Genomic DNA, 72089 nt, shown 5'->3' with positions numbered 1-72089 from the left:
TAACCAGCGTCTCAACTGTCGCAATCTAGATGCGATAGTGGGGAAAAAAAATGGTAAAATCCCCAAATGTAGTGTGTCTCGGCTGTGATCTTCCTTTGATAACTGATGTAATGTCATTTTTATTGTCATAAAAAGGCCCGCCTCCCAATTTGAGGACCCAATACACTTTTTATTATTTCATGATGGGGTCTGCAGCATCGCATCACTTCATAAAATAAGAAAACAAATCACACCGGGTGCCCCGAGGGGTTAGGAGCACAAAACGCTCTGAGCAGTGATTCCCCGTTTCGATTCCCGGCCGCCTGGACCGCTTACTGCACGTCATCCCTGTACTCTCTAAAAAGCACACAATGTTTAGGCGTTTAAAAGAAGTGGTGCTTTGCAATCATTCTGTGGATTGAAGCCTGATGCCTTCAGCAGGAAGCTTATCCCTTCCCATCATGCACTTTGTTTAAGGAACAGCACGGACGACCTTGAAGCAGCAGAACGGAGAACAGTATGCGGTCCTTCATGTTCTGGATGCAGCTGGAAACACTATGACTTACACAAAAAAGACCAAAGAGTTCTTTCTTCCCACAAACTGCACACCCTGAACTTTATGCTTTCAGGATGGATCTTCGTATTCATCTTTAGCTGCAAATCGATCTAAACGTCTTTTCCCCCAAATGACGGTTGCTTTTCTTCGAAGCCCGGACTCATTTTAAAATTGATTTAACACACTGTGGACTCTTCAATACTGACATCAATACGTGATTCATGCAGTCAGAGCGAGGAGTCGATTCAATGCTGCTGCCTCTGCGTGACGGCAGCTTTAGATTTCTAAACGTCAGGTTGCAGACGGACTGCTGTGACGGGCCGGTTGTTGACGGTCGGTCTGCCCTCTGATCCCGCTCACAGGGTCAACGGAGAGAAAACGCCGACTAGTTCATTTCCATGACCCTGATCCATCAACAACAAAACACATCTCTTGTCCAGAAAGCATGTCTTTGACCTTGACAACATCGTGGTTCTGGTTTTGTAAAGACTGCGATCGTCGGTTTGGGAGAGCGACACGTTGTACTTTCGGTTTAAAATGGCTGCTTCGTTGTATTTAGGGGAGCTTCGTTGTATAACAATGACAGTCAGTGTTACAGTCAGTGACAACGTGGTGGAAGGAAACCCACGGTACCCGGCGTTCACCGATGTCAAGCTTGGCGTCTCATGAGCGTGAACATATGTCAGAAACGTAAATCTCCTCCGGTCACCAACCGGTGCAGCTAGCAGAAATATCTAAGACGAGCTGAAATAAAGGAGAGAACCTGCCTCACTTCCACTTCATATCCAGCAACATGGATTGGCAGAGTGTGGAGGAAAAGAGGCGGCTCAGCTTTGCAGCAGATGGCCGGGAAGACGGTCTCGCCATCTGTTGAATGAGCCGGTGGTCATGAAGCGGGACGCTTCCCCACCGGAGACGTTATCCTTCACGGGGACCAAGAGGAACAACGTGGACCGGAGTTAGCTAGTTTCTTCTCATTAAAGGCTCTCGTCTCGTGTTGATGAGGGGAAGAACTCTCTGCTCTGCAAAACAAGGTCATGCATCAACCGATGCAGCAACGGTTGGTGGACGATATCCAGGATTTAATCCACTGTGAAGAAGAAAAGTGCATCGCAGATGTTCAGTGATAATACTGTTCACACAAAGACGGATCAACGCCTCCAGGGCTCAGCATGTACCGACTGCTGTGTCTTGTTCTCGGCAGCGAGGTGGAGGTGAGATAGAAGAGGACAAGTCGATGTCACAGGATCAACAACACGCCCACATATCCGGGGTCCATTGTGTCTTTTTGAATTCCCTGCACGGCAAATGTGTTTTCCCCTCCCCCCTCTGTACGTCGTGACACGTGTCATGCTCGCCTGGTCCGATGCAAGTCTGCATCCTGATGAGCGGGAAGGTGGACGCAGCACTTCCCGAAGTTTTCTTTCGCGAAAATGAAGCATCTTTCAGTCGGTCTGCATTTTCTGTACAAGATGCACTAAACTGGAACTCCATTCCAGGGTCTAGTCGAGATCTACGGACATACAGTTCTGTTAAGGCTCAACTAAAGAAATGGTTGATTGTCAGCTCTTCCAGCTCTAGAGCATAACTGCTCCTTGCCTTCCTCTTTCTGTCTTGACTTTGCCGGTCGACCATCATCTGCCTGCATATCTTTTATTGTTTTTTTTAGCTGCGTTGGTCTGTTGTGCACGCATTATAAAAGCGTCAACATTTTATAATCCTTGTATATTTAATCTTATTTCTGTTTTTAGGTTTGTTTTAGTTTGGAAAATAGCCTCTTGGCTAACTCACATTTAACAGAAATGTTTATTATGAATGTGCACTGTCCCCTTATGAAATAAACCATTTGAACGTCACGTTACTTCACAAAGGACACGGAAGTCATGCGGCAGCTGATTGAACCAAACACTCTGGACTCCCTCCTCGCCGATGCCGCCGCACACGGCCGCCGCCGGCAAAGCTTTACCCGTTTGTGACAATAAATAGAAGTGTGTTTTCTCCAGTAGCATGTGAATGCAGCGCCCCTTCGCTGGCTTTACTAACCTATATATCTGATGCTGTAATCCCAGATAATCTTTCCTTTGCAGGATAACCATGGGATCCAATTTCCACCCACGAGGTGTGGAGCGCGGGGGGCTCAGGCGACCTTTGCACTGCAGGGGGGCCGGAAGAGATGCTGTCGATATCCTGGAGTACCTGCATGGAAGTGTCCATGGATGGAGCAGGCTTAAGAAATGCCATATGAGAGCGCTATCGGTTTATCTGTGCAACAAGATAAGTGTTTCTCTTCTTATCAAGCGCGGAAGAAATAATACTGATTTTGCACACAGAAAAAGTAAAATGAAGAACTGTATGAAAAGCATTGTGGATCATTTCAAAGTGATATTTCCAATCGTTTGAAGATGATTATTGTTATTAATAGAGCTGCAACCAGAAGCTGACTTTCAATTTTCAGTCAGTCAATCGGAAGAAAATTCACCGGCAACTATTTAGAAAATATATTAATCGACGAGTGTTTGGAGAGTTGGCTAGTTGGCTAGTTAGCTAGTTAGCTAGCTAGCATGCGCCCACATGGGAGGAGTTGGCCTTTTGCCAGAAACCTCCTCTGCTTTGGGCATCGAACCCACGTGGTCAGGAGCGGGTCGGTGGCGGTTTTGATGGCGAGACGGTACGAGATGCTTTCAAAGACGCCATGGGAAGTTCAGCCCCGTGATCCTCGTCTCGTCCGCTTGGAGACGGGCGATGAGGTTCTGGAACGTCGCCAGTCGAGACATTTGTGACATTCTGCTAAATTCGTGCGTCTCCATCGGCCTCGGCCGACAAAAGGTCGTTGTTGTGACGCAGAGTTAATACAAACGTCTTGTTAGCGTAGAACATTGTTTAATGGAGTAACGACGTAACCGCCTAATGACATTTAGATGAGTTGAACCCATGGACCTTTAAGCGGTCTGAACGTCTGCGTTCTGGAGGCTTGTCTAACAGACATGGAAACACTGTGTGTGTGTGTGTGTGTGTCTTCACTGTTGTGGTAGCACACACTGTTGTCTGTGCAAACACACACCTCCAATAAAGATGTGCCAAAACAAAAACACAGCCAGTGGTGGAGGAGCATCCAGATCCTTTGGTCCTGTAAAGAAATGCTAATGCATTAATGCAGAAATACGTGAATACAAGTAAAATTTGCATTAAAAAAATCCTACTTAAATAAAAGTACAGAAGTAGTATTAGCTAAAGTATCACAAGTAAAAGTACTGTGTTTTGTCCCTGTAATATATCATTATGAATATGTGTTATTGTTGTTAATCCTGATGCATCGATGTGTTTCCTGTTATCCTGTGCAGCTGGTCGAGGTGGCACTAAACATGATGCATTGTGGGTAGTTTTGGAAGAAGAGGAGGAGTCTTGCATACAAACTGGTCGTTTAGCTGAGTTTTACCTCCACAGTAAGCATCTCATGTTAAATGTTACATGCAAGAAACGCATATCCAGCCTGCTTCATGCCGCGTGCGTTTCCGTTTCTCTCTTGTTGTTTGGTTCTGCTCTATATAACAGACGTCTGTGCTGCTGCTTGGACTCTTTGGGGAGCACAGACTGCCGTGTCTGTACTGAGTGTGAAGAAGAAATACATGTGTGTGAAGGAAGCACAGGGAGCGGTATCGAGGCCGTGAACAGCGGAGCCCCCGGTCGGCTAATCCGTATCTCAGAGACCGCAGACAAGGAAGTAATGGAAAAGATAAAGAGAGGAACGAGATTGTGAGCTTCAAGAAGAAGGAGAAGAAGAAGAATCAAGCTGGCAGATAATAAAATGGAATATGTGGAATAAGGCTGCTCATTTTGACGTTATCTGTGAGGGACTGAATCTTGACAGTCAGCACTACCGATTATGCTTTTATTCATATGGAGGACGATCTCGTGGGAAGGCGTAATGAACACCACAACATTTCTTATGTTGCCTGACATTATTTAGCATTAGAAGCTCGCCGCGTGCCGCTTCGTGCCGCTTCGTGCACGTCCATTAACGCCACGCCGTCGCAGTGAAACATTACATTACATTTCATTCAGCTGTCGCTTTTACCCAAAGCGACTTACAAGAAGTGCATTCAACCATAAGTACAAACTCAGAACAACAAGAATCAAGAAAGTACAATTTCTTCAATAAAGTCAAACCACAAAGTGCTATCAGTAAGTGAAACTGTGCCGGTTATGTCACTAAAACATGAAGGAAAAACAACTTACAGCTTAACCGGGTTTAAAGCAGCATCTAAAAGAAGACGAGCCGAGGTGTGTGTGTGTGTGTGTGGTTAGAGAGTGTGTTGTGTGTATACTGCCCTATTGCCAGTGGGTATTTTGCCCACTGGCTTGGAGGCAGAACAATACAAGAGACAACAAAACTCTAGAAAAAAAGTATATATTTGTTTTTTATTTGTATTTTAATACAGAACACGATCAAAGCTAAACAATCCTAATTAATTGTATTGTTACACATACATAATAAACAGCAAAGCACAGCACTAATACCAGTGTTGGGGTAGTTACTCAGAAAAAGCAACTAGTTACACGTTACTAGTTACTTCTGAAAATTGTAACTAGATTACTTTACTAGTTACTGCATTTGAAAAGTAACTTCACTACTCGTTACTTTACTTTATTTTACTTTAAGCAAAAGATACATGGACAAACATCATGGCCCTTTCATCCTTCCTGCATGAACAATCTACCGTAAACATCGGGTTACGAGCCGCTACTACCTTCGGTCAGAGTCCCCGTTAGCTCCCCGCTGTAGCCGGCTGGGGCTCCTGCTAGCGCTCCGTCACTTCCCCGCTAACTTCCGCTAGCTCTCCGTTAACTTCCGCTAGCTCCCCAAAAACCACCGAAGGTAGCGGGACCAGGCTCGACACCCGACTTGGGCAGAGGGGTCGCAGGCAGTAGCAGCAGCAGCAGCAGCGTTAGCTAGCAGCTTGTTGCTATTGTTCATGCAGGAAGTGTCGTGTGACTCGCGCGCCACTAAAAGAGAACTTTTCGGACTGGTAAAAATGTCTTGGGTAACGCAGGAAAGCGCGTTCCTGAGGTCTAGTAAAGTAGTGTAGTTACCAATATTTTGAGTGTAATGTGTTACTTTACTTTGTTACCTATAATAGTAATATCGTCAATGTAATCTGTTACTTTGTTTTTTGCTCGTTACCCCCAACACTGACTAATACTAGGCATGCAAAACAAACATCAAAATCTAAAATATTCTGCCGTGTGACAATGAGAAGTGTTTCTGTAGAACGGAGGACGTTGTAGTCGGACTGTTCTGTTCACTGTATGATTGCACACAAACACACACACACACATACCCACACACACACACAGGTTCACAGGTTGGCGAACAGAGAAGGAAGCTGAACAAAGTACAATCCGGTGCTTGTCTCTTGTATCGGAGTGCAGCCCAACGCTGGCGCTCAGCGTGAGGATCGGCCCGGTAATTGGAAACCCGGCCACATCCTGTGAGCGCCGGACTCTTTGAAAACCGGAGCGAATTGATCCAGAGACGGGGAATAAAGCTCTCCGGCTCATTAAAAGGAGAGGAGCAACAAATGTAGCGGACGAGAAGAGATACCTGGGAGATTCGGGATGAGCCGGGGAGACGGAGAACGGGTTGGAAGGAGCGCCATCAAAGCAGACAGTGAAGCTTTTGGAAGAGCCGAAAAAACAAGGACAGGCTGTGAGGCTGAGAGATTACATGAGGAGCAGGAAGAAAGACCACATAATGAGCTGTGGGAGGAGCTACAGGAGCTGCAGGAGCTTCACGACTTCATTGATTTTTGGCGACAATGGTGCAATGTTGCCGTCATGTTTTACATACTTCTTGTTGCGCTCTCCTCCTTCTGCAGCGGTTTAATGTCCCCCGACACCAACGGTTCACCTCGACTCACTCGACTCCAAACAAAAGTGTTTTCAATGCAAAAACGTCATATAAATCTTGAAAAAGAAGTACCTCATATTTCTACAGAGATTAGACGAAACTCCATGTGTTTCAACGTATGTGTATAAAACATTGACATTACGTTATTTTGAGTGTCGATGGAGCAGCTGCGATGTTAGCGTAGCGTAGCATCGATTGATCCATTGAACTCCAGTGAGAAAACAAGCATTTTAAAAAGTTGTTTTCGTGACAGCACGATTTCAGACTTCTTACGGATCAGCATCATCATGTCGTCATGTCGGCATCCTTTTAAAAAAAAACAGTTTCTTGCAATAAAATCCTGGAAATAACAGTTTATTTGATGTTCCGCTGTAGCTAACCAGCTCGCTAGCTGCATTCGTAGTTATCTCGGCCACGGTGGATGAAAGACCGGCAGAGTGAGAATCCCAATATTGTGTGACTTTAACTTGAGGACAAAACAATTAGCTCAGCAGTTTCAATGTAACTGCCATCTGACAATAAGCTCCATCATTGTGTCTCATGCAGATGAATCGATGAGTATTGACCAGCTGACTGCCACACGCGGCTCTGTGAGCCAGAGGGTTGGACCTGGACGTGGTGTCGCTCTGTAACAAGCTCAATGTGAATGTGTTTCTCTTTCAGTGCATCTGCAGCTGTAATTTGCTGCCAAAGTTTCTGCCTCGACTGGAAGTGTAACAGCCTGCAGCGCTGGAAGAACCTTGAAGCGGCTCAACGGGAAAAACAAAAACAAATCGTGACCAACAGAATTATTATTTTTCTGCGAGCTGTAAAAACTAAACTAGTTTGAATTAGGGACTGACCTGTTTTAGGTTTTTAATAAAAGAACCACATACATGTGTTTATTGCATCAAGGCCTTTTGACTTTGTCAGGAACCTCTATTTCAACAAAATGAAAAAAATAAAATGAATTTCACTAAATTATAAAATGCTCTGGTTGAAATTCATGACCTTTGTGTTGTTAGGGTCGGTTTTGACCCATTTATAAAATAAGATTTGCTTTATTGGTTGTTGTTTGTTTGACCTTGCAAATCTATCTATGTTATGACTTGTTCTGCTTTTCATTTTGTATTAAAGTTCTATTGCTGAAAAAAATACTTTTTAGCCTTTTTCTTAAAATTTATATGGGTCGAAATTGACCCGTAACACCATAAATGTTACTATAGTTAATAATATTAAAATGAAATAATAAATACAACAAATGTATTTAAGAGATGTGTTCTAATACCCATCAGTAATAGTCAGTTAACACAACTATTTATTTACATGATTCTCTTGAGGTTCATTTGACCATTTTGAATAGAAATGGAGGTATCCTGACAAAGAAAAGGCCCAGAGGCCCACACCAAAAATATTAAAACATACACCAATATGTTCATGGATAAGGAAGCCTAACAAGGAAACCAAGAGATGAGAAACACATTGGATGATAGATAATTGTTTTTAGGGTATTTTACAGCTGATTTAAGACATGGGTCAAAACCGACCCATTAGCATAAGAGATGCTAACAGAAAGCTAACACAAAAGGAAGGTTAAAAGACATTTTGCCTTTTTTAAAAGCACCCAGCGACAGTAGAAGAGGAATGAGGGAGAGTTGGCAATGACAAATGAACGAGGGGGTCGAGCTATGAGGAGCTATGAGGAGCTGGGAGGAGCTATGAGGAGCTGGGAGGAGCTATGAGGAGCTGGGTCAAGCTATGAGGAGCTATGAGGAGCTGGGAGGAGCTATGAGGAGCTATGAGCAGCTATGAGGAGCTATGAGGAGCTGGGAGGAGCTATGAGGAGCTATGAGGAGCTATGAGGAGCTGGGAGGAGCTATGAGGAGCTGGGTCAAGCTATGAGGAGCTATGAGGAGCTATGAGGAGCTACGAGGAGCTGGGTCAAGCTATGAGGAGCTATGAGGAGCTGGGAGGAGCTATGAGGAGCTATGAGGAGCTATGAGGAGCTATGAGGAGCTGGGTCAAGCTATGAGGAGCTATGAGAACCTGAGAGGAGCTATGAGGAGCTATGAGGAGCTATGAGGAGCTGGGAGGAGCTATGAGGAGCTATGAGGAGCTATGAGGAGCTGGGTCAAGCTATGAGGAGCTATGAGGAGCTGGGAGGAGCTATGAGGAGCTGGGAGGAGCTATGAGGAGCTGGGAGGAGCTATGAGGAGCGAGCAGTAGAGGACATGATGCACTTTTTCTCTGTATATTGAGTATCATGATATATTGCGATGTATTACCTTTTCTCAACCAAAAATTGTCCCCAAAGGAAAACTTTGTCAACATATTTGATCATCATATGTTTTCATTTTATTTTGCAGCAAAATGGGATTGTCAAGCAGACAAACTGACCAACACCGTCATAAGAGAGGGCGGGGCTACAGGCTGCCTGCATGTCTGCAGACTTTTTGTTGTTGTAAATCTTTCTAGATCGCAGGCCTCGACCGATTGCATCAAAACTGGCATTAATCGGTGGAACAATTCGTGTGAAGGGACGATAATAGATTAAAACCACAAAGAGGGCTTCACAAAGGGAGGCGGCTCAACACCCTCCAGAGACCCTCTCTGGGGTATTTGTGGTGATGGCTCAAGCTGGAGCTGCATTAATGACTTCTTAATGTGTTCGTTTGTTCATATCGGAGACGGAGGCCTTTTTCCTTCTTCTCTTCCTCACTGTACTGCTTGTTTACCGCAGCCCAAGGTCACCGTTATCTCAGCTACGTTGTAGAACTCAATTACTCGTTAATCATTTCGTTCCAGCCGGTTGAGCAGATAAAAACTGCTTCAGTGGGATTTGACTCAAACTGACACTCGAACTCATCACCGTCAGAGCACGGGGAAAGGAATCAAGTCCTGATTGACCTTTAGCATCACGATTACGCAACGGTTCACCGCGAAGAACCATCTGAAACCAAATTGCATGAGAGTCTGTGGAGGAGAACCTTGAGGGCTGGAGCCGGACGATTGTTACGCTACGATTGGCCGGTCTGTGTTGGAGGGGCGGGACTTTGTGATGAGTCAGTGGATGTAAAAAGCTCAGGGTGAACTATCTCAACGACTCTTCGCTTGATCGCTTTTACATTTTGTACAGATGTTCATGTTCTCCAGAGGGTGAATCCGACCCATTTTGGGAACCCCCTCACTCTTCCTGTAGCGCCACTAGCAGTTCAAAGTTGTCACTTGTTGACACAAAAATATCTCTTGATGGATTGGCAAAAAAAAATATCCATTCATGTTGCACAAAGGATCTTTATCCATGGTCTGTCATTTGGGGCTTTTGGATGGACGTCCACTCACGACTCAATCAGGATTAAAAGGTTTAATAACTAGCACTTCCTGGTTTCCCGAGCAGCCACGCCCCCTGTGCTTGTTGTAGACTCGTCCCCAGTAGACACTGCAGTGTCGTTGGCATCCAGTGCAACTCCTGCATAGACGGGAAGCTCGTATGCACACGTAAAATGATGCGTGCGGTGTGCACAAACCCCTCAAAAGCTCATTCTACCAGTTCTCCTGACAGAAGACAGTTTCTTTTACTGCCGGTTGCCAGCTGTACCTAATTTTGTGACCATTGTCACAAGTAAACTGCCTCAGCCTGCAGGCAGTTGCTGCTGTCTGTTAGATGAATGCAAGACAGGATCAGCGTCTCCTTCTGCAGCTGCTGCAAAGCTACTGACAGGTGAACATGGTGGTCCTTACCCGCTCCGCTGTCTGTGTTTGATGCTCAAGTGGAGGAACTTCAAAGGGAAGCAGGGACACTTTAGCCCGACATGGTCCATTAAGCTCCATGGAGTAACTCTGAAGTGCTCCTGCTTCCCTCTCAAGTTGTTGCACCTGATGCTAAATGTGTCATCAGTGTCACTTTTTTCAGATCGCACGGCAACATCAGTGATGTGAAATACTCTCAGAGGCCAATTTGAGGAAATAAATTGATGATAATTGGAACATGCTTTGATTCGTCAGGCTTCATGTTTCAATAACTTCTCCATGACAACATCACAGCGCACCTGAGACAGCAGGATGATCGGTTAGTCAGGGTCCAAATCCTCCTCTCTCCTCACTTCCTGTGATTCCTTTCTCTCTTTTTCTCTCCCGGGGTGAATACAACTGTCTCACACAGAGGAGTGCTGACCCAGATATCAAAAAGGGTTGCTTTCAATAGCTCACAATAATTAGAGAATAGTAGAAAGTAAGTGAGGAAAAGAACGAGGCATGATGATGACGGATGTGATGAGAGTGTTGGTGTGTAGAACTATAGATATATTATACATGAAGACTGGCATACTGGGAAAAAGTAGTCTACTTATAGTTATAGTCTACTTAAAGCTATAGTCTACTTAAAGCTATAGTCTACTTATAGTTATAGTCTACTTATAGTTATAGTCTACTTAAAGCTATACTCTACTTATAGTTATAGTCTACTTATAGTTATAGTCTACTTATAGTTATAGTCTACTTATAGTTATAGTCTACTTAAAGCTATAGTCTACTTATAGATATAGTCTACTTATAGTTATAGTCTACTTATAGATATAGTCTACTTATAGATATAGTCTACTTATAGTTATAGTCTACTTATAGTTATACTCTACTTAAAGCTATACTCTACTTATAGATATAGTCTACTTATAGTTATAGTCTACTTATAGTTATACTCTACTTAAAGCTATAGTCTAATTATAGTTATAGTCTACTTAAAGCTATAGTCTACTTATAGTTATAGTCTACTTATAGTTATAGTCTAATTATAGTTATAGTCTACTTAAAGCTATACTCTACTTATAGTTATAGTCTAATTATAGTTATAGTCTACTTAAAGCTATACTCTACTTATAGTTATAGTCTACTTAAAGCTATAGTCTACTTATAGTCTACTTAAAGCTATACTCTACTTATAGTTATAGTCTACTTAAAGCTATAGTCTACTTATAGTCTACTTAAAGCTATAGTCTAATTATAGTTATAGTCTACTTAAAGCTATAGTCTACTTATAGTTATAGTCTACTTATAGTTATAGTCTAATTATAGTTATAGTCTACTTAAAGCTATACTCTACTTATAGTTATAGTCTACTTAAAGCTATAGTCTACTTATAGTCTACTTAAAGCTATAGTCTAATTATAGTTATAGTCTACTTAAAGCTATAGTCTAATTATAGTTATAGTCTACTTAAAGCTATAGTCTAATTATAGTTATAGTCTACTTAAAGCTATACTCTACTTATAGTTATAGTCTACTTATAGTTATAGTCTAATTATAGTTATAGTCTACTTATAGTTATACTCTACTTATAGTTATAGTCTACTTATAGTTATAGTCTACTTATAGTTATAGTCTACTTAAAGCTATACTCTACTTATAGTTATAGTCTACTTATAGTTATAGTCTAATTATAGTTATAGTCTACTTATAGTTATAGTCTACTTATAGTTATAGTCTACTTATAGTTATAGTCTAATTATAGTTATAGTCTACTTAAAGCTATACTCTACTTATAGTTATAGTCTACTTAAAGCTATAGTCTACTTATAGTCTACTTAAAGCTATAGTCTAATTATAGTTATAGTCTACTTAAAGCTATAGTCTAATTATAGTTATAGTCTACTTAAAGCTATAGTCTAATTATAGTTATAGTCTACTTAAAGCTATAGTCTACTTATAGTTATAGTCTACTTATAGTTATAGTCTACTTATAGTTATAGTCTACTTAAAGCTATACTCTACTTATAGTTATAGTCTACTTATAGTTATAGTCTAATTATAGTTATAGTCTACTTATAGTTATAGTCTACTTATAGTTATACTCTACTTATAGTTATAGTCTAATTATAGTTATAGTCTACTAATAGTTATAGTCTACTTATAGTTATACTCTACTTATAGTTATAGTCTACTTAAAGCTATACTCTACTTATAGTTATAGTCTACTTATAGTTATAGTCTACTTATAGTTATACTCTACTTATAGTTATAGTCTACTTATAGTTATACTCTACTTATAGCTATAGTCTACTTAAAGCTATAGTCTACTTATAGTTATAGTCTACTTATAGTTATAGTCTACTTATAGTTATAGTCTACTTAAAGCTATAGTCTACTTATAGTTATAGTCTACTTATAGTTATAGTCTACTTATAGTTATAGTCTACTTATAGTTATACTCTACTTATAGCTATAGTCTACTTAAAGCTATACTCTACTTATAGTTATAGTCTACTTAAAGCTATAGTCCCCCACCCCTCTATGTTGACCCTGTATGAGCAGATCACGGCCCCCTCAGATTGGGGTCCTTCTGGCTCCTCCAAAGTCAAGGCTGAAGACTGAAGGCGACGGTGCCTTCACTGACCCGCCTGAGGAGATTCGGTCAGAATCATCTCTCATCGCTTCATAAATCACTTCTTAAAATCAATTTGCACAGACTGGCTTCATTGTCTCTTTTTTTTACTGCCTTTATTATTTTTTATTTCATTTATTATTTATATTCATTGCATTGATTTGTTTTTATTGTTCGATCTATTTTACTTATTACATTTTAAGCAGTCGATTTATTTAAGAAATACCACACACATATACAGCATATATATATATATATATATATATATATATATATATATATATATATATATATATATATATATATATACTTTTTATAGTTGTTGCTGACAACCCATACATACTTTTACACAAGTACGTTTCTGAATCTAGAAACGTTACTTGTATATCAGTACTTTTACTCAAAAGAATACTTCCTGTTGCATTGAGGACATGTTTGGCCGCGACCATATGAGGGAGACATAAAAGCAGAATGCAACATAAACGTAACGTGGAGGAACAATAACTCCATCTGACCCGCGGCCGTCCTGCGACTCTTCCAGCTGAATAACAAACAGGACTTTCCCGTGATGTCACAGTCAGACCTCATGATGAGCTCATGGTTTAGACTCCAGCTCCAGGCGTGTTGATGCAGCAGCTCCGCCAACAACGTGACGAGTCAAAGACACAATGTGTCAATACACGAGACATGCATGTGTTTATCATTGCTGCTTTGTCTTGTTTCTTTAGCTCACGTGCAGCGTGCCATTGTGAACTGAGCGTTGTAGGTAAGTTACTCTTCTACATGGAATAACGTCTCTACCAACCCGTACAAATATAGCTTTTCGCGATATATTAAAGCTATCAAATAATAATAATAATAATAATAATAATAATGCATTTCATTTGTAACACACTTTTCATTCAAAATAATCTCAGTATAAGCACGATTATGTGGATGCTGATTGGCTGCTTTTCCTCCTCCCCCTGTGTCTTTTCCTCTCGTCCAGCTCTGCCCTGCATAAAGGCATATTTATACATTCAGATATACACATGAATGGATGCAGTTCTACTGCTATATTTCTGCATCAATGAGATGCATTTAGGAGCTCCATCCGTCTCCCCGCGCGTGAGCCGAGGAGCGAACGCTGAAGTCTTTTGTTTCAATTCTCTCTCTGAATAAAATAATGCTCCCAGTGGATCCTCCGGTGCCTGTGAAATTGCTTTTGAATGGACTGGACACACACACACACACACACACACACACACACACACACACACACACACACACACACACACACACACACACACACAGATCAAGCATGACATTTTGCTTTCATTTGCACTTCAGATCCGTGACCCGGTCTCAAGCCCCGCCCTGCAGAACTCTGCACATTCATATCTGCATCTTCTATCATCTCCTCTTCCTCTCCTCTCCTCTTCCTCTCCTCTCCTGTGTCGTCCTCCCCGTAAAGTGTATACGTGATGTATCCTGGACATTATAATTTAATGTTGGGCTCCAGTTGGGAAGCAGAGCTACTATCTGGAGAGTGCAATGTGACTTTTCAAAAAAGGTTGAGGGTGAAAAATAAATGTGAGAAAAGAAAGAACTCTAAATAGTTAAACAGGAAAATTGAGAAAAATAAGTGCAAAATAAAAAAAAATCTTTTGAAATGCATGCAGGAATCTACAGTGTGTGTGTGTGTGTGTATGTCAGAAAGAGCGGGAGATACAGTGTGGCGAATGAGAGGAAAAGCAGCGCAACAGAGGCTGAGGGAGAGAGAGAGAAAGAGAGAGAGTAAGTGGAAGCTGCAGGCTGAGAGAGAGAGAGAGGGAGAGGGAGAGAGAGGGAGAGAGAGGGGGAGAGAGGGAGAGAGATACCAGCAGCAGTCTGCTCTATCTGTCTCTCTCTCTCTTCCCTCCCGATCACAGCTGTCCTGGCTGTGTGTGTGAGAGGAGTGTGAGGAGCGCTTGAGCGCGCATACAGCGCACACCAGAGTTCCCACCCGGCTGCTGGACGCACACAAGCGTTCTGGTTACGGCGTCGCCGCCACATGAGGGCTAAAGGTTGGACCGCTTTCTCTCTGGACCTCTTGACTCGACACCCATGATCCCCAGCCGCCTCCGGCAGACCCTCTCACTAAGGTAGGAGCTTCATTACTGGGGGACTAGAACTGAGGACTAGAACTGAGGGACTAGAACTGAGGACTAGAACTGAGGGACTTGAACTGAGGACTAGAACTGAGGGACTTGAACTGAGGACTAGAACTGTGGGACTTGAACTGAGGACTAGAACTGAGGACTAGAACTGAGGGACTAGAACTGAGGGACTTGAACTGAGAGACTTGAACTGAGGGACTAGAACTGAGGACTAGAACTGAGGACTAGAACTGAGGGACTAGAACTGAGGGACTTGAACTGTGGGACTAGAACTGAGGACTAGAACTGAGGGACTAGAACTGAGGGACTTTAACTGTGGGACTAGAACTGAGGACTAGAACTGAGGACTAGAACTGAGGGACTAGAACTGAGGGACTTGAACTGTGGGACTAGAACTGAGGACTAGAACTGAGGGACTAGAACTGTGGGACTAGAACTGAGGACTAGAACTGAGGACTAGAACTGAGGGACTAGAACTGAGGGACTTGAACTGTGGGACTAGAACTGAGGACTAGAACTGAGGACTAGAACTGAGGGACTAGAACTGAGGGACTTGAACTGTGGGACTAGAACTGAGGGACTTGAACTGGAAGACTTGAAGTGTGGGACTTGAACTGAGGGACTTGAACTGAGGACTTGATGTGTGGGACTTGAACTGAAGGAGTTGAACTGTGGGGACTCGAATTATGGGACTTGAACTGGGGGACTTGAGGTGTGGGACTCAAACTGAGGAACTCGAACTGAGGGACTCAAACTGAGGGATTTAAACTGAGGGACTTGAACTGAAGGACTTGAACTGATGGACTTGAACTGATGGACTTGAACTGAAGGACTTGAACTGATGGACTTGAACTGATGGACTTGAACTGATGGACTCAAACTGAGGGACTCGAACTGAGGGACTCAAACTGAGGGACTCGAACTGGATACCACATGTTCTAGGAAGATGATTCTCCTACGCTGCGTGTTGTTTGTTCATGAAAACAGGATCCACGTGGATCGCGTTGTGTTTTGGTCTCTGGTTTCACGGCTCGCTGGATCCGGTCCGACCTGCTTTTCCTCAGACCGCCGGCTGAGCGTCTCCACGCTGCGAGGCGACGACTTCTACTGCGTCCACGTGCTCCTGGAGCTCCACCCAACACCTTTTATCTGCGTTAGCCGCGACAAAGCAGTCCTCTCACACCTCCACTCGATGACCGAGTGGAGGTGTGAGAGGACTGATCCGTCCCCGAGATGTAAATGTCAGAGTCTTTTTCTTCAAACTAAACAAAGTGTTTAAAATCTGATTTAACAATCGACAAAGTGGTTCCTTGTCTGCCACATGTGACTTGCCTGTCGCTCCTGCACTAAGAGGACGGGAGGGCTAACTGAGACTCTCAGACTCATAGAGGCAATCAAAAGCCTCTCAGCAGCTCCACGTGTTCATGCTTCCACTGGAAACACGAGCCGTGAGTGTCTGAAGCGCTCTCTGCATTATGAACTTACATAATGCATACGTAACCGTGCACCTTCCACATGAGCATGCAGCCGCTTCATGGCCATCAACGCTCGTCTTTATCCAGCTAATAAGCGGCGCAGCTACGCATATTTTGTGATTTTCTCTCCGTTTTGGAAAAAGCGCACTAATTGATTCTGTGAAGCGATGTTGATTTGATTTCTCTAATTCATTCTGCTTTTCGGTTTCATGCTGTTGAACTGACAAACTCTTGTCCCGAGAGCGGGAATACATCTTTATTCAAGGTGCTTAGAGTTCAGAAACCACTTGATTGCATTTTGACCTGCAGCGGCCTGTACGTCTTTAGCGTCCTGAACGCCCTGAACGCCCTGAACGTCTTTAGCGCCCTGAATGTCTTTAGCGCCCTGAACGTCTTTAGCGCCCTGAACGTCTTTAGCACCCTGAACGTCTGCAGCGCCCTGAATGTCTTTAGCGCCCTGAACGTCTGCAGCACCCTGAACGTCTTTAGCGCCCTGAACGTCTTTAGCGCCCTGAACGTCTTTAGCGCCCTGAACGTCTTTAGCGCCCTGAATGTCTTTAGCGCCCTGAACGTCTTTAGCGCCCTGAACGTCTTTAGCGCCCTGAACGTCTTTAGCGCCCTGAATGTCTTTAGCGCCCTGAACGTCTTTAGCGCCCTGAATGTCTTTAGCGCCCTGAACGTCTTTAGCGCCCTGAACATCTGCAGCACCCTGAACGTCTTTAGCGCCCTGAACGTCTTTAGCGCCCTGAACGTCTTTAGCACCCTGAACGTCTGCAGCGCCCTGAATGTCTTTAGCGCCCTGAACGTCTGCAGCACCCTGAACGTCTTTAGCGCCCTGAACGTCTTTAGCGCCCTGAACGTCTTTAGCGCCCTGAACGTCTTTAGCGCCCTGAACGTCTTTAGCGCCCTGAACGTCTTTAGCGTCCTGAACGTCTTTAGCGCCCTGAATGTCTTTAGCGCCCTGAACGTCTGCAGCGCCCTGAACATCTTTAGCGCCCTGAACGTCTGCAGCGCCCTGAACGTCTGCAGCGCCCTGAACGTCTGCGGCGCCCTGAAAATCTTTAGCGCCCTGAACATCTTTAGCGCCCTGAACGTATGCGGTGCCCTGAACATCTTTAGCGCCCTGAACGTCTGCAGCGCCCTGAACATCTGCAGCGCCCTGAACGTCTGCAGCGCCCTGAACGTCTGCAGCGCCCTAAACATCTTTAGCGCCCTGAACGTCTTTAGCGCCCTGAACGTCCTTAGCACCCTGAACGTCTGCAGCGCCCTGAACGTCTGCAGCGCCCTGAACGTCTGCAGCGCCCTAAACATCTTTAGCGCCCTGAACGTCTTTAGCGCCATGAACATCTTTAGCGCCCTGAACGTCTGCAGCGCCCTGAACGTCTGCAGCGCCCTGAACGTCTGCAGCGCCCTGAACATCTTTAGCGCCCTGAACATCTGCAGCGCCCTGAACATCTTTAGCGCCCTGAACGTCTGCGGCGCCCTGAACATCTTTAGCGCCCTGAACGTCTGCGGCGCCCTGAACATCTTTAGCGCCCTGAACGTCTTTAGAGCCCTGAACGTCTGCAGCGCCCTGAACAATGTCTTTAGCGCTGTGAACGTCTGCGGCGCCCTGAACGTCTGCGCTCTCCACCGCTCCAAGTAATAATAACACCAACAAAAAAAAGAATCCAATATCCAACATGAGAGAGCGAGCGTCGTGGAGCCCGGCTGCCGGAGGATGTCTATAAATTGTCAATTTGTTCTGGCTTCACATGATGTTCTGAACCACAAAGGAACCCTGTTGCTGTGTCACATCCACAGGAGCTGGCCTTTATTCCGTTGTTTGTCTGCAGCAGAAAACATCACAATAACCAATGTGGGGGTCCGAGGCCGAGGTCCCCAGCTGGGTCTGAAACAAACATCATTCTGCTGCAGAAACCGCTCATCCATCATTTAGTTGTAATCACCGATCGTTTATGGGATTGAAAATGACAAATATTTGCTGGTTCAAGCATCTGGAGTGTCTCTGTGGTTTAGATCTCACTGAATATATTTCAGCTATGTGAAGAAAAACCGAAACAATTAGTTGATCGACCGAAAATAAATTCAATTGAAGTCATTTCTCAAGCAGACGTGCCAAATATTTGCTGATTATGGATTCTCAAATGTGTGCATCCCATTATTAATCTTTTATCTTTAGCACTGGTCTGATGGGTAAATCTTCTGATTTTAACTAGACTAATTTATTAACAAAGTAATTGTCAGATTATTAGCAATGAAAGCAGCTGCAGCTTCAACATGCAGACATCACTTTTGCCGTTTGTCTTTTTTTAATGACTAAATGATGAATCCATACTGACGTTAATTGGTTGCAACCCCACATCCAGTATTATGCAATCCATGTGTGTGTGTGTGTGTGTGTGTGTGTGTGTGTGTGTGTGTGTGTGTGTCCACTTCATGTGTCACTTGATGCTTCCGTGTGGAGGTGATGTAACCCGGTTCATCCCACATTTCCACACCGACGTGGGAGGGAAGGACGTTTAGCGGTGAAGAAGCACCCACAATTAATCAGGATTACGGAGAGAGAAAGGAGAGAGGAGGAGAAAGGTAGAAGGGATGAGGAGAGATGAAGGAGAGATACGAGATGAGGAGAGAGGAGTAGAGAGGATAGCTGAAGGAGAGAGGAGGAGAGAGGAAGGAGAGAGGTAGAAGGGACAAGGAAAGAGGAGGAGAGAGGAAGGAGAGATGAAGGAGAGATGAGGAGAGAGGTAGAAGGGATGAGAAGAGAGGAGGAGAGAGGAGGAGAGAGAAGGATAGAGGAGAGATGATGAGAGAAGAGAGATGGAGGAGCGAGGAAGGAGAGATGAGGAGAGATGGAGGAAAGAGGAAGGAGGGATGAGGAGAGATGAGAATAACCCCTGCGAAGCTTTGACTGAGCAAGATTATGTTTTATAAGCAGACTGTGTGTGTGTGTGTGTGTGTGTGTGTGTGTGTGTGTGTGTGTGTTCTTGCACTGTGGAGGTTACATCATGCGTGTGTTAATAAGATAATTTGCTGTTTCCTTCCTCCTGGTTATTGTTGTTGCGTTCATGTTGTTGCGTTCATTCTAACATACGTGTTGGGTTAATAAGGAGTGGACACGCTCACTCACACACACACACACACACACACACACACACACACACACACACACACACACAGACACACACAGACACAGACACACACACACACACACACACACACACACACACACACACACACACACACACACACACACACACACACACACACACACACACACACTCAGGAACGCCTCCTCCTTCTCACTTTGTACTCAGACATCAATGAAGAGGTCACTGACATGGTGGAGTGCTTAATGAATGCACATTCATTATAGATAAACACACACACACACTGCTAGAACTGCTAGCGCTGTTTGAACTGTTGTTAGCGCTGTTTGACCTGTTGTTAGCGCTGTTTGCACTGCTTGCGCTGTTTGACCTGTTGTTAGCGCTGTTTGCAGTGCTAGCACTGTTTGCACTGCTAGGGCTGTTTTAACTGTTGTTGGCGCTGTTTGCACTGCTTGCGCTGTTTGAACTATTGCTAGCGCTGTTTGCAGTGCTAGCGCTGTTTTAACTGTTGTTTGCGCTGTTTGAACTATTGTTAGCGTTGTTTGCAGTGCGAGTGCTGCTTGAACTGTTGTTAGCGTTGTTTGCAGTGCTAGCGCTGTTCTAACTGTTGCTAGCGCTGTTTTAACTGTTGTTAGCGTTGTTTGCAGTGTAAGTGCTGTTTGAACTGTTTTTAGCGTTGTTTACACTGCTACCGCAGTTTGAACAACTGTTGTTAGCGCTGTTTGCAGTGCTAGCGCTGTTTGAAATGTTGTTAGCGCTGTTTGAACTGTTAGCTTCGACCCGCTGGTTCGGCTGCCGCCATGTTGAGAGCCGTTTAGAGGCAACAGAGATGCTCCCACATGCTGCTTTATAGAAGGAGAGGACATTTTTAAGTCTGAAAGTTACAAGTCTGCTGTTAGCAATTGCACATTGCCAAATGCATGTTTTGTCAGTTTGTTGTACTTTAAAATGATAGAAAACTTCTCTCATTATGCTATGAAATAAATTGCTTTTACATACAGCTGCTGTTGTGCATCGCTAAAGGCAGCGTCGTCTACAGTCTCAAACTACAAAACAAGTGTTCCAGTGAGAACTCCTGCATTAATGGCGTGTGGTGTTCTGTAACTTGAGTGTGAGAGCGTGACTGGCGTGCTCAGATTCATTGGTCCAATTAAGACCAAACAATGCAGGTTTTAACGCTATAGTGGCAATGTGAAGCGGAATAAATGGATCAACAGGGCTGGAACTGGACAGGGATTCGTTTGTGGCCTCCAACACGTTGTCCTGTTCACCTCTCAAGGACTTTCAGATAAAATGAGATATTTCTTACGGTTACTACAGGTCAAGTGTTGTAGGTTCAGCTTTTGTTAATAGTGAAAATTAGAATGTGAAGAGAGAAACTCTTGTGTTACCTCGTGAGAGAGAACGTTAAATCAGTCTCTTTATGTTTCCTCGTGCCTCACAAAAACCCTGCGCTGTGAAAGCATCACAATATGAAGAATGGAAAGCGACAGCTGATTTTCTTCAAGAGGATTATGATGAGTGAATGGATATCTGAAGTACTGCCGCATGTTTTATATCGTATATAAGTGTAGGTGCTTGCTTTTGCTTTCCTTTTGTGGTTTGCTCTTCAAATGTTCTCCGGCTCATGAATGAATGTAATTACATACGGCTGCTTCTAAGCTTCTAAACATGTTATTTCCTATTTTTCTTTTTCTTTACGGAATCAAACCATTTGCATTACAAGTGGCGCTCGGATTTTGCAGCTATAGTTACTGAAGTAGGTGTTTGCAGTTCTGTAAAAAGGGGGATTTGAGCCTTTCACGCTTAATCAGTACTCGACTGTTGCCTGAACATCTTCGGGGTGAAGCGGCAGTTATCTCAAAGTTCGCACATCCCTCATTATCTGCAATTGGTCTTGCATGCTCAAGATCCTGTCTTGGTTGCAATGACTCACACTTTCTCAAAACACCTTGCACACCTGTCAGCTGACTCCTCACTGCAGTAGGGTCAACTAGTGTTAATGCAGCTGAGCGTGCCACAGACCCCCCCAGCTGCTACTCTGCAGCCAGAAACACAGTTTGGGGGAGGGGGGGATAAGAGTTTGCACACTCTTATTGTCTTGAAGAGTGTCGTTGGCTATCAGCAACTGATAACTTAGCGAGTTTTGGTTTTGGCAAGCTCGTATGAACGATGTCTTGTACGACCACTTTGAGCAGATTGCCTGCATCCATCACAGCTTGTTTTTCAGTTTTAAATAAGTGTTTTTTTCACGACGGGAGTGTATACAATACATACATCAGTGGTCGTTGCAGACACATGGATTGCATAGGCATTCTCGATGCCGATGCAATGATGTTTTTTTTTTCGCCGTTTGCTCTAATACCGCTATACTTATTCCTCCTTAAGTTTCCGTACAGTTCGATTGGTGCATCCTGCACTCAACAAGGTCAGAGTCACATGTGTGCATCCCTACGGCTGTCCTGCAGGCTATTCCTGCCCACCTCAGCCAGCAATTGGCTGACATCTGACGTCAGCGGATCTCGTTCACCTGACCCTTCCAGGATTTTGAAAGCTGGCCCATGTGTTCACTCTGCCTCTCTGACATCCAGCCTGAATCACTTCCTCTTGGCTTTGCACAGCACACATTGGCCCTCATCCATGCATTGCAAAGCCCAGTTTGTGACACGTGCAGTAAACATAGTCCAAAAGTAGTTGTTTGCCAAGATTAGCTGAATTGCGCCTTGGTGATCAGGTTTCGTCAATCAAAGGTTTGCATCCCAGTGGAAAAGTTTGAATATGGCGTTTCTCGATGGGACCGATGGTCAGAACCGCGATGGGAACCAATGGATGCAGCAACGTTCCCTTTAATACGTCTTCTGCTCCCACGGAGACGCTTGGTCCTCTAACAGTCTGGTATCACTGGCTCACTTTGTGCTCGTCATGAGATCGTGTTCTCTGATTTGTGGTACATGAATTAGGATCGGGGGAAAGCCGGCATGTGCCGTCAGGGGATGCACATTTAGCATCAAACATACAGACTTCTGCTTTTTGTGGTTCAAGAACCCAACGCTTTTCCTACAAAGATGTTTTTTAGTTGGATTTTTGATTTAGGTCTTGACTGGAGCTTCAGAACATTTGCAAATGAAAGAGACAATGCAGCGCTCACATTCAAACAGAGCACTCATTGACTTGCTCTGCTCATCGGACAACTTTAAAGAGATAAGGCTCCCGGGATAAGTTGGCAATAGAAATCTGTTATAAATTACCAGGAGTCACAGGACCGGCCTCATGGATGATGCCACACTGGGCTTGAAGAGCACAACACATTCTTTACAGAGGGAGACTTAGCGTGTACACTTCCAGCCTGGCTTTGCTTCCCAGAACAAATGAAGCTCCAGCAGTCAGGAGTTTTGAAGGTAAAGCGCCTCCAAGGAGTAGCACCCATAACAAAGACCCCGACAGACCACTCTCGGTTTGGCAAGTCCTTTTGTCTGGAAACCAATTGGTCCTCCAAGTGGAGTTCAAACCCGAGTTTGTGTATAGTTCAAGGACATGAGAACAAAACGCACATATAAACCCATCTGAGATTTCTTTTCTGCTGTCTTTTGAGGAAGGGTCAGGGTTGTCGGGCGGTTTCTACTACGGTAATTTAGCACCTTTGTCATCCTGTGACTTCAAGGACTTGGACAAGATGTTTTGTGCCGTGTCCACTTCTTCTTCTTTATGTGATGTTTGCCACTCTGCGCACACCTTTAGCATCAACCATGTTTTTTTCACAACAGACCTTGCTTTCTTTGTGTCACCTGCAGGCCTTCAGCCGTGTGATTCATTGCCATCAATTCATGTTGGAGTAAATGTTTGAATATAATCTTTTCTGTTCTATCTATAGGTATGAGTCAAGAGTGGAAGTGGAACACATATGTACACTATTCAATTGAGAAAGACAGATTTATATATGTTTCATCTTGTGTGAAGTTGAACATGAATATCATGTTTGAGTTCAAATATTTTTGCATGTCAAGAAAGTTTAGTCTGCAGCGAGGTAAATTAGCTATGATGTAACTTTATCTTACCCGTTACATCCTGCTAGCAAACACACGCCGTCGTAGCTTCAGAGAGACTTTTCGGGTGTAGGTCAAAGGTCACTGAGACCTCACATCTGTCCGGCTCTTGTGAAGGCGACACTTCGGGAACGCCTCGAGAGAATTCCTTTACATTTGGCCCAAACGTCCACTTGGACGTCAGAATCAACTGATTGGAATTTTGTGGTCAAAGGTCAAAGGTCAGGGTCACTGCGACCTCACAAAAAACGTTGTTTTTTAAAGTGTTAAAGTCTGAAGTATGGAGCGATATTCATCTTCAAGTGTTCTGCTTAATGCTGCAGTGTGAGACGTGCGGTTATAATTGGACTACTGTTGATCACACATGACTGACTGATTAATTAGTCTCAGGTTCAATAAATCCCGGCTCATTATTCACTGATTTCGGGTCGAGCAGAAACAGAATCCACATGTTTGCGAGCACAGATTTCTCCCATGCTGACGAAACTCAACCGCCTCGCCGCCTCTTTCACAACCTCAAGCCGAGTGCACTCTAATGTTAATTAATGTTAATTAATAACTAAGGTGAATGTTCAGATGAATATACACCAAATGAAATATAGCAAAAAAAATGTATCCCGACGAGGATTAAACAGCCCTCCAAATGCTTTAGGTGTGACACGTTCACATCATTACACTCATCTGGTGTCTCCTCACTGAACCGCCAGTTTAAAAATAAAGGTGAGATTCCAACAGCGGAGCAGCTGCTCTCTAAATGACTCTGTGGGAGTGTGTGTCTGTGTGTGTGTGTGTGTATAACGGGCCGGTTGTGTGCGTAGTAATGCGAGTAATGTAATGTTGTCACGCTGCCCAATGTCTTGCCTTCCTTGAGTCGATACACAAAACTACTTAAACAATGTACTTTCTCCCATATTCAAGCCGTCTCCAATGAAATAACGATATCTGACTGTGAAAAACATTTTAACAGCATTTAAACAACACTGTGAAGCCTCTCTGGAGACATGCTGTATGTGCAGTACAGCATTGTGTAACATGTTAGAGAATGGGAAGCTGAACAATTGTTTAATGATGTCACGCAGAGATATTAAAGCAGAGGCAAGCCGTTGACTCTGAAAGGGACATCTGCCATTTACAGTACCCTGAAGACAAGTACGCCTTGGCTTCGGTACAGTGTGTGTGTGTGTGTGTGTGTGTGTGTGTGTGTGTGTGTGTGTGTGTGTGTGTGTGTGTATACATTCCTGTGTGTGATTATCTGCGAGCATGGTCATTCCCCCAGGGTGGATATATCATGAATGACAAGCAACCAAATGTCAGCTATCCTTATCCTCATGTACTGTTTGCATTATGTATGATGCTGTCACTCCCAGCTAGGGCTGTACACACACACACACACACACACACACACACACACACACACACACACACACATAGAAACTACCACAGTAATGAATCTATAAAAAACACATTTACGCACTGGGTTTCTACAGGTTATGTTCACTGTAACGTCGACCTAATATCCTTTTTTAAATAAATAATAGCTTCCCCGCCTCATGCCATGTTAAGGCCTGACAAACTCTCCTGGAATCACAATACTATTGTAAAAAGGTGCCGTGTAGCTGTGAGTGTGATTCAGTTTTCAAATTAAAATCTGCCCACGTTGTGTGTCCAGTCCCACAAACCCATAATAGTCCTGTTTGGTACAAATATCAAACCACTCAGCTGGCAAAAGATGCAACTGAATAATCTAAATAATCAGTGCCAAGTCAAACAGTCCTTTGATCTCAGATTATTAAATCATTGACTGCCGATATCTTGACTCACAGAACATGTCCTTGAACTGTATTTAATGTTTCTTGTCATACTTTTCTTTGTAGGTTTCGTGTGTGAAATGCTATTTACAGTGAATTTAAAGAAAAAGAAGTTGACAAGTTTAAATTTTTTCCTATTTCTGTGCGTTTGGCACATTTACTGATTGACGTTTATCGGTCAATTAAATCAATCCAATCAGCAGCTCACCATGTGAACCGCGACGCCGAATCAGAAACTGTTTTGCGTTGCACATTAAGGTTCATAATACGAGATGGGAAGTATTTTTGATTGATTCTGTGACCGCTAACGTGGTAACGGCCGCAGAAGCATATGTACTGAGGTTAGCTGCTAACGCTGCTAGCGCTGCTAACCACAGTAAACATGCTAACAGAGCTAAGTGAGGGGAAGGTGGGATTATCATCAGCTTCATCGGACGTGAGGGCGCAGTGCAGTGTGTTGGCCGTGAGCTGGTCGGCGAGGCACAAACATGCAATAGAAGCATGTGCAGCCAATGCAAAGTAAATACATAAATACAAAGCACAGAGGCTCACGTAGACATTACTCCACTTCATCTTTACATAACAAATAGTTGTTCACTATAATAACAACGTTGTTGAGGACCGGACGAGCAGGAAGGACGAGAAGTTCACCTCGAACCAGCAGTGCCGGCTCCATTTTAACATCAGGTCAACTGTGTGTTATTTTTACATCCAGGAAAGTAATCTGCAGATGATGTGCATGTATTCTCTTTTGTTTTTTTGGGCCGACAGTGGCAGATGGAGCGGCTAAGTGGGCGCGGAAGGAGTGATGAGTTTCTGCAATCTGATGATCTAAATGTGTCTCCTGGTGTGCGTGTTGTGACTTGGAGCCCGGCAGCACGTTCCTTAATGTTTGATGCACATTCACACACGTATACATGTATTAATAAACACCAACTTCTACCAGCATAATTGGCCAAAAGCTTTTTACTTAGAATGCGTGTTAAGGAACATCTCAAGTAGAAGCACTACATTAACAATCTGTGGTATTAACAATAGTTGTTGTACTCGTGGATAAAAATGACGACATGTGAGGCGTTTCTCATTGTGATCGTTAGCTCGATGGAGCATTTTAGCATCTTTCAGCTTGGTTTTGGTTCAGCTCTCTTCAACCTTGTGGTTTTTCAGCCAATAAGCTCAGATAAAGTGTCTTTACAGTATCGGCACAGCGCCACTCTGCAAGCAGACAAAGCTAGCGATTAAGCCAGTGATTAGGCTAGCGATTGAGCTAGCAATTGAGCTAGTGATTAAGCTAGCAACTAGCTGGTGAACACAGTCAGACCTTTAGCTGTGGAGACCAAAACAGAGATGCAAGGAAAAGGGTGAATATTGGACTTTTAAGTGACCAATTTATAATAATATGCCAAAGTGCTCACAGTGAATGTTTTGCACGTGGTGTAAATATATATTTATTTATATATATGTTCCTTTTCTCATGTGTTCTGTGGGATTGCTGCAATCCGGTGCCAGATTTCTGATAACTGCTTCCTCATCAGCATTACAGCAGATGCTCCGCCATCAATAAAGCACAATAACTCTAAATGCAAAAACAATTTGCCGTCATGAAGACAAGTTTGCCCTCAAGTTGCTTCCGTGGCCACAAAGTTGTCGACTTTCCACACGTTCTCCTTCATGATCCTCCGTGGAACATCGCAGCACCTTTAGTGCCAACGCATTCACAAGATCAAATATGCATGACCAGGAATACATTCACACACTCGCACACATTTAATTACCCACTGCATCATGGGTTATGCACACAAGCGCTCTGATCCCATTGACTTTGATATGACTAATTTAAGCGCCTTTCGTGGATTTTTGGTTTGAAGTTAGCGGAGAAGGCCACGTCTCTCACGCCCGTCTCCTCTCCTCATCTCCGACATGACTTTCTTTGTCTGTTGAGAAGATTACATCACAGCATCCCTCTCTCTTTGTGTTTCTCTCCCTCGGGGCGCTCTGCCTCTCATGCCGGTCTGACACAGATCCTAAGCTACAGTATTCTCAACACCTACGATTATGCCGAGGTCTGAGCGCGGCGCGATCCAACGAGGCGACACGTCTCCAAGAGGTGCGGAAGATAAAAGAAGGTGCTCAACATGTCCAGATCCTCAAGAATAATGGTTGGATTTGAAAAGGAAAGAGAAAGAGGATAATACGTGTGAAGGATGTGGGGTGAGAGTATGGCAGGGAAATACAAGGTGGAGAACAAGTGCAGAGGAAGAGTTAGAAAAGACTAAAAGGTTCATGCTTAATAGGAGAATAATATTAAAGAACCTGACTCACGTCCTGCAGAGGACTCCTGGTGTCTGCTCTGTGGTTAAGTCGTCCATCATCAGCCGGGTTTTATGGTAAATTCTCGACAGGTCGGTTCTCGGAGCAGTAACAATGAAATATCAGGAAAATGCGATAAATGTCATCACTCGACAGCAAGCTATAAATTTCAGAAGTAAATAGAAACCAGCACTGAAACCTGCAAAATATATGTTGTGGTTCTTAGTTCACAGATCCCGATGTTGGAGGAGGGAAAGAAAAGGAGCGTAGAAGAGTTGCAAGGCGATGCTAAAATAAACACAATCTTATGAGAGTGGCTGTTTATGCAGTCTCGCTACCTTTGACTCCATTTGTTAAATATTTGTGAAGATCTCGGTGGCCGCATGGTTGGAAAAGCTCAAGATATCAGATGGCTCGGGCCTCTTTCATTTCCGTTCTCCAACATCAGGACCGCTGAGAGAACCCACGAGGGAGGAGCACTTTGGTTCAGATCCAAACATCACAACGATTGGATTGACGGGACATTGTGTACATTGATGGTTCCCAGAGGATGAAGCTTTCTGACCTCTAGTGCCCCCATGAGGTTGACCTTTGTGGACGGTTCTCCATGAAATTTGGTACAAACGTGTATTTTCACCATCAGAATCACAAGGAATTATAATATGACAGCCTTTTTATCCAGCGGCGTCACAATGATCCTTTCGTCCAACACGTCATCGCTGAATACATAAAACTCTCAGCTCCAGCTGTCCTTTATGTTTATGTGCTAATGAGCATAAGTTATCATGCTAACACACTGAACTTGGATGATGAACATTGCAACATTGTAGCTTTTTGGAGTCACCGCAACCAGGAGAGGACCTCACCTCGATCATGTAGCCATAACCAGCCCCCAAAATATATGCGAGATCAGCCGCGGACGGACGCAGAGGTGCACACGCATGATGCTGCTGGCGGAGATGATGAACATCTACTTGCATGACCTTCACTCTGGTTGGACGTAGATACAAATTAGCGGGGAAGCTTTATGAATGAGTGAGCATTTGCACCCAGCCGACACGTTGAGGGATCTTTCCCCCAGAGGTCGTGGAGCCGCTGAACGACGTCACAGACGGTTCTTCCTCCCTCTGCAGAGCAAAGCGGAGAAGATGTGGCTGTCCCGGTTCATTTCCCTCCAGACGCGCCCACGCGGGGGTTGCAGGGCAACACATCAACCTGCAACACCGCGACAACGCAACCCACTCGACCGACGCGTGATCCCCACTAACCCTGCCATTGTGTTCAGCGACTTCCATTTTCTTCCTCCGTTCCGTTGGTTTTCCTCGCAGCTTTTGTCAGTTCAGCAGTTCACGGTTCTCCAGAGGAACAAAGGCTCCAGTGTGTCGTGTTGTTTTGGTTCTCCCTCGGTCACGTCCACGCGCATGAGCGTCGGACCAAATTCGTTGTGCACGTAAATTACCAAGAAGGCATTTATACCGATTAGACCCCGAGGGCCCTCACTGCAGCGTGCAACTCCGCAGCAGGAAATAGTTCCTCAAGGAGCTTCAGCACGATCCCGGAAAGTGAGAGAACTGCGTGCACGAAGCCAGATTCACTCACGGAGTTTAAGTTGCACTTAAGTTTCCACTAAACAGCAAAACGAAAGGAGCGCTCGTCCTCTGTCGTTCGCCTGCATCTTCTGCCTCAAATTTACGAGACTCACTCGAAGGCATCACTTGGTTGTGGAAGCTGTGCAGCAACATTTACAAAGATTGATACTGCAAAAGCTACGCAATTAATACGACATTGCAGACTACAAAAAGCAGTGCATTTAGACGCTGACACGGTAGAGAAAGAAGGATGCAAAAGATAATGGAGCTGTCAGATGAATTAAATGGAATTATACCAAAGAAAAAGATGAAAAAAGTGGGCTCTCTCATACATTGTATGAAGAAATATATAAGAATACCAAAATAGTATTAATAAACAACCTTCAGCATCAACAATACACATTCAGACCCAGAATGCATCACAGTGAGAAATCTACAACAATGAACAGACAATGAAAGGTGTTTCATTCTCACATTTCTAGTAAACTGGACCATAAAGTAGAGTTTGCTTCTTGTATTTATTTTATTAAACTACGTCCACTTCTTATATGCAGTCTAAGGTCGTTATTCCCGTGCCTGTTTTGGCACTCGCTAGTCACGTGATTTATTTTATGTAACTTCCTGTTCATCCACAATATGTTTGTTACATTCAATACAAACCAAAGGTGGCAGCCAGCGTAAAAAAAAAAGACAAATAATACAGGAAGAAAAGGCTGCCGGCGTCAATTCTTTGACTCACTAACGTTCAGCTAACGTTCAGCCAACGTTCAGCTAACGTTCAGCTAACGTTCAGCTAACGTTCAGCTAACGTTCAGCTAACGTTCAGCGGCGCCCAAGTTGCACACAAACAGTCAGTCGGCCACGTTGAGGAAATCCAGCACAAAGCCGGACATGTTTCGATGTAATATGAATACACAGTGTATTCATAACATTATCCATATGGAGCATACTGTAGAGAGGAATGAGGGTAAAACCCAAAAAGTTTTGCGTGACCGCTGAGCATGAACAAAGGCGCTTATGCTCGACGAGCCGCTCGTAGCGTTGTAAGTGGAAACGCCGAAGGACGTAGAAATAAAGAGAAGCGTGAAGAATCAAAATGACAACGAGCGTAAACACAAGTTCCACGATGCCGAGGAGCAACTGTAAGGATCTAATGTCTACTTTAGTGACTTTGCAAAGAAAGAAGTTGAGTATTTAAAGCATTATAAAGAACTAGAGGTTGAATATCCTGTCAACAATTTGATCTTTCAGACCTCCTGTTTCTCGAGCATTTCAAAATAAATTGTAAAAATCAAGCAGTTGTGTTAATTCTGCTTTTATGAGGGAACTATTTGTGACATGTCACCTCACGTGTATAAATTCAGCTTCAAACCGGTTGAGTAAATTCTGTAATCTTTTTCATTTTAAGGTTTCTTTGTATTCAACCCAACAACATTGTACTGTTTTATTTTTTTTACTTTGATATCGGAAAGCAGAAAGAGAGAAATACCCTGGAAGGATTGGGGAGCCTTGACCAACGGGGCGAGTGTGTCTGTGGAGACGACAAACCTTGAGCTGAGTGTGATTGAATGGGCGATTGGCGTTGGCAGCCGGTGAGTAATCGTCCTCTCCGCAGGACGAGCATCCTCTGCAACGCCGAGTGTGGCGAACGAGTGACTGACAGCTCGTTGCAACGCGAAGGTCGTCAGAGTTTGTCATTTCCTGGACTGAGATCTGTTGGAAACGCTCTGCATCTCCTTCTTCACGGCCTGAGCGACCGTAAACCTGCCAGGTTTGGGTTGTTTTGTTTTAGAGGTAAAACGTGAGGGATTTTTTAAGTATATTTTGGATTTGGTCGCATAATTGACGGGCAGACGTGTTCAAAAAGGATTTTCAAATGGCAGACTTATGAAGTGAGCACATATCCACCAGTAAAAGAAAAGATTAAGATGAAAATGTAGCTGTGATAATGAAAACCTCCCCATGATCAGTCATAATTATGAGATAGAAAGTCATAATTATGAGATAGAAAGTCATAATTACGAGATAGAAAGTCATAATTAAGAGATAGAAAGGCATAATTATGAGATAGAAAGTCAAAATTAAGAGATACAAAGTCATAATTAAGAGATAGAAAGTCATAATTAAGAGATAGAAAGTCATAATTACGAGATAGAAAGGCATAATTAAGAGATAGAAAGGCATAATTATGAGATACAAAGTCATAATTAAGGGATAGAAAGTCATAATTATGAGATACAAAGTCAAATAATTATTAGTAAGTGTGCATGTGCTTTAATGGCGCAGATTTTTTTTTTTTCCTATCTCATAATTATAATAAATAATTATGACTTTTTATCTCATAGTTTCGACTTACCATGGGGGATATTTGTATGATCACAGCCAGCTACATTGTCATCTTATTTGTGTGTTTTTCTGCAGCAATGGGCGTCCATACTTGAGTGTCTCCAGAGGCAGTGCGTGACCTTAATGGCCTGAAGGTCAGCAAAGTGGCCGCGCGTGGCATCCCATACAGATTGTTCCTCGTCTCCCAGCGTTGCAAAGCAGAAAGCAATCATCGGGGACCGGGATCGATGGTATTTAAACCCTGTTTGGAATCTACTTACATCCGATTATTTTTGAATCCCTTATTACTGTGAACATGTGCTGGTAACTAAAGGTTAAAGGTCAGCTGAGAAGACAGAACCACTTTAGATTGGAATGTTCACAACCTGCACCTTCGATCTGAGAATGAAATAAGCAGCATGATATATGACTTTACGAGCAACTGCACTCAGATACTGAAGGTCCTGGAACTATCAAATTGGTCAGATTACTGCAAGAATATTGATATTAATCATAGTTTAAGTGGGAGATTCTTAAATCTGCAGAGCGCAAATTCCTGCTATTACGCCTTCAACGTTGATTAATCTGATCTCATCTCACTGGGGATGTGAACGCATCAGTAAGCTGCCACCTACATCATTTATTTTCACCGAATAAAAATGGAACCGGCGGTCCGAATCCGTCCCCATATGAATCATCCACTTCTGATTCCTGCAACAATGTATCGTGTCACGAAACTTTTAGGTGATGGTAACCACAGGAGAATCTGACATAATCTGTTCTGCGTGCTGACGGCAGGTGACACACACACACACACACACACACACACACACACACACACACACACACACACACACCGGTCAACCTGACCATCACTCATGGTTAGAATCACATCGTGGGCCCCTCTGTCTTCCACATTTATATATTTTTTTTCCCTGTTTTTGTTTTTGTGTTTCCGTTCTCTGCTGCACACATTCCGTTCATCACCTGAGACGAGGCTGGTGTCTCGTCTCAGAATGCCACTGCTTGTTTTTCTCCACACACATACATGCAACATGCAGGAACACACACATAGACATGCAACATGCAGGAACACACACATAGACATGCAACATGCAGGCACACACACATATACATGCAACATGCAGGCACACACATAAACATGCAACATGCAGGCACACACACATAGACATGCAACATGCAGGCACACACACATAGACATGCAACACGCTGGCACACACATATACATGCAACATGCAGACACACACATATACATGCAACATGCAGACACACACATATACATGCAACATGCAGGCACACACACACATACATGCAACATGCAGGCACACACACATACATGCAACATGCAGGCACACACATATACATGCAACATGCAGACACACACATATACATGCAACATGCAGGCACACACACACACATACATGCAACATGCAGGCACACACACATACATGCAACATGCAGACACACACATATACATGCAACATGCAGACACACACATATACATGCAACATGCAGACACACACATATACATGCAACATGCAGACACACACATATACATGCAACATGCAGGCACACACACACATACATGCAACATGCAGGCACACACATATACATGCAACACGCTGGCACACACATATACATGCAACATGCAGACACACACATATACATGCAACATGCAGACACACACACATATACATGCAACATGCAGGCACACACACATATACATGCAACATGCAGGCACACACACATACATGCAACATGCAGGCACACACACACATACATGCAACACGCTGGCACACACATATACATGCAACATGCAGACACACACATATACATGCAACATGCAGACACACACATATACATGCAACATGCAGGCACACACACATATACATGCAACATGCAGGCACACACACATATACATGCAACATGCAGACACACACACACACACATGCAGCATGCAGGCACACACACATATACATGCAACATGCAGGCACACACATATACATGCAACATGCAGGCACACACACATATACATGCTACATGCAGGCACACACATACATGCAACATGCAGGCACACACATACATGCAACATGCAGGCACACACACATATACATGCAACATGCAGGCACACACACATACATGCAACATGCAGGCACACACATACATGCAACATGCAGGCACACACATATACATGCAACATGCAGGCACACACACATATACATGCTACATGCAGGCACACACATACATGCAACATGCAGGCACACACATACATGCAACATGCAGGCACACACACATATACATGCAACATGCAGGCACACACACATACATGCAACATGCAGGCACACACATACATGCAACATGCAGGCACACACACATATACATGCAACATGCAGGCACACACACATACATGCAACATGCAGGCACACACATACATGCAACATGCAGGCACACACACATATACATGCAACATGCAGGCACACACACATATACATGCAACACGCTGGCACACACATATACATGCAACATGCAGACACACACATATACATGCAACATGCAGACACACACATATACATGCAACATGCAGGCACACATACATATACATGCAACATGCAGGCACACACACATATACATGCAACATGCAGGCACACACACATAGACATGCAACATGCAGGCACACACACATAGACATGCAACACGCTGGCACACACATATACATGCAACATGCAGACACACACATATACATGCAACATGCAGACACACACATATACATGCAACATGCAGGCACACACACACATACATGCAACATGCAGGCACACACACATACATGCAACATGCAGGCACACACACATATACATGCAACACGCTGGCACACACATATACATGCAACATGCAGACACACACATATACATGCAACATGCAGACACACACACATATACATGCAACATGCAGGCACACACACATATACATGCAACATGCAGGCACACACACATACATGCAACATGCAGGCACACACACATATACATGCAACATGCAGGCACACACACATATACATGCAACATGCAGGCAAACACACATATACATGCAACACGCTGGCACACACATATACATGCAACATGCAGACACACACATATACATGCAACATGCAGACACACACATATACATGCAACATGCAGGCACACACACATATACATGCAACATGCAGGCACACACACATATACATGCAACATGCAGACACACACACATATACATGCTACATGCAGGCACACACACATACATGCAACATGCAGGCACACATCAACATGCAACATGCAGGCACACACACATATACATGCAACATGCAGGCACACACACATACATGCAACATGCAGGCACACACATACATGCAACATGCAGGCACACACACATATACATGCAACATGCAGGCACACACACATACATGCAACATGCAGGCACACACATACATGCAACATGCAGGCACACACACATATACATGCAACATGCAGGCACACACACATATACATGCAACACGCTGGCACACACATATACATGCAACATGCAGACACACACATATACATGCAACATGCAGACACACACATATACATGCAACATGCAGGCACACACACATATACATGCAACATGCAGGCACACACACATATACATGCAACATGCAGACACACACATATACATGCAGCATGCAGGCACACACACATATACATGCTACATGCAGGCACACACACATACATGCAACATGCAGGCACACACACATATACATGCAACATGCAGGCACACACACACATACATGCAACATGCAGGCACACACATACATGCAACATGCAGGCACACACACATATACATGCAACATGCAGGCACACACACATACATGCAACATGCAGGCACACACATACATGCAACATGCAGGCACACACACATATACATGCAACATGCAGACACACACACATACATGCAACATGCAGACACACACACACATACATGCAACATGCAGGCACACACACATAGACATGCAACATGCAGGCACACACATATACATGCAACATGCAGACACACACACACACATACATGCAACATGCAGGCACACACACATATACATGCAACATGCAGGCACACACACATATACATGCAACACGCTGGCACACACACATATACATGCAACATGCAGACACACACATATACATGCAACATGCAGGCACACACACACATATACATGCAACACGCTGGCACACACACATATACATGCAACACGCTGGCACACACACATGCACATGCTACATGCAGGCACACACACATACAAGCAACATGCAGGCACACACATACATGCAACATGCTGGCACACACACATAGACATGCAACATGCAGGCACACACACATATACATGCAACATACAGACACACACACACATACATGCAACATGCAGGCACACACACATATACATGCAACATGCAGGCACACACATACATGCAACATGCAGGCACACACACATATACATGCAACATGCAGACACACACACATACATGCAACATGCAGACACACACATACATGCAACATGCAGACACACACATAGACATGCAACATGCAGGCACACACACATATACATGCAACACGCTGGCACACACACATACATGCAACATGCAGACACACACATATACATGCAACATGCAGGCACACACACATATACATGCAACACGCTGGCACACACATATACATGCAACACGCTGACACACACACATGCACATGCTACATGCAGGCACACACACATACATGCAACATGCAGGCACACACACATAGACATGCAACATGCAGGCACACACACATAGACATGCAACATGCAGGCACACACACATAGACATGCAACATGCAGGCACACACACATACATGCAACATGCAGGCACACACACATATACATGCAACATACAGACACACACACATACATGCAACATGCAGACACACACACATACATGCAACATGCAGGCACACACACATAGACATGCAACATGCAGACACACACACATATACATGCAATATGCAGACACACACACATACATGCAACATGCAGGCACACACACATAGACATGCAACATGCAGGCACACACACATAGACATGCAACATGCAGGCACACACACATAGACATGCAACATGCAGGCACACACACATAGACATGCAACATGCAGGCACACACACATAGACATGCAACATGCAGGCACACACACATATACATGCAACATGCAGACACACACACATAGACATGCAACATGCAGACACACACACATAGACATGCAACATGCAGGCACAGACACATAGACATGCAACATGCAGACACACACACATAGACATGCAACATGCAGGCACACGCACATAGACATGCAACATGCAGGCACACACACATAGACATGCAACATGCAGGCACACACACATATACATGCAACACGCAGACACGCACACATAGACATGCAACATGCAGGCACACACACACACATGCAACACGCAGGCACACACACATATATGCAACACACACACATGCAACACGCAGGCACACACACACATATACATGCAACATGCAGGCACACACACACATGCAACACGCAGACACACACACATACATGCAACACACACGTGCAACACGCAGGCACACACACATATACATGCAACATGCAGGCACACACACACACACATACACATGCAACACGCAGGCACACACACATATACATGCAACACACACACATATACATGCAACACACACACATATACATGCAACACACATGCCCACACACATATACATGAAACACGCAGACACACATACGTGGACCCAGATAAAACTGAATGTGATGTGATGTGTTTAAATGTTGTGTAATTTTCAATTCAAAGTGAAAAGCATCAGAGCAAAGACTCTTACAGACTTTATGACCATTGCTTACGTTGCTCACTAATTCATTCTGCTCATTTATTAATTTCTCAGAAACCATTACCCTGTGGTTTGTTCTGCAGGCTTTGTACAGAAACACTAGAAGAAACTTGGAAGAGTTGCACAAAAATGACCGTTCAGAGGAAAGAACGCGGCTATTCATCTCTGAGAGCTGGAGGCCGTCTCAATGATGACCTTCTAAAGTTTTCACGGGGCATCGAAAGTGCAGCAAAACATTACGGGCATAAAAACTCAGCTTTGAGAGTGTGCGGGGACACGTTTTTAAAAATGCAGAACAAGCAAAGAAGGAAGACAGCGACGGCAGAAAAGTGAGTGAAGGTCGGTGGATCCGGCGCTAGGCATCGCATCGCCGGATCTCAGCGCCCGGCTTTTCACGCCCACAATGTTCAGGCCTGCAGGGTCTCCGTTTGTCCGTTCTTTATCCCTCACAGGAGCTTAAGGTGGGAGCAAAGATAGAGGCTTTGGACTTTCACCTGGCGTTTAGGTTTCACCCAGTTAATCTGTGCCCTGGAGTCAGCTTTTTTCCTTTCATTCAGCTAAATTATCTCAAATTGATCTTTAAAAAAGAAAAAAAGTGTCTGACAGCGGGGTGCTATCGAAGCCTCGTTAAAATAGTAAGTGCCCTCTCATATTTTTACCGTCTCAAAATCTTCCAAAATGGCGCAAACTCCCTTATTATTATACATGATATATGCAGTATATACATATATGGTAAACTAGGGAAATGTGCAATGAGCAATAATTGAACAAATGTGTGTGTGCTTGATAGCTTAAAAAAAAATATTTAAAATTGTGAATATTCAAAGACTATCTTTATCACATGCCATGTCTTTACATACTAAATGCACCACTAGCAGATGGATTGCCATAAGTTAATTATAATATAATAAAATAATTGCATGGTCCAAAGAGGATAAATCATACTGACTTTGTCAATCCTCTTGCTTTTCCCATTTCCTGTTTTTCCCATTTCCTGTTTTTCAGAAGGGAAATATCTTGACTATGATTTGATGTTAAAATGTAATGTAATGTTACACATTGTGGCTCAGTGGTGAGCAGGGTCGTCCTTCAGTCAGAGGATCGGCGGTTCGATCCCCGGCTCGGCTAGCCCATGTCGATGTGTCCTTGAGCAAGACACTTAACCCTAAATGTCTCCCGTAGCTGTTCTACGGTGTGTGTATGGTTGATAATCTGATGTGGCACCTTGCATGGTAGCTCCTCTCATCAGGGTGTGAATGGGTGAATGATGTCATGTAGTGTTAAAGCGCTTTGAGTGGTCGGAAGACTAGAAAAGCGCTTTACAAGTACGGGACCATTTAGTGAAGACATTCGTCAACATCCTGATGATCCCGCAGCCTCACATCTATACGTCTATACATTTAATGGACACACACACACACACACACACACACTTCAGCATCTCTGTAAATTAGAATGAATGAATGGAATGAACAGAGATGAGTAAATGTAAATGATGCGTGTGTTTTACAGTAGCGTGAGTAACCCGTCACTAATTAAAGCTGACAGGCTCGTTGCCGTGCCGACGCTGGGGGCGGCCCTGCGGCACAGCGGCTTCCTCAGTGATCCAGCAAGCCGAGCCCCGTCTTTTAAATTTGACAATCTTTGCGATATTGACGAGCAAATAGCTCCATGTGATTCTTTATACGTTAAACTGAATCAATCCCATAAGCCTTGAAACGTTTGAGCTCTTTTTGGCTCGTCGTTTTACATTTCAAGCACATAATATATAATTCGTCGTTAAGATATTTCGTTGTGTACCAAAGTGGTGGACTGATAGTTTTGTTTAGCTTTTTGCATGCGTGAAAATCTTTCAGGAATGAGCTGTTTTAGTTTTTTTACTATCAGGATTGATTACACGCTTTAATTTATTCATGGGTTTACTTGCAAAAAACGTCTGTAATTAAACACACGGGATGAGGAGCATAGTGCTGGACTTAATGTAAAGTGAATGTAGTGAACGTCTCTGCTGATAGTGTATCAGAGCTACGTTGTTTTCTTCCTAAACGGAGCATCTATGGAAAGCCAACAAGAAACTAGAAGTAAAACCATAGAAATAGAATAGGAGTAAAAGGGACATTGAGCTATATTCCGTTGTCAATTGATTAGTAACATTAAAACATTGTAGAGTTAGCAAGCTAGTTAGCTAACTAGGCTAACATCTATTGAAAGCTAACGAGGCTAACATCTATGTTATGCCACCCCCATCCAAGAAACTAGAAGTAAAACCATAGAAATATAATAGGAGTAAAAGGGACATTGAGCTCTTTTCTGTTGTCATTTGACTAGTAGCATTAAAGTATTGTAGAGTTAGCAAGCTAGTTAGCTAACTAGGCTAACATCTATGGAAAGCCACCCCCCATCCAAGAAACTAGAAGTAAAACCATAGAAATATAATAGGAGTAAAAGGGACATTGAGCTCTTTTCCGTTGTCATTTGACTAGCAGCATTAAAGCGCTGTAGAGTTAGCAAGCTAGTTAGCTAACTAGGCTAACATCAATGTAAAGACATCCCCCATCCAAGAAACTAGAAGTAAAACCATATAAATATTATAGGAGTAAAAGGGACATTGAGCTCTTTTCCGTTGTCATTTGACTAGTAGCATTAAAGCGCTGTAGAGTTAGCAAGCTAGTTAGCTAACTAGGCAGCCGTATGCTAATTAGGTTGCTAAGTCCGCCAACCATGCTTTAATGCTGCACAGGTTACAGAACATGAAGCCAGGGCTCTCAAGTTTTTAAGACAGGTAAGCGTGACATCTCTCTCTCTCTCCCCCCGGCGCGCCTCCGTGGGGGGGGGGGGGCGGCACATTAAATAGCCTAGAGTTTTTTTTCAGCGTGAGAAATACGATTTTTGGCGGGAGGGCGTGACTTAAGACCGAAATGCGTGACAGTCACGCTCAATGCGTGACACTTGAGAGCCCTGTGAAGCTGTCACTCCTCTGGGGATAGTGATGTGGTTTCCAACGCTTCGCTGACAAGCGAGTCCACAACTTGACCACAAAGTTAGCTCTCTGTAACGTTCAAGGGAGACTTAGCATGAGCGCTATAGCACTAGAGCCACTTGAGCAATCCCTTCACGTTTGAAAAGCCAGACTCACTATTCTCAGTAATTCCAATATGAGACACAATGTTTATACGAACTGGCTTACAGCACTTAGAGAAGTGCTTTAGCTAAGTGTTACAAAAAGACACTCCTGGGGAACAATGTGAGCAGGGTGAGTGATCAATGTTTTATCATATCTGTGAAGGTCGATCGGCCGATTCTTTAGAACGACAAGACAAGAAAGACGCTTGTTCCAACTCAAAAAATATCTCTGCTATTTCATCTTTCCACTCAAGTCAATTATGGTTTCAGTGCCTGGTTAATCTGTGTGTGTGTGTGTGTGTGTGTGTGTGTGTGTGTGTGTGTGTGTGTGTGTGTGTGTGTGTGTGTGTGTGCCATGAGAGCCATGTATGTTTTCACATACAAGGAATTTGTCCTGGTGGGAGGCGGATCACATTGAACATTTGACAATAAACAAAAAAACATTGAACAATAAACAGAGTGCAATAAATGGGAGCATGAATATTTACAATTGAATCTACAGTAGAATGTAAAGTTTAAATGAAGTGCATAGAATGCAAGTGTTATGTGAAAGTGACAAGTGTATGATAAAGTGGTATGTGTAAAAATATATTTATATGCTTGAAAATGTTGTGGCCATTTCATGTGGCCAAGTCTTTAAAATAATCTAGAATCGATGAATTGAAAAAAAAGTAATGATCATATTAATCAATAACGTTATTGCTATAGTTGTAGCTTATGAAATGTCATGAATGAGGAGGGACGAGCCTCACACTCAACATATTGAACATCGCATGTCGATACTGCCGCCATGAACAAAAAGCTTAAGAAGTCACAACAACAAAACCCATCAGGCTCCTGATACAGAAGCTTTCTGTGCATATTCGTGTTTGAGTGCATTTGGAGGTCGGGTACAATATTGCATTGATATTTTAACGAATCAATCAATATTCCTCTGCTGCACTCTGTATGAGTACATCAATCCTGTTTCTACCTACCGGCTTCACAATTACTTTGTGGAAAATTGCAAAGGTCTCATCCGTGGTGACCCGGGGATTTGTATATTGTGTCTCTACATTATTTGAAATAAGCTATTAATTCCACTCTCTCCTCTCTGGCCTCACTGGGATCGGGGTAATCATCTGCAGAAGATTTGTGACTTACGTTTGAGATATTTAATATACTTTCAATATCTGTTGCATCTATGTTAATGTGCATGAAATCTAATAATGTACGAGGAGTTTAGCAAAGCGAATGTGCCAGCAGGATGTGGAAAGAAAGAAAGAAAGAAAGAAAGAAAGAAAGAAAGAAAGAAAGAAAAAGCACTCTTTATTAAACACAATTGCATTGTAAGCTGTGCCTGCTGTATCGTGGCAGCATATGAACAAACAAGAGCAAACATCATTCAAGTAATCAGAGTTAAAAGTACATCTACATCCAGCAGCAAAGAGGCCGTGACAGATCCATGACAAGTGGAAGGTCATGTTTACATATCTGATTATTAACAAAACAAGCATGTTATGTGATATGCGTGTTATACCAATAAGTCGTTCTTTTCATCAGAATGGAGGATGATTCATCGTTCAATTATACACGGCCGAAGGAGCTGAAGGACTTGTGACTCTTGGAACAGGCGTTTTCTGGACCAGAGGGACTTTTTGATATTTCTGAGAACTCCGTAGTTCCTTGAACGCCGTTTTGAGTACAAGGCGAAAACAAGAGTTCATGAGCACACACAGCCTGAGTAGCACATTTAAGGTTAACTCTGTAGAACAAAGACTAACCCTGTAGTACAAAAACTAACCCAGTCACACAAAGGCTAACCTAGTAACACAAAGGTTAACTGTGGTGGCTGGGGGCGTGGTTAGGCTCAGCTGCAGAGGGAGAGGGGAGGAGTGGCTCAGGGAACAGGTGCCGGGAATGAGGCCTAATTGGCCTCAGCTGGAGCGGATTGCTTGTTTTGTGTGTCTTCCCTATATAAGCCATAGGATGGACGGCGGAGGGAGACAGAGGAGCTAGAGACGCAGTCTGCCAGAGCGGCGTAGCTGGGGTGCAGTTCTGAATAAAGACGTTGCCAAACGATATTAAAGTCTGCTCGTGTCATTTGTGCTGGGGGGAAACTCTGGGAGGTAACTGAAGACGCTACATTAACCTATTAGCACAAAGGCTAACCCAGTAATGTAAAAGGCTGTAATGTGTTTCTCGGAGCAGCTCCCATAGGGCAGCTCCTCTCAAGGAGACCCCAGCACTGATTGGTCCGTCTGTCTGACAGTGTATTTGTGGGTGTGTCCGTCTTCCCCACGAGGTCGTGCACCTGTCTCTTGACTTGGCTCACTCTGGTCTGACTGTAGTGAAGTCGACAGGCTAACATTCCCCTGGCAGGCTGCTACGTCAGGGTTGTTCATATAACGTCAGAACTGGAACCCGGTTCCAGAAAGCTTGGTTTCCTCTGAGTTCCCGTTGTGCGAGACAAGCTGTCATAACCTCGTCTTTCTTTCTTTTCTCATTCTCTAAATCTCCCTCTTTTCCCGTCTTACACTGTAGTCTACGAAGAAGATAAACGATACAAACCTCTGTCATAGTTTCCACATGAGCTGCAGTCGTTTTAATTCTGCACGCCCACCCTGTGTGCCGATTATCTCGACTCCAACAGCTGCTGCCAGCATTGCTGATCAACATGCATGTGTTTGCGTGTTTTGGCAATTCGCTCATGCATTTCAACACTGAGTGCGGGATTAGCATATATATATATATATATATATATATATCATTGAAACCCAAACAAACACTTGGCTTTGTGCCACCAGCAGGCCGGCAGCTGGCACAAGGACAGCTGGAAGGTCCATGTCGCTGCTGAAGGAATGGCACAATTGGGCCCAATTGTTCTGATTCTTCAAGCAAAACACTGTTTTTCACCTCGACTGCAAATTCCTCTGCCTCAGAATATTGTGGACGGGCAGTGGGAGAATTATTGTGCGGTGCAAAAAGCTTTCAAGTGCATTCTGATAACTGATAGCGCTTCTGGGCACGAGATGATAGGAGGCCAGAAGGATCTGAAGCTGAAGTCAGTGAGGACAGATGGAGCAGAGAGCAATATTTACTTTACTTTTAATTATGCACTCAGCTATTTTGGTCTATTCTGTTCACATGGAAGCATGTCTCTTTTTCCCTCTACATTTGGGAGCTTTCCCTGCTCGAGTCACAGGTTTAAAATGAGAGCGTGTTGTTCGTACTGTAAATCCCAGGCCATGTTTTCTGGGCTTCATAGACATGGTTGACTTTAGTTCTTAGTTAGAGACAAAGGTTCTTTCTGCTTTCTTAAGTTATACTTTTCCTGACATGCAAAATGTTGATACCCTCCAGACATGTTTTAATTAAATCCAAAAATAGTTTGCTTAGAATAATAATGTCTATGAGTTTTCAATTTGTTCGGAATTCTTTAAAATTACATAACACACAGATATTGTTGATTTTAAAGGTTTTTTTAACTACCGGACCACTTTTGTGCATCCTGCAGTCTGCAGCCATGAGTAGTAAAGGCCCGCTTCAGCTCCTGGATCTCTCCGTTTCCCACATCAAACCCTCTGCAGCCTCGTGGGATCCTTGGGTCGGGCAGCGGCCGGTCATGCAGCAGTGAGACGCCGTTATTCACCTCGCCGTGCAAGAAGAGACACTTTGAAGGTCAACTTCTCCACGTTTTCTCCATTCTCTGCTAAATGAACGTGCATGCCCATAGGTTGTACTAATAGCTCAGATATCAGATGAGGTTCTTTCATGCTTTTTGTGGGAAGATTTCACTTCTTTGATGCTTCACGCCCCGACGTGGGTGCGATGTACGTGCTCGTCTGTGCAGCAGCAGACAAACCACACAGTAAAGACAGGAGCTCGTTGTGGAAGCAATTGGAAAACTGTGAAAATGGTCATAGAAAAAAAGCAAATAAAATTCCCCCTACCCCGACCGCTACTCCATCAAGCAGTTATGGAGCCCACACTGTCACTAACTGCACTCCCTGAGAACAAATAATCACATTTTCGGAAGTAAAGTAGTATTCCATTAGTTTTTCCTCGTTTTTACAACTCAAAGCACTCGGTTATGGTTTGGTAAAAACATTTTGGTCTTGGTTAAATATTGAAAAAGTCAAAAGTAACACATTTACTTTTTCTACATTTACAAAACATTCTCTCTCAAGTCGTCAAAAACCGGCGCTGGCGTCAGCGTTCAACGTTTCAGGACCGCGTGTCAATGAATGTTTGTGACGCGCATATTGTCCTTTTAAAATAAACATCCGTCTGCACAGGAAATTTGGTCCGGACAACAAAAACTCTGTTAGATTTGGGAATGGTTGAGGTTCACGATTAAGTGAGAAACCGCATGACTCTCATGAGTAACGACTCCGGTGACAAAATGTTTACGGGACACTAAACGGGAACGTCCTGTTTTTGTTTGACTCGTCCAAACAATCGGCGACGCTCAAGAGCCTTCGCCCCGCGTCATGTGATCTCACCGTCCACAGCGAGTTAGTGAAAGCCGCTAAAGGCACGGACCAAACGTTGGTTTTGACATCAAGTTTACATGAAACCAAAAGGTTCCTGTTGCCTCGAACTAAACCCTGACTGATACCTCGGTCTGCGGTAAAAACGTCCCGCACGTTGTACTCAACATAGCATTTAAATTTGCCTCAAAACAAATGAATTATTATAAATCAATGTAATCTCTAGGAGAGAGAGTCATGCGAGTCCCGTTAAAAAGAACAACAACAAAGTATTATTAAGCTGCGTTTTTTCTGAGTTTCCTTTGTTTGTGTTTTTGGAAGGGAAAACAAGTGTGATGCTGATTTCAGATAAAGCAAAAGAAGCTAATTATGGTTTGGGATTACAGCCTCGCAGCTCTGAGATTTCAGACGAGATTTGAGGATTAGCAACAAAACACGACAACGTCTGCACTTTAGTTCGGGGACTTGGATAAAACAATTATTAAATAAGATTACTGAAGACTTGCTTTGAATAAACAGTAATTACTAGAATAGATGGTGTTGGGTCATGAGCCCAGGGCGCTACCCACAGTTCACTGCGTGAAATGTGTTTTTGACACAAGATTTGACATTTCTGGAACTCTCAACACACCTTTTCAGGTTTGAGGTGTGCTATTAATCACAGGGCTGCTTGTTGTTTTTGACACATGCTGCTTGCGTTGGCTGGTTGGAAGATTGCCCGTCAGAGTGAAATGTTTTCCCTCGCTGTCGTCTCCATATTTAGAGAACTGTAATTAATATGCCAACGTGGGCAATTATCCATGTGGAGATAAACACGGCGTTTGTAAAAGCTCCCATTAAGAGAGAAGCTGGTTAAGAATGGAGGAGGCAGGCGATGAAGAGGGCGATGAAGAGGAGGAGGAGTGTTTGTTGTCCTTTCGCCTCAAACTCTAAAGCACACATGACGGGTCTCGTAGGTCCTGAATGACGGAGATTGAGCCCTGAAAACTTTTTGAGGTAAACAAGCGAAAACTTTAGCTGATGAAGCCCAAGAGCACACGTCACGAAAAGAGGAACGCCTCTAGTATGGAAACGTCTGAGGCTCGTTGTGCAGAGGACGGCGGACAGATCGGAGTCGCTCGTAGTTTTAACCCTTTAAAAAACAGGGTGCGAAAATCCCCCTGCTCCTATTATCAGACACAAAACAACAACATATTATCTCCGGAACCACGTGGTTGTTTAACTTCATTTAAATTGCTACAATACCGCAGCCCTTGTGAGAAGATACACCTGGTGTGAAACATAATTAAAGTAACCGTTACGTTTAAGTATTTACGTAAACTCCATTTTTGAACCGAATGACACAGTTTTTTGACTGAAACCCCTTTGAACACCCAAATGCTGTGTTCTACTATGATTCTTTAGGTCCGAATCTTTCCAAAAAGGTGTGTTATTAGTATGTGGGCTGTTGTTAGGGCTCCATCATACAGATAGAGAGGGATTCTTGTGGAAACCAAATCACTGATGTCCTGTTTACATAATCGTGCTTATTTATTATAATTGGCTCAAACTGTCTCATCTCTTAGAGATTCCTCGTTCTGGTTGTTTGTGTTGTTGTTGTTGTTTTTCTGCTCATTTGTCTCTTCTAGCACTGTGGGAAAAAATAAGATTCCCCTAATTCCTCCTCCTCCGGGCCGCAGCATCAAACAGAAGCTGTGTGTCGGGGAAGTGGAAGAGATGGTTATGTGTTCACGCCTCCGGGGGCGGAGCCTATGTGCACAGCTTAGGTCACTGTGGTGAAGCCTGCTCTCATTATTCATGAGTCCAAGTCAGAATAAGTCAGAATAAGTCAGAATACGCGCTCAGTAAACACTGGAACCTGTTAATGGTCTCAGTGGGATTTATTTGTATTATAATTGTTTTGTTGATTTATTAACCCTTAGATTTTAAGATAGTTTTACACGTCTTTGCTCGCGTTGTCATCAACAACTTGTTTTATTTATTTCTCAAGCAACCTAAAGACGACGTCGTCACTTTAACTACACTGCTTTGAAAATCATGTCTTCTTGCCAAAACTACATTGTTTATCACAGCCAGAATTGTCATCTTTCCCAGGGTCTTTGAACACATCGTGTGCAACATACCAAAACCAAAAGAAACCAAAACGAAGCTTAACATTTTGAAAAAAAATTTGAAAATAATATTGGATATATATAATATTGGATATATATATAATATTGGATATATAGGTTCAATTTATTTTCCAATTATTTCTCAAGAAAGCAATCAACTTTAGTTTTTTCTTCTTTTTTTATGGCATTCTTGTTATTCTGCACAAAAGACATATATGTTTGTTCTCGCTGTGATTGCTCTGCTTCCATAGAGGCGCAGGACTTGTACATCACAGTGAACTCCAAGGCCACAGAGAATAAAATGTCTCAGTAGCAACGACAATAAAACTTCCCAAAACGGCTCTGGGGTTCAGAAGGTTGAGATGAACGATTATGGGTTTTGATTGAGGAGGATGTATGCCAAAAAAGATAATAAGAACAGTATTAAAAAAGCGTATTCATGGAGCACTTAAACAGAGTACAACGTGCTTCATGGTGCTCCCTGACATGCTAATGAACCGGCTAGCAGATTGTGCCGCCCTGACATGTCTGACATACATCATTTCTGGTAAATTGTCCACGTAGCGATCAAAATGCAAACCTTTTAAGAGATAAGTGGGCCGCCTTCGGAAAATTAATGGGACGTCGACACAGTGTTTGACGGTATGAAATTATATATGACTGAATTCATGAATTGAGATAAACAAAAATGTTTACCAGTATAATGAAACTCCAGTTCTCTGTGGTCTCAAACCAGAAGGTAGAATTTCAGATTTGTTATGTGCCGTGTGTGTGTATGTGTATGTGTGTGTGTGTGTGTGTGTGTGTGTGTGTGTGTGTGTGTGTGTGTGTGTGTGTGTGTGTGTGTTTAATGTGATGGACAATAGACCCGTAAATTTACAGCGAAAGTTGCTATTCAATACATATGAGATGATAGCTTGTGACTTGAGGCTTTATAGCGATTTTCAGAGATGGAGAGAAAATGTTGCTAGCAGTTTAGCTTAGCATTCTGCTAAACTCCTCAGCTGCACCTCAGCAGGTGAAACCACCAGAGAGATGAAGGGTCGGCCCGCTTTCTGGAAACTGTGTAGCATGAAAGCATGGTGGACTCAGAGAGCTGAGTAGTGGGCGGTTAGCTACTTAGCTAGCTTGCTAATCCCGCCATTCTTTCATGCTAAACTAGCGACACCAAAAATGATCCGAACAAGGTCGTCATCTATCTGGTGATTGCGATGTGCTTCATCACAACGTGACACCCTGTGAGATGAAGTAATGTTGTGACATTTAACCAACAAAGCGGGTAGCTAGTCAGCTAGCTACAGCGCTAATTCCACGCTCGCTCCAGAAAAATGAGCCCATGAGGGGACCGGTGGCATGCTCTGCTTGACTCCTCCTCACTAGGAGACTACTGCCCCATAACTACTCACCAGCTAGCTAACCAGCTAGTTAGCTAGCTGGTTAGCTAGCTGGTGAGTAGTTAACAACAAACGATGCAGTCGACAACACAAAAGTGATGCAACACAGGATTACATTTTGTGAACAGCCCGTAAGATTTGACAATTTAGGACTTGAGGGCAAATACTTGAGACTTGTTACTTAGTCCCAGCTGTGTGTGTGTGTGTGTGTGTGTGTGTGTGTGTGTGTGCTATATATATACTGCTAACCTTGTTTATGGCTGACCAGAGCTTTACAAAAAGAGCGTAATGAATGTCATATGATGCGTGGGTTCAATTGAATTAGTTAAATAAGACACTTGAGAACACATTAGTTCATTCAGTAAATGTCTTTATTTTCTAGGACAGTATTGGTGTTGTTCATGTAGCAGTCAGCTCATTTAAATGTGATTTCTTAATCTGAATAGATCTCAATAGAGCAAAATGTACAGTGATCTGAATTGCTGTGACAAGCCAGCTACCCAGATCGTTATCTTTTTTATTAGCCCCAATCATGTCTGTGAGTCCATAAATGCTGCCAAACACCACCACTCACGACCTTGAGTTCTGTAGAAAATATAAATGTGGGTTCCGGTTTAATTGTCTGCTCGCTGTCCTTTGAAATAAGCTCCGTAAACACGGAAAAGTAGAAGAGGAGGAGGAGGACAAAAGGAGGCGGCAGGAATAGAAGATCAGTCGGGGAAACACATCTTTCTGTGAATATATATTCATAAATATAGTCCCCAAAAAGGCTAAGAAGATAATATACTCTCGGTTGGATCCCGCTCTCTCAATTACTTGTCATTTCACGAGGTTATTCAATGATAAGTGTGTGTTACCAGCGTCACTGAAATTTAACTGTCTGTCCCGTCTCTCCGTCATTTCCACTTACAGGATCTCCCTCATCCTTCACTCGTCCTCCCGATTCGTTCCAGCCTCCCATTCGTTTTTGCAACGGTCTCCGACTCCTTCGCTCTCCTCAATAACTCTCCTTCTCCTTGCTGTTCTGCGTGTGTGTGTGTGTGTGTGTGTGTGTGTGTGTGTGTGTGTATACCACAGCGAGGCATAAGTTGTCACAGACATCTTCTACAATGATTAGCCCCAATTCCACCATTCAACTTCAGACTGATGGTCACTTTTACTTCTTAAACACATAAACTGTGTTTAAGAAGTGGATGTAGTCACCGGGGCGTCACTCATTGGTTCATGGTCTCTGCCCTAAAGCAGCTGCTTTATGGTCTGTTTGACTCTAAATGACCATAATTTACTAAATGAACATCATGCTGTATTGAAGAAGACTTGAAACTAGAGATTGAGACATAAACTCATGTTTATATTGTTTACTGAGGGAATACATCAAGAGAAGTAGAGTCATTTATATACACTTCTATACAACCAGAGGAGTCACCCCATGGTGGTCAGGAGAGAGAATGCAGCTCGAACACATGAAGCATAGACTTCTATACAACCAGAAGTGTTGCCCCCCCCTCAAACTAGAGATTGAGACATAAACTCATGTTTACAATGTTTACTGAGGGGATAAATCAAGAGAAGTAGAGTCATTTGTATAGACTTCTATACAACCAGAGGAGTCGCCCTCTGCTGGTCAGGAGAGAGAATGCAGCTTTAACACGTGAAGCATAGACTTCTATACAACCAGACGAGGTCAGGAGGGAGAATGCAGCTTTAACATATGAAGCATATACTTCTATACAACCAGAGGAGGTCAGGAGAGAGAATGCAGCTTTAACATATGAAGCATAGACTTCTATACAAACAGAGGAGTCAGCCTCTGGTGGTCAGGAGAGAGAATGCAGCTTTAACATATGAAGCATAGACTTCTATACAAACAGAGGAGTCGCCCCCTGGTGGTCAGGAGAGAGAATGCAGGTTTAAGCATAGACTTCTAAACAGTAGTGTTGCCTTTGGTGTGTGTGTGTGTGTGTGTGTTTGTGTGTGTGTGTGTGAGGGGACGGGGTTTATGAAACCTTTTCTGGCTCAGGCTGTGATAATCCTAAATTTATCCTCCCTCCACCATGATAAAGCTTTTTCTTGGGGCTTCAAACTTCCTTTCATTGTGCAACTCTGTGTTGTTAAGACAATACGTTTGGTCCTGCGGCATTCTTTTGTCCATCTGTCCATCATGAATCATGAATCTGACAATGTTATTGCAGCGCACCGGCAAATCTGTGCATCAATGGTGGTCTTGTTTTCACAATTTACCTCCATGCAACATAAGCAAGATACGCTGGATAAAGTTCATGTTTCAAAAGAAAGGAAAACAATAGGTAATAAGAAGAAAGATGTCTCAGTGTGGAATGCAATTCCCATCAGTAAACGCATGTATGGAAAGATTTAAAGAAGCTATTGTAGATCCAGGAAGCTTACACATCGTATTTCCAAGAAGACGCATTAGGTTGCATCGGCTGCTGATGTGTTAGATGTGTGGTTTTTAGAATTTGGGGAAAGTTTAGAGGAGATTAGCCGATAGTCCGACCGCGATGTGAAGTTTTAGACTCACGACGAGTAAAATTCAGTAAATTCAGCCTGAGGTTGTAAACCAAAACCAGTCGGACGGACCCTCAGCCTCCACGAGACATCGGCCCGTTGGAAGTGCGGCGTTTGTTTGCTTTGTGAGGTCTTCGTCCACACGGACATGAGGCGACCCTGTAGTCACAAGAGCTTTAGAGGCGTCGACGGCAATAAAACCCACTGCAGGCCCCGAGCAACGGAGACGAGCCCGAGGCGGCCGGCGCCGAGCACACAGGGCGGCGGTTTGTGCAAACCTTCGATCTCGTAAATATGCATCACACGTATCACCAGCTCCACGTTTGAGGGCAACGCGTTATTCAGTTTTATGGCGTCTATATTTAAAGGGTTTATTTCCGTTTAATGCCGTCAGGAGGCGTTGATGATTTTATTTTTTTCAGTTTATGGAAATCCCCCCTTAAAAAAACGCCGTGCAGCTCACTACATTTTATTTTATTGCTATATTTCCAGAGGAGACTACGTGTATTTTACAGAGATAGACACTAGTTACTTTTCAGATTAAGATTTGACACATAAACCAAATACCAGTTTACATAATTTGATATTATGGATATTATTATAATACAAATGTGTGTTAAATAGATTTAACTACCCAAAAGTATACACTGAGTATATAAACTCAGTGTTAAATCATCATGATTCAATGACATAATGATATAACACAGAGGTCTTTTTGCATGAACTTACTTTAACTTTTGATTCTTTAAATACATTTTTACTACTTTTTAAAGTGTGGTACTTTTACTGAAGCACATGATGTAAATGCTGCACTTCTTCCATCACCGAGTTCACACCAGTTCATTACCTCCCAGCACCCTCACTTGGTTTATGTCTATATATATTTTCAATTATCTATTATTAATTAAATGTTAAATGTCAATCAGCGATAAACTGGTGTGTTCATGTTCTTCTTGTCTGCCTCATTCCTAAGACTGACCCTGTTATACTACTTGTACTCGTGTACTTGTGTAGTCTTTGTATTCGTGTGTCACCTTCAGGCATATTGGTGGAAGTTATCTGGTGTTGTTGGTTTGACCTCTGGAGCTCCACAGAGCATCAAACCACCGGTCCTCTCCAGTCACAAGACCCCGCTGAACATCTGTGGGAACATTTCAAAAAACGGGGAAAAAGTCTAAACCTATGAAGCATCACATGACGAGACATTCTCTGGGGCACTTTCACACACACACACACACACACACAAACACACACACACACACACACACACTCACACACACACACACACACACACACACACACACACACACACACACACACACACACACACACACACACACACAGCAACAAGTAAACACACACATGCTTACACAACGTACTTGTACACAAATAAAAGTACTTTTGCACACAAACCTGTGCAGGGTTGCATCTGCTGGCATGGTGCGCCTCATGCACAATTTAATTCAATTTATTTTGTATCGCCCAAAATCACATATTTTCACTGCACACACACGACATCCTCAGACCAAAAAAAACCTTTAAGGCGAGAAAAAGGGAATAAACCTCAGGCAGAAACAGAGGAGGATCCCTCCATCAGGATGGACAGAAGTACAATATGTCATGTGACCAGAATTAACGGCAGTTACAACACATGCAGTGCATAAAACACAATGATCGATATGATTAGTATGCATGATGGAGAAGATGCCTCCTACATGCACAGACGCCACATTTCATTCTAATAGCATGTCCGCGTAGAACAACATTTAAATCAGAATTCCCTCACCTCTGCTTCTCTCTGAAGGTAATCTCCTGCGTTTATGTAAAATAGGGATTTAGCCACAAGCAGCTGCACTCTTAACCCCGGGTGATTCCACGCATCTCTTTCTCTCTTTGGTTAAGTCCCTCAGCAAACAGAAAGGCTCACGAATACATTGTCGGTTATCTCCAGCCGTAATAAAGAATCAAATACAGACGTCCTCGGCCCGGTAGATGCTGTGTGTGCAGCGGGTCGTGCTGCGCATGCTAAGGACCGAGGTGGAAGTGAAGGGTTCTGGTTAACCCTCGATACGACTGTCTGTAGCTTCCAGTTTAGAGAAAGGGAAGCACACCAAAAGCGCTGAGAATTTTTGCGTTGAGTTTACTCGCTCGACTATATGTGGTTAATTTGCGTCATTCGCTTCATTCGCGCCGGAAAGGGGGCGTGGCTTATCTCTGTGGCTTATCTCTGTAAAAACAGTTACCATTTCCGCCATCCACCATTGAAATAACCACTGGTTCTGCTTTATACTTGTTGTGGAAATTCCACAGATGTCGGAACATCAAACGCCCTTGTTTCTGCGTCATAATATTATCCGTAGTTTATACTCAGCGTCACGCAAATTTTTCACGTTGTGCCATTTGCGTTATTCGCGACGCCCGGTGGAAATTCGTGTTGTTTGCAACCATTCCCGTCTGTGCATTGACTTTGCATGCAATCTAAATGCTTTTGCTGTGAACGTAGCATCACTGAACTAAATTGGCGAGGGATCAAGTGACAGAGGGAGTGCTGGGATGCAATGTCGTTTTTTCCGTATTTAACGGTGCTAACGAAAGAAAAGCTGCAGATCTCCAGCAGGTTTTGTCTGCAACAACCACTGCTGTCATGTTTGATTTAATGCCTGCAAAAACCACAAATGGAGCCACAGAAATGCTTCTTAATCCGTGGTGAATACAGTGAGGAGACGGCGTAAAATAAATTCAATAAAATGTGTTTCCTTAATCTGATGCTTCTGTTGTGACATATGAAGGAGGTTTTTCTCTGAAGTCGTTTGTTAGACTGTCAAAGTCCCGCCAGCTGCAGATTCACCGTGCAGCATATTCAACTTTCATCATTAGGTTTTGGCTTCTCGCCATATTTGTGTTTGAAAAATATTCCCCAAAAAGCCCCTTGATGTCTGCCTGTCCAACATTGGCTGCTTTGAAGATGACGGTCTATGATTTTGGGGTGGACTCCATCAGCGTAGTTTCTCTGCTTATGCTTAATAATAAACGACAACCACGAGAGGACGTTTAGCAAACAGTCATACATGTGCACAAGAAATATTCAGCTGTTGGGTCCAGCAGTGTGCGAGATTAGCTGTGGACAGACACACACACACACACACACACACACTCACGCACACAACCAAACACATGATCCCCTCCACGCAGAGACGACCCGTGTTTATTATCACAACTTGGTTTTGGTAAAAGGAGTTACAGATGATGTCTGTGTCGATAAAGAACAATGTTTTGCTTAATTTCTTTCTTGAAGTAAAAAAGAAATAACATTTTAACGATGTTTTTTCTCTCTCTCTTCTTTTCCCCCTTTGTCTATTTGTGGATCTTTTGTTCAAGATGGGAAATGCCTCTGAAACATTTCTGCTCGTGTCCAGAATATCGAAGGAGCATGACTTCCTCATGGGAACGATCTACATCATTTTTGGTGAGTGATTTCTGGGTTCACAGCCTCTCTTTGTGTGGATGTGTGATCACATCCCACAACCCAGTACTTCCTGCCTCTGTCCCCCAGGTGTGCTGTCGGTGCTGGGCAATGGCATCCTGCTGTTCGTGGCCTACAGGAAGAAGTCCTCCCTGAAGCCGGCAGAGTTCTTCGTGGTCAACCTGGCCATCAGCGACCTGGGCATGACCATGTCTCTGTTCCCGCTGGCCATCCCATCAGCCTTCACTCACATGTGAGTGGATGCTCCAAATCCCATTACTCCCACTGGCTCTCCTTTCAGCCACCATGTCACCTTCACAACCAAAGGTTTTCCTGAGGGACGAAGAAAAGGTGGTGGAGAGACTAAAAGGGAAGGAAGGGAATGCTTAGAGAACCAAGAGGAGACCATCTAGGCAACGTTGTTTCTGGAGATTTTAGGTGTACCGTATACATCAGATATGCAAATGGAGGTTGTTCTATCATTCAATCTAAATTTCGTTTTTTCTCCACCAGAATTGAAATAGAAATAATGGGGAACATGAGGAGATATTTGCAACCGCCTTCAGTCTTTAGTCTTTTATGGAGATAAAATATATAATTAATGTTTAATGTACACACCTGAAGATGACGTGTCCTCTTCATTGGTCAAAATCCTGTTTACAAAACCCGATCTCATGGGAAGGTGTATAAATAGCACAGTGTTAGGCGTTTTAGGGTTTTCACGTGTCATTTATTGTAATATTGCGATAACGACCATAATAAGAATGTGAACTAAATATAATACATACGGAAACAACAAAGCAGGAAAACATGTAAAAAATGTCCCAAGCGTAACTTAACTTTTTTAACTGTTTTTGCACTATGTTTATATGTTATTTATATGTTATATGTTGTCTATTTTTTACGTTTTTAACTGTTTTTGCACTATTCACTTTATGTCAGAACAGTAGTTCTGTATGTTTGCGCAAATGGAAGAAGTGACAATAAAACTGACTTTGACTTAAAAAGAACAAAGCGATAAGAATTCTCTGGCACATTTGATCCTACGTCACTTTCACGTAAATAGGTTTACATCGCAGTCAGTACAGGCTACATGGTGGCAACAAATGACACGCAAAAAAAGCAGGAAAAACATTCATATTCCGCACAAAATAACTTAAAAACTGTTGTGTTATTCTTACACAACTTGGTGAGAGCGGGTTTGATTTACCAACTTGTTGCTAAAAGTGCTGGTTTAGCACATACGGTTTAAAAACAGCTAAAACAGGCTATGAGAGCTGATGGAGTCAATCAAAAACGGCTACGTCGTAGCTGAAACCCGCGATAAAGCTCCGTGAAGCCGAGGCAAGCTGCAGTCAGGTAATATCTTAAGGTTCGTCACTACAAGAACCCCATATATATGTAGTTGAATACATCATTATTATAAAAATAAACATTATAGCGGCTTTAAGCTGGAAAAGCAGCGATGGGTTTCCCTGCGTTTGTCCGCTCAGGCTTCATAAGGAACCTTAAAGCTTGTTGAGACCAGCCGTCGTCTTGTGCTTCCACCTCCTCTCTTACAGTAATGAAGTTGCATTAAATATTCTCCTAATGAGACAGCAAAGGACGGTGCTCTAAAGAAGCAAATACAACGTTCTTTATTCAGCTCTCCGTCAAGGGAACTGCATATGATTATAAGTAAGGATAATATGACTATGTAAGGATAGTGCAATAACAAGGTCGAATTTTATTTTTTTCATGCCGAGGTAAGAGGCATTATTCTGGGTTTCCGTCCATGGACGCCTCGAGCAAATGACTTCAATTTTAGCACAAACATCCACGGAATCGTGACTCATAAGTTAAGTCCTCATTATGACAATGATGACAATTTCACGCAGATAAAAATTAAGAAGTGATGCCTTTTTTTGTGGACAGATATGGATGTTAACTGCCGGTTGGCAGAGGCAAACAACTACTTTTATTGTTAAAAAAAACGATTTCTGCCATAATTGGCTGTTTTCTAGAACGGTGTATAAAGGATTAGAAAAGGGAGGAAAAGGCCATTGCTTCTGGGCCTCTAATTTAATTGTGCTCCTCTTTCCCTTTCAACACCCAACTCACATCCTCGATTACACAGATGAGTGAATAAAAAGGACGAGACGCTATGGTGGATTCTTTTGAAGTCTCACTGGGATTCCCCCGAGCAGGAGCGGCTGATAGCGGTCACATTGTGCCGGGATTGGGTCAAAATGCATCAGTGTGAGGTCACGTAGGACCTGGGGGAGGAGGGGGGGAGGAATCTATCACCTGTTTCATCTCCTGGGAGAAATTCACCAAAAGGATTCTGCAGAAAGAAAACAGCAAGTAACAGATGTTGACATTGTGTTCCTCTCTCTCTTCCTCTCTCTCTTCCTCCCTCCCTCCCTCTCTCTCACCCTCTCTCTCTCCCTCCCTCCCTCCCTCTCTCTTTCTCCCTCCCTCTTTCCCTCCCTCCCTCTCTCCCTCCAGGTGGCTGTTCAATAAGACGACCTGCTTCGCCTACGCCTTCTGTGGCGTTCTGTTCGGCCTGTGCAGCCTGACCAACCTCACGGTTCTGTCCAGCGTCTGCTGGCTGAAGGTCTGCTGCCCGAACTACGGTAAGACAGCCAGCCGGGGTCGCTGACCCGGCACTGGCCCGGTACTGACCCGGCACTGGCCTGGCACTGGCCCGGTACTGACTATAATGAACGAAGTCTCAGTCGCTGTCGGTCAAACGTTGTCCTGTTTCAAAGCAAAGGAAGGCACTAAAGGAAATGCATTAACTGATTAACAAAAAGACCATTTCAATCAAATTAAAAGCTCTCGCCCCGAAGCTAAAAAATACGTGAACCTGAAGAGAGAAACATTATTGAAGCAACCTTAAGTAAGTAAAAGTGGCCGCGCTGCAATAATGTTAACAGCAGGGTTTATAAATAAGGAGATGTTTACAAGGTGCTTTAATGCACTCCCCTCCACTTTAATGATCTACTCCCCTGCAAGGTCTTTACCTTTAGAAAAGTCCATCATCCAGGCTGCATGTCGTTGCTTCACATCCACCACGCTCAATGTTTACTGGTGAATTTAAAAGTGAGACGTTTGTTTTAATGAGGGCCCACAAATAGACCTTTAGGGCCCTAGGGCCCACAAATAGACCTTTAGGGCCCTAGTGCCCACAAATAGACGTTTAGGGCCCTAGGGCCCACAAATAGACCTTTAGGGCCCTAGGGCCCACAAATAGACCTTTAGGGCCCTAGTGCCCACAAATAGACGTTTAGGGCCCGAGGGCCCACAAATAGATTTTTAGGGCCCTAGTGCCCACAAATAGACCTTTAGGGCCCGAGGGCCCACAAATAGACCTTTAGGGCCCTAGTGCCTTCACATTTCACTCATTTCTTTTGGTGTGAATTAAACCAAGTTTCTTCCCTCCATTCCCTTCAAAAGCAGCAGCATTGTTATCTAAAAGCAAGCAGTTTTCTGCAGTGAAATGTTGTTTTTGAAAGACTAAACGCCAATAAATAGTAAATATAGAAAGAAGCAGAATATTCTGTTGGAGAAAAACATTTTGTACATTTTGGAGTTGATCGCATCGATCTTTTCTCTCAAAATTGGACTTTGCTTTGGAGTTATTGGAAACCATCTACTCCAAATGGAAGTGTTATCTATATATATATATATCTTTATGCTAACATGCATACCCTGTAGATGTATATAAAATATAAATTCTGACTATTCAAGGCCATTAAAACCTTTGGAGCCCGGCCCCGCCACCTAAGGGGGAGACGCCCTTCTAGAGGTCGTAGTGAGGTCTGTTCAAGTAGTCGTATGAAGCCCAAATGAGTTCTAACACTTGTGTTATTTTCATCATTCTTTTCAGAATTTATTGGTGAAAAAAATTGATATTTTCAAAAATAATCATTTAATAACATATTTTGATTAGAATCAGAATCAGAAACCGTTTATTTGCCAGGAATGTTTACACAAACAAGGATTTTTTTTCTAGGCGGAAGGTGCAAACATTAGACATGAGACGTTAGACGAGACAAACAACAATCAACAATCAACGACAACAACAGTGCAGTGGGTATTAACTATGAACATCTAGCATGATATGAGCAAGATTTGCATAAATTACCGCTTAAGACGCGTGACGCGCTCAAAGAAACCTCCCACGATCACGGAAGTTTGCAGAGTCGAAAATGTCGAAGGAGAGTAGGGGGGGACAGTCCGGCTGCATTTGGATCTTGCAGGTACTAATATACTACACACAAGGATCCATCAGACTTTGTTAGATTCATACAAAGACGTGTCTTCTATTGAAATCCGACTTTGTAAAGTGTACTTATTGCCGATCTAGTGAAACGTTATGTTCGCCACCCGGAAATGACGGCGAGGTTACAGGGTTTATGGAATTACATAAACTTAACGGTAAGTTTAATTTGTTCTTTTCGGCTATAACTCTTCCCACAAGGCTTTACCGTATTTCAGCAATTTAAATGAATTTAATCAACGTTGTGGTTCCGGAGATCCTTTAGGAAACGTCACTTGACTTATTTCTTAATTTCATTGTCCAATAATGGGCGCCGCGGGGCTAAAAAGGTTAATGACTTTTCGGATTGCTTTTTATTTCATTATTATTCATTTCTTATTTTGATTGACAAAATGTGTGACTTCCTGATTCTTAACATATCGATGGAGTGTTGAGTCTCCATGACGCCGCTGCTCTTACTCATGGCCGCTTTCACAGCGATGGACGTCTGAGAGCAGTTTTCAGGCGGTTTCGTTCCCACTCATGAACTCCTCTCTCTGCACATTAAGAGCTGAGAACTCTTCGGGCAGAACTTGAATGTTTCATTTGATTATCTGGGTCTAAATCTCTTCAAGGAGCTGATTTAGTTATTTTTAATACGGTATTAGAAAACAAAAGATTAGTGTGTCTTCGTGCAGAAATTCCAGTTAGCTATTTACAATTTTTTCACTTCCAATGTAATCATCAAAAAAACAATTTACATGTTTGTCTTTCTGTGTAAATGGGATTCGTCACAGCATTATAATAATTATAATGAATTAGGAAACGTGAAGTATGGGATGCATGCAAACTCTCCACTCATTCTGTGAACGGATGCACGGACGCACTCCAGGAATCCGCATCCTGGAGAGCAGAATCCAGGAAAGTGATCCGGTTACACGGCTCACACACACAGCAGGGGTTCACACCATGAAGCCAATCTCACACACGCTGTGTGTATGCGATTCATAATGCATGACACGCCAGCTAAAATATTCCTGAACAAAGCGTTCTTACAAACAAAAGAAGATGGATCATATTTGGTCAAGGAAGAAAACCCAGAAAGAGTATCGAAGCCTTTGGTGGACAAAACTAAGATAAAAATGTAATCTAGTGATAGCGTTTTAATTTCCAACTTACATATGCATCATCGGGGTCAGAATGTGTATTCAGAATCATCTGTATTGGCCAAGTATGAGTCCACACACATTGTATTTTCGCTACTACTGTGTGCATTTCGTTGACAATATTCCAAAGAAAAGGGAAGAGACATTTCACGTTGCATTTTTTCAAAGATTAGTCCTGTTTTATTGTGGAAAATATTGCATTTTCATTTAAAATGTGAAAACAGAGAAGTTGCAATTACGTTTCAATGCCGTCTCACTGTTTGCAGGACTAAATTTAAAAAGTGCATTTGCATTTTCAGATCAGTCGGAAAATCGGAAAGGCGCGACCAAGTATGCTGTTTTTATTCATCTGCCAGGATTAACATTGTGTGTATCTCCTTGGGGGAAATTGCGTTGATTGCATTTTTTTTTTTACCCACTTAATGCATAGCTAGTACATGTTTTATTTAAATGTAATGTAAAGCCCTCCGAGGCAAACTTGTATTTGTGATGTTGGGCTATATAAAATAAACTGAATTGAAATTGAATTGAATAGTAGCAGCAGCTGGAGATGGAATAGATCTTACTCAGCGGTCCAGATAAGGATCAGGACCTCCAGATCCGTGGTCGGGGTTCTCTGCCTGGATTGCGGCGGAAATGAGCCTCGAACCAATTTGGGTTTTCATCTGTCAACATCCGACTTCACGGGGGGTCAGAACCATTTGTGCAGCGGCCAGCAGATTCTGATCCGGACTCCAGCAGGTTCAACGATCGCTGCTGATGGAAACGGAGTAATTAAAGTCAAGGCTGTGTTTTTACCGTTTCTGTCTCCCAGAGGAACGCAATCTATAATGCAGATTGTAAAAAAACAACAACAAGAGGCTTCAAGCCCTTTAAATACAAGTGTCTCAAAATGCAAATGAGGATAAATAATTACGCCTCCCGGAGACTTTCCTGCAAGGAGCCTTGTACGAATGTGAGCAGCGTACAGACCCTCTTGTTTCTAAACTAGCGTCTGCACGACTAGGATACAATTACATGTGGGTGTTTTTCTTATTTAATCTTTATTTTGTCAGGCGGTTTCATTAAGTTTAAGAGACATTCACAAGAACACAATCAGCACAGCAGAAACGACAACACAACCATCGGCTAACGAAGCTCTACAATCTTCCCGTGGACCCTAGTTTGAGGACAGTTTGCAGTTCCTGCCATTTGAAGGTGCAGTGCAGCTGAAACAAGAGGCATGTCGGGGTTATTTGAGAGCCAGCGCAGGTTAAGGTCCCACGTTATTAATAACTCAGACGATGCATGCATCCACTAGAGCTCTGCAACGTCCTCCAAAGCATCAGAATGTGCTGAATGGGGACGAAACACACCAACGAAGGTCCGCACAGTCAGGAGTCCAACACAATTTATTCATATTTGTTGTGCTCGAGCTTGAAGTGACCTTGTGATCCTTCACGTATATCAGACCTCGATTCCGTCTATCCGTCCGTGGAGATGTCGTTGTGAGGCCATTTTTGGGCGCTGCTTCTGATATTCGAAATGAAACAGACCGAGCACAGTGTGGTTTAAGAGTCCTGAGATGTGTGAAAGTGTAACGCGTTCATCAGAGGGCGGACGAGGCGGCCATTAGACTGCAGAGCGATGACTTGCAGTTTGAGAAGGAGACACTTGGCTCCACTTTTATGTCTTCTATCTAATTGGCCATGTTTATAAATGAGAAGAATGACGCATACAACTGACCTCAGACTGTAGAGGCCAAGAACACGGCAACTTGACTGGAAATGGAAAGCACTTGACCCCTGGAGGTCAGTCCCACTGAGACTGGATTGGTTTGTGGACTGCCGTTTGGAAGGCTTGGCATCTCCCCATCTTTGTTTTAGCCGGTCTCCATTTTGTATTTTTGCAATCAGAAGTCAATCATCTTGTAGCCCCGCCCCTAAATCATCCCCTGCTTTATGGTCTGTTTGACTCTAAATGACCATAATTTACTAAATGAACATCATGCTGTATTGAAGAAGACTTGAAACTAGAGATTGAGACATAAACTCATGTTTACAATGTTTACTGAGGGAATACATCAAGAGAAGTAGAGTCATTTATATAGACTTCTATACAACCAGAGGAGTCGCCCCCTTGTGGTCAGGAGAGAGAATGCAGCTTTAACACATGAAGAATATACTTCTATACAACCAGAGGAGTCTCCCCATGGTGGTCAGGAGAGAGAATGCAGCTTTAACACATAAAGCATAGACTTCTATACAACCAGAGGAGTCTCCCCCTGGTGGTCAGGAGAGAGAATGCAGCATTAACAAATGAAGCATAGTCTTCTATACAACCAGAGGAGTTGTCCCTTGGTGGTCAGGAGAGAGAATGCAGCTTTAACACATGAAGCATAGACTTCTATACAACCAGAGGAGTTGTCCCTTGGTGGTCAGGAGAGAGAATGCAGCATTAACAAATGAAGCATAGTCTTCTATACAACCAGAGGAGTTGTCCCTTGGTGGTCAGGAGAGAGAATGCAGCTTTAACACATGAAGCATAGACTTCTATACAACCAGAGGAGTTGTCCCTTGGTGGTCAGGAGAGAGAATGCAGCTTTAACAAATGAAGCATAGACTTCTATACAACCAGAGGAGTTGTCCCTTGGTGGTCAGGAGAGAGAATGCAGCATTAACAAATGAAGCATAGACTTCTATACAACCAGAGGAGTCGCCCCCTGGTGGTCAGGAGAGGAAATGCTGCATACTCCATGGAGTGCTTTGCATAAACAAGTGGTGTAGGACCTGCGCTGATGGCGTAACACCAGCATTGGGTTACTGGGAGGAGGTGGAGAGTAAAAACATGATAACATTCATGATGAGTTTCCTTGTGTGGAGTTATTATGGAGCGCCTATCATATTATAGTCAACATGGGCAACGGTATCAGGTTTCAAAGGACAATAAACTGGTGTCATTGGATTGAAGAGACGTGTGAATGTTGTGACTCACTGAAATCAGAATGAGAAACTCACATTTTTTGTAGAAATATGAAATAGCTGCTATGCTGCTGTGAAAAAAGGGGGAAACGTGTTAATAAAAAAACTGACGTAGTAAAAAGAGATCCTGCTGGGATTATTATGTAGAGCGTGTAGTCAACAGTTTCAGAGAACTGATGAGACGGCAAACTATTTCTACAAAGACTTCCAGTCCAACTTAATAAACCGCGTTGCTTCTTAAAACAGTTCTCCTTGAGGACTTTTTCATGTGAGTCTGAATATTAGAGATACAAAATGAGGAGAAGAAACAAGATCTGCAGAGGGTGGGAAGCTTGAAATCTACCAGACTGACTTCCTCTCTCTCTATGTATATATATACACTGACAAACCATCACAACTCAATTTACAATTGACTTTATCCATAAATCATGGGAGGAGCAGCATTTTGCAGGAAAAGATTCATCTTGTATTATCTTAAATGGGTAAACCAGCCATTTGGAAAGGATACACGTTTTGCATGTGTTATTGAAAACATATGGATACTCTAAATGTGACCAAATACATGCATTTTTGGAAGAAATTCAGCAAATATATTGTCCCTTTCTTTGAGAATACCAAACACGTGCATTTTGTTAAATACATTCCTACAAACCCTCGTGGCAAAACTACCCTCAACCAATTTCATAGCTGAGGCCGTGAGTGTCCCCGTGGTGAACACGGACGATAATTGAACGCTTCCCTTATAATCCTGCTGAAATGTCCTCCAGCCGACGAACGTGCTCCGAGGTAGGAGTGGTGGAATAAACTCTGGTGGGAGAGCTGTGAGCGTGACGGAGAGTGCTTCTCCCTTCCCGTGTTTTATTAGAGATGTAGCACGGCTGGAGCTCGTGTTGCCGTTGTTAACGAACCCCTCGGCAGATAAAGCCCCAATTTGGCGATCTGGCGGCTAACGGCTCAGATCCGGTGCTTCCTGTTTCGATGTAATTTACAGCTCAAGAACCGGTGAGCGCTGGATCCAAGTCAGCGACTCAAACTCGTCCCCAATCCCCAAAATAAGAGCGTCAGTATCTCAAGAGAGTGTCTCAAAAAGAGCAGAGAAGGAAGAGGGAAATTGCTTTGCAGAACTACGATGGGCTCTCTGTCTTAACCTCAATCGCAGACAGAGCTTTAACATCTCTCGCAATTTGGGTTAATTTAAAAGGAACCGCAACAAATACTGCTCATCGCTCATCGGTCCGGTACTTTAACGGCATTCCTCACAGTTGTTTTTGTCATTTTTAAGAAAACCAAAACTGCTGTAGCTTCTCATTTCTATTTTATATCAAACTAAATTAATTAGCAAGCTATCTAGCGAAGTAGCTAACGGATTCACTGACGTGTTATCAGAGTGTGAGATGGGGAAGTCTGCAGCTGGATGTACTGCATGGAAACAAATCAATTAAATAGGCAAACGTTCAACCAAAACATGCCCCTTCCCACCCACACTCCCTCCTCACTATTAATAGCAACTATTTTTGTATTCTTCCGAACCTCGCTGAACAAACACAGGTGGTATCCGATCGGCAGTCGGCATGACCGCAATCCATCACGCGTACCGGAATCGGCTTCAGGAGACAAAATGTTTGAACCGTCCCTGTTTAGGATGTAGGAGCGCGTCTTTGGAGGCTTTTGTTGGTAATGGAGCTCAGCTCTCTGTGACAAAAAGAAACAGGAGCTCAGGTTAAACCTTTCACGTTCTCGCTCCGGGAGCTGGAGAGCTTGATCGGAGAAGGACTGCCCATCTCTCAATGCGGTGGCTTAATCACCACCCCTCACCTCGTCTTGAAGGGTAACCGCGGCTGACGTGCAGCTGAAGAGGCTGTGCGGTGTCACGGATGAGGCTCCATTTGTTCTCCGCCCAGTGAAGAAGCCCTCGTGGAAATCAATCACAGTCGACAGTCCAGCGCTCGCCACGGATCCCCGAATTCACACAGACGAGTGTGAATTCGGTGATCCACCGCTAATCGTGCTACGCTAACATGATACCATGAGCTACGTTTTAGTACGAATACCATGCAAGCCCTGTGGTTTTTCTTTTATAATTGATTAGTATACATCTATTATTTATCATATATCACATTGCACTTTTACTGCTTCTTTTTGCACTTCTGGTCCGATACTAAAGCTGCACTCCGTTTCCCTCGTACTCTGTGCAGAGAATAAAGTTGAATCTGCAGTTTAATTGCAAAAAACTAAACAGAAAGTACTCGAATAGAAGCCTCCAAGTCGTCAACACTGACAGCCCCGTCCCTTTATAATTATCATTATGAACGTCAACGACAAACGTGGCTATTGTTCGTCCTCACAGCTGTCAAGATGGCCGCCTGTGGAAGATGAGCGATGCGTGAGCGGCAGGATTCGTGCCGGCAATTTTTTTGTAAGAAAACAAAAAGTACTTTTCTCCCACGTTTTAAAATTAAGTTGATGAGAATAATATAGTTAAATATTAATATATTTTGTATTAATACCTAACTCCATGGTAAATAGCAAGTTATTATATTTAAAAAACAATATCATTATTGAGTAAGTTATTGAGTGAAAGTAATAAATATTGGCGGAAGCTGACAATAGTGAACTGATGTCTGTTTCCACAATTGCTATAAAAGTTATTGAACTTATAGCAATAATTATAACCCAGACATATTTTCCTCTCATCTTCACTCTCCTTGTCGAAGACACAGATCCATCCTGTGGAAACGTCCTCAGGTTGTTCATTACTTATTGTACAGTATCATCCCACTTTCTCCCCCTTCTCTTCTTGTCCTCCTCCTCCTGTCCTCCCCCTCCTCTTCCTCCTCCTCCTCTTCCTCTTCCTCCTCCTCCTCCTCCTCGTTGCCTATGATCAGCATCAGGTACCCGGTCTTAATATGCTTCAGGGAGCATATTTGTAGCTCTGCCGTTGTTTCTTGTCCTTCCTCTGTTTCCTCATCTGTCGGTAATCACTCCCCCAAAACTCTCCCTCCTCTCTCTCCCCACCCCACCTCCCCCCCTCAGGCAACAAGTTCTCCTTCTGCCACGCCTGCCTCCTGGTGGCCGGGGTCTGGTGCTACGCCGGGGTGTTCGCCGTGGGCCCGCTGTCGGGTTGGGGCGAGTACGGCGCCGAGCCGTACGGCACGGCGTGCTGCATCAACTGGGACGCCCCGAGCCAGGACCCGGTGGCCATGAGCTACATCATGTGCCTCTTCTTCTTCTGCTACATCGTGCCGTGCAGCGTCATCTTCCTCTCCTACACCTTCATCCTGCTGACGGTGCGCGGCTCCCGCCAGGCCGTGCAGCAGCACATGTCCCCGCAGAACAAGAGCACCAACGCACACGCGCTCATCGTCAAGGTGAAGGTTCCAGCTCGTTACATGCAACCGGTTTTAAATAAAGTTTCTCCTTCAAAGGAAACAACTCAGCTACGTAAAGGTAAAATGCTTAGTTAGGTTTAGGCAACAAAACCAAATCAGGGGGGAAAAAAAACGTGGTTGACGTTGACTTGACTGATGACTCAAGGGACAACATGTCAACTGTACTTTTAGTTTTGCACGAGTCACAAACAGCGGACTTAAGCGTACTTAAAGTGCTACTTTCTTTATTCAAGGTCACTAACACTGGTGGCCGTCAAGGCCTGCTAAGCCTTCACTGCTGGCCTAAACAGAATCACAAAGTTATAGCTATTTTATAATTTTATTGTTTTTCACAAATACACTACATGTATTATAATTATTTTTCCCCATCAGCTTATTTTCTCATTGCACAGCTCCTGTCTTCCTCTGTTGCTCTGCCTTCAGCCTGCAGCACTGCTTTCGCTGTAGCTGAGTTTTTCATCCAATCTGATTTTTTTTGTCTGATTTTTTTTTTCTGGACGTTTTCATTGATTGTCATGGTCTTCAGCAAATCAGATGTTTAGTTTGACAAGCTGGGCGTATTCGTTGACGTGCAGCGCCTGTGAAATGGCGTGGACGCGTGACAGGGCGGAGCTTAGTGGGAGCTGGAAGGGTTCGGGCTGAAGCGAGAGAAGTTGTGACATGTTTAGTGTTTTGCTTGTTTTGGCGCTCGGTGGCTGAAGGAGGAGGAGAAGCGGACTTGGTGGCGGATTTGGTGACAACGCATGTTTGCGGCGATGACCCCGGCGTCGACTGTCGCTGTCGAGCAGAACTGAAGCGCACCGATAAACTGTACAACCGCGTCGCTGTACCTTTTGTTAACAAGGAGAGGCTGATGGACTTTCAAATGTCTTTAAGTGAACAGCATCTGGTGAGTGAAGTGCTTTTTGTGTTTTTTCATCTGCGGTGGTGTTGTGTTGATGTGTCTATGGTGCTGTTTTTATCATGGATTGTTTTGTCATGTTATAACTAAGTGTGGTTCTTGTTGATGCGGGTAGGGAGAAAAACTCCATTTGGGGGAGATGACCTGTGCCACCACCCCAACCAGTGGGCCAAGGTGTGTGGATGAAAGAGAAAGCAGAGGAGAGAGCAGCAGGGGTAGATGTGTTGTCTGGCGTGATGGAAGGTGCACATATTCACAGAGCAATATTATACTCAGCCACCCCCGAAGACTCCAACTAAAGACTCCTATGTCTTTATCCTCTGAGTCTACAACGAAAGACTCCTATGTCTTGACTCCAATGAAAGACTACTATGAATCTCCTGTTCTTGCCAAAACTGATCAAGGACAAAGGTCAGTTGCTCTGCCCGTTAGGAGGGTGCTAAACGTTTGTCGGTGGTCGCTGACCGAGCTGCATTATTTGACGCCTTCGTAGTGACAACGAGTTGACCATACGGACCTAAAATAAATTGTGTTCACGTGATACGTTGTGTCCTCTTTTCAGCTCTCCGTGGCGGTTTGCATCGGCTTCCTGACGGCGTGGAGTCCCTACGCGATCGTGTCCATGTGGGCGGCGTTTGGGAACCCAACCAATGTACCCCCCATGGCTTTTGCTCTGGCAGCCATCTTCGCCAAGTCCTCCACCCTCTACAACCCGATCGTCTATCTGGCCTTCAAGCCAAACTTCCGCAAGTTCCTGTGCCGGGACGTGGCCCTGTGCCGGAGGACGTTCTGCGGGTGTCTGTGTCCGGCACAGAAGGGAACCTGCGGGCAACCGCATCACAACGACGAGTGCAACTCCACCAAGTTGTCCAACGGGCTGCCGGAGAACCACGAGGCCTGCAGACACTGTCCCTGCCCGGAGAGAGTCAGCGGAACCACGGAGAACTTTACGCAGAACAGCCCCCAGCGGACTGCCATGATACTGAGAGGATCAACACACAGGGAGGTGGCTGTCAGTCAGCTGTCCAATGAGATGCAGAGCGACTTCCTGTAGAGGAACAAACCTGCCAGACAGTGGGAGGGGGGAAAGAAAAAATACGAGTGATGAAGAAAAAGACGGCAAAAAATGAAGGTTGAAAGATGCTTAATTGCAAAAGATAAATATTGATTAACCCTCTGAATCCCATGCAGTTTTGGGGGCGGTTTTTTTGCTCCTCGTTTCTCAGTGCAATAGATAAAAGTCTATGCAGCTCAATGGAAACAGCACAACCGAGGCTGGAAGCAGAGAGAACTTAAACAAGGTTATAATGCTATACACCACAAATAAGAAGAAAAAACACAAGTTGAATTTTTTTTATAATATATAAAATTGAAGAAAAAAGATCTACATCTGACATTTCTCCACAAGTTTTACCGATGTGGAAAAAATGGAGACTATACATGCTATACTTATTGAACTATTCACTTTTGGTCACATGACCGTCAGTCATGGCTTCCTGGTTACGTTTTTAATAGAATCTGGTTAAAGCAAAACAATTATTCAGGACAAGAATTTAAAACGAGACACGTAGAATAGAATATTTTTGATGAAATATCACAATTTTAAGCTTCGTTTTGGCTGCTTTATTTGCACATGATGTGTTTAAGGACCGTCGGAAAAAGATAACAAATATTTTTCTTTACAGTTTCTGGCTCCGATAAACACCGTAGTTTTGTTGATTGTTTCAGGATAAAACATGCCTTTCACTCCCGCCGGCGGGTTTTGGGGTTCAGAGGGTTAAAGGAAAGATATATATATATATATATATATATATATATATATGTATGTTATAACTTTTCAGGTCAAAGTTCTCTCATGCCTCAAATATGTGCCATATACTGCCAAAAAAAGAAGAGACCACAAAGTTAGAAGCCGATAAAGAAGGAAAAGCGAGCCGAACAGCCAACATGGATACCTTTACATAACATGGACATCCTATTAGTCTAACAAGGGTGATCTACTGCTGCAAAGAGCTGCTGTCAATGTCAATTGTGTCTAATCAGCGGTGTTAAATGCAAAGGGCACGGGGGATAACTGGCAGGTTAACTGGATCTATAACACTCAATCAGCTCTATTCTCCCTCAACGTGCTATGTGGAGACCTCTCGGCTAAAATTCGCTTGACATCCAGACAAAAACACACAACGAATACACTGATCAGGGTAAATATACATGAAGTCATGTTACTTTTTGTTGAACAGAAATATTATATTTATTTAGAATGCTTTAATAAAATAAAGTGTCTTATAGTCTTATACACACTCTACGAGAAAAGATGTGTTCATACATTTCCGGGAGGAAGATCAGGTCCAAAATGAGCGGAAAGTTATATTATATATAAACAGATGAATTCTGTTTATATATAATTTGAGACATATTTTCATAGATCTGGTTGTGAGTTTGACAAATTTGCTCAACAAAGACCTTTTTGGGATCTGGAAACATTGTGACAATCTCTTGACAGCAAGGAGGACAAGAAACAGACAATTTAGACAGATTATCTGGCTAAACTGTCTTTAAGTGCATAAAGTGCATCTTTAAAAATACTGATCCTCAACTGCAGAGGACAGAAATCATGTGAAGATTTAATTTACCATTTATTTTTGGTTTGAAATAAGTTCAGCCTTGTTTCAAAGGTCACGCTTGCATCCTGTACCAAACTACTCTTTAGTGTGTGTGTGTGTGTGTGTGTGTGTGTGTGTGTGTGTGTGTGCTTTAATAGCAAGCAGTACGAGTGTGCAGCTCCTGAGTGAAGCTAACATGAAGCTAACGGAGTGTCAGCACATTCTGTCAGTCGTGTGACACACAAACAGCAACAAAAAATACGAAAAACGGGCAAGTTGAACGAGTTCCAAAAGCCATTAAAACTATAATAGGATGGATTAACTTCATGTCCATGCATGGACATGAGCCACTTGCCTTCGGGTGCTCCTCTTGGAAAGAAAGAGGGCCCGTTGTTCAATAGACGGATGTAACATGAGAGACATGAGGCTTTGCTTCAGCGCCTGCCAACGTTGTTCCAGAAAAAAAAAAAAAGCCCAGCTAGCACAGTCGAGCTTAACCGCGGTGTTTGTACGTTCGCCCTCCGGCAGCATGTGCCACACACATGGAAGTACAGAAAGAGCTGCCGTGGACAAGATTAATTAGCTCAGCCGGAGCGCATGTTGTGGTTGACGAGCGTGACTTTCCACGGCGTGGTGGGAAAATGTGCAGTTCTTTGCTGTTTCTCGCACCGTACCTGACCATCAAAGCGGATTCCTCACTGTCGCTTCCTCGTGGAAATAATTTGCTTGAAGTAATGCAGAACAACCACGTCAGCGTTTCCTCCTCAAATTACTGCTCCCACGTCGGCGCACAGCGGCTGCTTCTTGGAGATAATTGATACCAAACCCCTTCAACCACCTGAACTAATAGACCACTGGGGCTTCAGCCTCGGGGGTAAGACCTTTTTTAGTTAATGCTTACGTTTATTTTTTTACGCCAATGTTTTAGAATTTTCGCTTTCTGCAATTAATCTGGTAATTACGGTACTGAATGACTATGGTTAAAGTTAAGCAACGTAACCACTTGGTATTTGTGAATACGTCTGAATAACGGGCACGCTACCTCCTGCAAAGGAGGCATATAAATCATGAGGTGATACTAGCTTCGTATTTATTCATCTCACCACTAAATAGAGCGACCCGCCACCCCCTATGCATCCCATTGATTTTAGTTTTTTATAACCCTGAATATGGGATAATCCCTGAAAAACTTTACCGCGAGCTCACTTAACCACAATCTGGACCAAAGCCATTCATGTCTTTTAATGGTTATCCAAAAAACACCACAATTCTTAGAGTAGAGTTGCAGATCTCCGTCATGTAACGAGTACTGCTGTATTGATTGACCAGCAGGAGGCTAACCCCCCTACATTCTAGACACCTATCGTAAAAATAGAACACGTTATTCAAACTAAAAATACAAGCGACGATGCATGCAGGAAATACAAGTACGAGACATTTCATGAAATCTTGCCATGAACTAAATTAAACTCAGGAGGCTCAGTAATAGTAACAGCACTGGTAGTTCCGTTAGCCGTTAGCCGTTAGTCGTTAGCCGTGCTCACTGTTTTCGCCTCACTATCTCTGGGTGCAGAGTAGCGGCCGGGGGACAGTCAGCGGCTTTTATAAAACAGGTGATATAAGGTGTTTTTGAGAACATGTGAGTCACCGCAACCACAACAGGTCCTTGAGCATGTAGCTGTAACCGGCCTCCCAAAATGTATTAGGCAGTTCGCTGGAGCAGAATGCCAGATTAGCTGTGGACAGACACAAAGGTGCACACTCTCACACACACATGCAACCAAACACATGTCTCCTGGCGGAGATAGTGATGCCAATGTCCCATTAAATAATGTGTTATTCCACGGTGTTAGCACTAGCGGGAGTCCGCCGGTAGTCAGTTAAAAGTGCAACACAATACAAACGGCAATAAAAGCTGTTTTTGAGAAAGTGTGACTCACCGCAACCACAACAGGTCCTTGAGCATGCAGCCGTAACCGGCCACCCGAAAATACATTATGCCGTTCGCTACAGCAGATTGTGAGATCAGCCGTGGACAGACACTGAGATGCACGCACACACACACACGACCGATTGCAGGATCATCCTTGCAGAGATAATAAAAGCAATGGAGCATTCATTGTTATTTCATTGTCCAATCAAATCAAGCAGACCTAGAGCCGTGAGCGTTTTTTAATAACATGAGCTGAGACGCTCAGTG

The 72089-nt window shown here is 43.4% G+C and overlaps 1 protein-coding gene across 1 annotated transcript; it reads left to right on the top strand.

Annotated features, from left to right (window-relative positions):
• Positions 1-54542: 54542 nt before the first annotated feature.
• On the top strand, positions 54543-68340 carry opn7b (opsin 7, group member b; the record flags this gene model as incomplete). The annotated part of the gene is made up of 5 exons (XM_079226856.1): positions 54543-54630; positions 54718-54880; positions 57115-57242; positions 66030-66364; positions 67849-68340. The coding sequence occupies 5 exons, from the start codon at positions 54543-54545 to the stop codon at positions 68338-68340; spliced, it is 1206 nt and encodes a 401-aa protein (XP_079082982.1).
• Positions 68341-72089: the final 3749 nt, after the last annotated feature.

This window comes from Taurulus bubalis (genome assembly GCF_910589615.1).
Source record: "Taurulus bubalis genome assembly, chromosome: 11".
Classification (NCBI taxonomy): Eukaryota; Metazoa; Chordata; class Actinopteri; order Perciformes; family Cottidae; genus Taurulus; species Taurulus bubalis.
The sequence above is the reverse complement of the archived record's forward strand: the minus strand, read 5'-3'. Positions and strand labels throughout refer to the sequence as shown.